The sequence below is a fragment of the Salvia hispanica genome, chromosome 1 (genome assembly GCF_023119035.1).
Source record: "Salvia hispanica cultivar TCC Black 2014 chromosome 1, UniMelb_Shisp_WGS_1.0, whole genome shotgun sequence".
In the NCBI taxonomy this organism is placed as follows: domain Eukaryota; kingdom Viridiplantae; phylum Streptophyta; class Magnoliopsida; order Lamiales; family Lamiaceae; genus Salvia; species Salvia hispanica.
The window spans coordinates 19,667,411-19,728,358 of record NC_062965.1 but is presented as its reverse complement, the minus strand read 5'-3'; the positions used below and the strand labels follow the sequence as shown (position 1 = coordinate 19,728,358).

The following is a 60,948-nucleotide window of genomic DNA, read 5'->3' as shown; positions in this document are numbered from 1 at the left end:
ATGTATAAAAAACCATAGAACAAATTAATGTTATACATTATGCACACTAAAATGCATATAACTAAACAAATAATGTAAAAAAATTAATTTATAATGCACGATTTTACCACCGGATTTTTACCGAAGAACTAACGTTGAAAGATGAAAGAGAAAAAAAAAATCTGGGAGAAGAAGAAAAAAACCGATGCAATATTTGGTGAGGAGAAAATTATGGACTTTCCATAACCACCAATATTGTCATTCCCTTAAAAGCCATTTTCCATATTTTTAATTAATAAAAAATGTATAATCAGGCCTTAATTTCGGCCATTAAATGTTAAGAATGAATGGTTGAGATTAAAAAGGAAAAAACATATAAAATAGGAAAAGCATATGAATACACCTCTCTCTCTCTATATATATATATATAGGGGAGTGCTCAAATCCATAACCCAATTTATGTCAAATATCCATGTTGATCTCATCCCTTTATTTTATCAATCTAACGGCCAAGAAACATACTTCTTTTATTAATAATATTATTATTTTAATTCAGAAAAGGGTAGATTTGGTATGAGAAATTTAGTTAGTTTTCTTCCATAATTTACGTTATTTTTGTTTCCTATATTCAAGGCTACCATGATTTGATTTCCTTAATTAATTATCTTAATCTAAACCACATCTTTCTACAATAATATTGTTATTGCATTTATAATTGAAAGCATAGAAAATTTTATTTTTTGAGATATACTACTTACTTTTTTTAATTTGGCAATCCAAACATCAAAGCTGTAACGACTTATATTATTGATAATGTAGGTTTACATTATTTTAGATAACACACTGTAATACATGATGAATACGTTATAATGTAACTTAATCTGATAAATAATGTAACATCTTCCACAAATAATGTCAACACAGAAAATAATATATACATTACATTTGCAATACTAAACAAAGTACAAAATCATGCTACACTGTTCATGTTCTTCTAAAATAGAGTACATCATCCCTATTTCGACGACCTCCGTCCCCTACATCCTCTACATCCATCTCCTCAAAGTAATCATCAAACTCATCATCATAATCTACTCTTGTCCTCGTCGACCCTGTTCAAAAGTTAGACTATTATCGCATACTGAACAATGTACGTCATATATGTGTTAAAATAAAGACATGCTGAAAATGAATAATGTATCTGCACACCAACATGAAGACTTATGTCGTTTACATTATTGTCGTAGAGAGCATACGTTACTACATAATGAATATGTTTTAATGTATCAAACTGGGGTAAATAATGTAAATTATAGACTAAATAATGTACACAACAATTCAAATAATGTAGTACAAACATGACGACTAATGTATGCTGAATAAGCAATAATGTATACAACAATCTTGAATAATGTAACGACAACTACTAATAAACAGCTACAAATAATGAAGATCAATAATGTACATATCCCTGCATAGTAATGAAATACGAACAAGAGAAATGAAGTATGTTTACCGGCAACAAACGTATCATTACCATAAAAATTGATTCTTTTAACGAAAATTCTAGGAATCGTCATGTTAATGTAAACATTAAATTGGAAAATTCTAATCGGATATTTGAGTAACTAATGTATATCGGAGATGATTGAGAGAATTCCATATCTAAATTACCTTAACTGATCGAAAATGGAGCCTTCAACTGAAAGTTTCTAGACTATGACACTCGGCGTAGTTTTGAACAAATTCACGTTTACGCCACAATTCTGGTCGCCGACTGTTGATATAAGCTTCGTTTGAGGTCTCCGTCTTCAGTGGGTAAGGAATCGCCACAAACTAGGATTGAATATTGAGAGCAAAAGTGAGAAACTAGGTTTTCGTCGATTTGGGGTAAATGGGAGAGAGAAATCGAGAGAGACAACGCATATTTCGCTCCTTACGTTTTAAAACTGAATTCTGAATAAGATGTACCAATTATACCCCCATAATGTAACCATTACTCCTAAATAATGTAGCTCGGGGTATGATATATACTTTACATCTAATCCGTCCATCAAGTTAATCCTAAGGCTGGAAATACATTTGAACTTAACACTAAAGGGTCACTTTGACCCTAATGCTCCCCTATATATATATATATAGGGGAGTGATTAATTGCTAACTCATCATTTAATTGCTAACTACAACTAATTTAAGGCCATAGGATTTTAGAAAACGTGTGGTCTACAATTTGCCACGTGTAATTTTCGTTTTTATTAATAAAATAAAAAAAGATTAAAAAAAAACGCCAAATTAGGGTTTTAGATGAAAATGTCAATATAGTGTTTCGAAAATATCAACACAATGCTTTGAGAATGTCAACACGATGCTTTAAGAATGTTAACCCATTGCTTATATTGACATTCTACATGCATTATATTGACATATTTTATATAGTATGTTGACATTTCTGCTTTACTTAAAAAATTAAAAAATTTTCGAATTTTTTTTCAAATTTTGACGTCGGAACATATGCATATATGATATCGTTGGAATCCTTATAAAATTACCTTTAATTTGATATATGTTATATGAATTTAAAGTTTTGGGATTTCTTTTAAAAGTTAGTTATAACTAAACATGTAGTTAATTGACATTAATACCCCTATTGATATTTTATGGAATTAATCATATGACTTTATTGACGTTTTTTGTTGATCGTATTGATATTTCTTGGTTGATGATCTAGGCCCTTAATTTGAATATCTAATGGTTATTATTTAGTTGTAGTTAACAATTAGGTATTGAGTTAGCAATATAACACTCATATATATATATATATATATATATATATATATAATGGATTTCATTTCTATAGCTTTAGTGTTGCTAATTAATTCATATACTATCGAAAACAAAATTGTGATATACACTTCATTTGTTCTAAGAAATTAAATAGAAATTCTTTTATTTTTTGGTCCGTTACCTAAAAGTAGAAACTTTTCATTTTAGAAAATGGAACCCACAATTCAATTACACTATCCAATACTTTTTCGCATCATTTTTCTTAGTTTACCAATTTTTGCATTAAAACCCATGCAGTTTTCAAACTTCCTATTTTTAGGAAACGGATGAAGTATTTTAAAATTGTACGAGTTTTAATGCGTAATTGGTAAAATATGTGAGAACTTAGGTAAAAGTAATATTAATGGATACTGGAACCCTCATTATTAATAGTGATATTTTTTCATAAATCCATAGTACCTATTTTTAAGTTACGGACAAAAATGGCAAAATTAGAACGAGCGAGAGTGGAAAAAATAAGTTTATCATGTCATTACTCTCTTAAAAATGCATTTTGTACATTTTAGGTCACCGAATTAGAAAAATATTATTACATGTCTCTAGCCACAAAATACGTCCTTAATACGAGAGAAATTAAAAATAAATTGATAGAAATCTATGAGATTCTATCCTAAGACCAAATATAATAATAGGAGGAGAGGCCAATAAGATTTATACAATGGTATTAATTTTCTGAATTCAACGATATTAGATAATTGTTCTTACTCATTTTTGTTTTACATGCAATTATTCTTAGATAGATTATAAAGATAGTATCTACTAGAGAGTGGTAATAATTAGTGACACAATACAAGATTAATTCATTTTATTTGAGAGTGAATATACAAAAAATGAATAGTGAAGCGGGGTAAAATAACGGCTTTTTGGGGTGAAAAAAAGATATTCCATATTAAGAAGGTGCAGAATGTAAAATATTTTGAAAGTTAGTTATAGCCAAATTTGAAGGATTCTGTTACGAGATTTCAGAGTGAGCTGAGCTTTAGAGAATTCAATTTATTGTTAATTTCTGTTTTTTCATGACGATTTAATAATATACTGTCATTAAGTACTGTGGTCTTTCTCATTTTTTTATTAATATTCAAACAAAAATAATCCGACCATCGAATTGTCATGCAAATAAATGTTATTTGATTCCTGTTTTGGAATTCGTTCATTTTAAATTAATTAGTAGTAGTACTATTTGTTTTTGCAAATGATTAAATTAAATTAATTAACATAAAAAAGCAAATTATTTTATAAGAAAGTGTTCATAATTAGACAAGCAAAACAAGATTAATTCAGTTTTTCACATATTACCAATTTTAAAGATATTTATTAGAAGAGAGTGCTCATAATTAGAGACACAAAACAATTTTAATCATTTTTTTTGGTTCAAATTTAAAACACAAAATATGATTACTCAATTATTTTTTTTAGCGGGGGAATTTAACGGCTTTTTGGTGGGAAAAGAAATTTCAGATTATGCAAACCGCTGCCAAATCTCCGCATTCCTCTCTCGCTAACACTCCCTCTCTTGATTAATCCCTTTCCCGCATGAGTATCATAGCAGACAAGAAGTAGGAAGGAGGCGGATTCTCTTTCCATTTCTTTACTCAAGGGGAAAATCTCGGGAATTCGTGAAAACCTCTGATTCCAGGTGCATTTCTGCGTTTTTAGATTTTAATCTACCCTATTTCCGTGGATAAAATGTGATTCTCATCCTTGGGCTAAATGCATTGCGATTTATATTGATTTATTGAAGCAACTGATATTTGTTTAGAGTTTAGATCGAGTTTTCTTTTGGATTGTGATGGTTTTGGGTGGAAATTCAATTGGATCGTGTTTTTCTTGGTGAGTTTTTGCATTTTGTGCGTTTGGTTGTGGGGTTAGGAAGATAATGCACTGCTGATTTTTTTTTGTATCATGATTGATCTTCCTGTTTCTTATTCTGTTTTTTTTAGGATTGTGATTTTTTGGAGAGGAAACTTTATTAGATTATGTTACTTTTCTTGGATGGACTACATATTGGTGATTTCCTGTATTGTATGATGTGATTATGGGATTGGGGATAGACGTGGCCACGGTTCGTAAAACTGCCGGTTCCGGTTCATGACATGCTTGAACTGTAACCGGCCCGGCTATGACGGTTCCGGTTCCGGTTTAATCGGCGGTCACGGCGGTTCCGGTTCCGGTTAATAACCGTCGGTTTTTCGCCGGTTCCCGATTTGTTTTTGTTTTTGTTTTTTTTTTTTTTAAATCTTATAGTTATTACTTCTAAATTCTATAGTACAATCCAAAGAGAAATTGATAACGATAAAGAATTGCAATTTTATTGATTTAAAACTTTGAATGTAAATTTCTACAATACAATTACAAGTTACAACTTACAAGTTACAAAATACAACAATACAAGTATACAACTATACACTTAAATTTAAAATATAGATACAAAATTACAATTTACAAAAAATATATTAAAAGTAAAGTTGAAACAATTAGAAAAAAAAAAGAAAAAAAAGGAAAAGGACTTGAGCTCAATTTAAATTTAAATTTTGAAATTCAAATTTTGAAAACGGTCGGAACCGCCGGTTTTTGGTCAGAAACCGGCGGTTTTCTGACGGAACCGCCGGTTCGTGTCAGAAAACCGGCGGTTTCTGACCGAAAACCGGCGGTTTCCGACACCTTTTCAAGCCTACGCTGCAACCCTACCCCCGAACCATCGGAAACCGGCGGTTTTGTGTCAGAAACCGCCGGTTTTCCGACACGAACCGCCGGTTTTTGACCGAAAACCGGCGGTTAACCGTCCTTTTCCGACCCTACCCCTACAACCCTACGAACCTACCGGCGATGACCATTTATTTTCGGTTAACCGGCTAACCGGCGGTTAACCGCCGGTTACGGTTTCGAATTTTGTTGAACCGTAACCGAATCGTATGTCGAACCGTAACCGGATTTCGAACCGGAACCGTCGGCCGGTTCCGAACCGCCGGTTCAAAACCGGTGGTTAACCGGTGGGCCGGTTTGGTTTGGCCATGTTTAATTGGGGATAGTGCATTACTTAATTAACTGTGATTGTGGGGTTAGGGATTAGGGAGAGCAGTTCATTACTTAATCAGCTGGAGTAGCTGAAATTTTCTATGTAACTATTGATATAACTAGTTCTTGGAATTTATATTGTTTAATTGAAGCAACAGATTCTTGTTTAGAGTTTAGATCGAGTTTTCTTTTGGATTATGATGGTTTTGGGTGGAAAATCAATTAGATCAAGTTTTTCTTGGTGATTTTTTGCATTCTGTGCGTTTGGTTGTAGGAATAGGAGGATAATGCACTGCTGATTTTTTTTTGTATCATGATTGATCTTCCTGTTTCTTATTCTGTTTTTTTTAGGGATTGTGATTTTTTTGGGGAGGAAACTTTATTAGATTATGTTACTTTTCTTGGATGGACTACATATTGGTGATTTCCTGTATTTTATGATGTGATTGTTGGATTGGGGATAGTGCATTACTTAATTAACTGTGATTGTGGGGTTAGGGATTAGGGAGAGCAGTTCATTACTTAATCAGCTGGAGTAGCTGAAATTTTTCTGTGTAACTATGGATATAACTGGTTCTTGTTCTGTTTATTTTTTGGATTGTGATGGATTTTGGAGGAAGCTCGATTATATTATGTTTTTTCGTTGGATGGATTGTAGAATGCTTACTTTCTGCATTGTGACTTGGTTGTGAATGTAGAAATACTTAATGAGCTGGAGTTGCTGTTTTTTTTTTTGTATAGCTTCTGACTTGTCTTTTCGGATTGTCAACATTCAGTGCAAAATATGAGTTTTAAAGTGCTTAGCAGTTCCAAGCCGTCAGAGAGTCAAATTGAACTCGGGAAACATCTGTATGGAAATTTTTCCATGGCAATCTTAAAAGGTAAAGATGAAGCTCAGAGCCAACTGCAGTCGGGTTCAATAAGTTTGGGTGAAGATGGTCCATTCGGATTATTCATAGGAATATACGATGGTCAATTCGGTTTGGATGCATCTGTTTTTGCACGAGAAAAGCTTTTTGGAATTCTTCAAGGTAAGTTTTCAACACTGCTTTTACTTGGATTGCTGATTGCTAAGTGTATTTGTTATACAGGGCATATTACTTCTGGTGGAATGTCAGACGCTGCTCTTCGCAATCGATATTGGACTTGGAAAACCAATATTTAGGATTGGTAAGGAAAAGTTTACCAAATATGCTATTACCTGGAACCTGCTGTGTAGTTTGTGTCGTCTGTGAAGGATGGATCTACATCTGTAATATTGGCGATTCTAGGGCAGTTATGGGGACTCTTGATAAGCCTAAAAACCAGGTCCAAGCAGTCTTTAAGCAAATGGCTATGCCCAAAAAGGGTATTCAACCCTTCACTCTCACCGTAAATCATAGCAACGAGGAGTTAAGTGGGATAAATGACTTTCAGACTCAGCACATAGAACACCCCGTTACAAGATGTCATTTTTTCCATGTAAAAGACTACATCAGGGTAAGAACTGATACTTTGCATTTGAATTCCTCGATTAGCTGCTCATATAATGTTTTATTGCAGACTTCGAGAATTTTAGGATGCGCCTTCTTGAAATCCCAGGACTTCAATAAACGCTCAGGCTTGTCAGAAAATTTTAGGTTGCGTGAAGACATGAACTTCCCCGTTTTTTCGCTTGATCCATGGATTCATTCACAGAAATTAAAACCAGAAAATAAATTTATAATATTTGCTACTCATGGATTGTGGGACAATACCGATGAGAAAAAGGCAGTGGAAATCGTCAATAGCTCGCCACAGCATGTAAGATTCCTATGGCCCTATTCCTATTCTCATGCTTGGAGGATTATGTTCACTGACAATTATCTTTTTGTTTCCTGCAGGGCATAGCTAGGTTATTGATAAACCATGCCTTGAAGAAGAAGGCGCCATTAGCTAATAGAAACCTACAAAATCAAGAAGCTGCATCAAGTAGATCGATTCAGGAAGAAATCAGTGTCTTTGTCCTTTTTCTGGATCATCAAAAACTTACGAGTAACAAAAGCTCCTCAGAATGTCCGAGTATTGACATAAGAACATATGGAGCTAGCAGCATCCAGCCCAGTCCTGATGAAGCAAGTAGCAGCGGCACAAAAGAAGCTAACGACACCAAAGAAGCCAGCGACACCGAAGGAGCTAGCAGCAGCCTCTGGAAACAAATAGGATCATCATTCATGAAGTTTACTTAGCTGTGGATCCCTTAAAACAAAACAAATTGTTCTTGAGATTAGTTGTGGAAGCGCTATACAAACATTTATTTTGGTCCATGTTTTGATTGGTACGATAAAAAAATCCTTGGTTGTTGAACTGAAGCACATTAGATTTGAATGAATAAAAAGGTTCCTCATATGACTGATTGTTATTAGAGTATATGAATAACTGGAGGAAAGGATTCGCCTTTTGTTGTTAATTTAATATTGATAGATCATAATTTAACCAGCAACTTTTAACTGTTTTACTTAGTAATTGACATCATTTATTTTTATAAGATTAGAATTCATATTCCATTAGCTTTTTCGGTCTAACTTTTACCATATTTCTTAAAAGGCATGTCAAGTCAACCGGTACTAGGGAATACATAAAAACATAGATAGAGAGGAAAACGGCTGATCAAAAAGTAGCTTAACTCCTTCACTGCAAGTTTGCAACAGCCTATACAGCTTGTACAACAAACGAAAAGAATAAAACGCATCAAGAGAAGCAAGCAATCTTTTGACATATGACAATAAATTTATTTCAGTCACAACAAAAACATAGTACCACAGTAAACAAAGACAAAGGTAGATACCTAAACTTGGAACCTTGCCTAAACTCAAGAACACCACCAAATCAATTTTGCAATACACCAAAATCAACTCGATTTAAAGACTTATCAGCATCAACAACACCCCTAAGTGGAAACCAAGTTTGATCAGTTTCAAACAACTCAAAGATAAAGTAACACAAGTTCAAACCAAATCAGACATTAGAAATACTTCATTTCTCAATCAGCTTGTGAATTGTCTTCATGTCAACTGCTTCATTTATCGTCCCTTTCTCGACGTGATCCCACCACTTGAACAAGAAGTTATCGACCACTAGCCTGAACCACGGTGACAGCTTCAATCCCCCCTCTCCGGCATCTGCTTTCCGTAGAAGCTCCTTCAGCTCTTCCCGGTTCACATATTTCACATCCTGAACTTCGTCTGGATTTGGATGCACGCTCACATCCCGGACAATGAAAAGGAGATAATCCACTGCAAATATCAAGAAACGTCACCCTGTACTCAAAACATACTCATGTAACAAGTGATTGACGCATATAAAGCAAGCTAGTTACATTCATGCTCTCCCCATTTTCCATCGGATGGGGCTTTGTACAGCATACGCCCCAAAGGAACGAACTGGTCGACTGGGACATCTTCAGCAGGGATGCCAAGTTCATCCAATAGCTTCCTTTGAGCAGCATTCCTCACACCTTGAATTCAAGATTGGGTCAGAAAGAGGTGTTCGGGTTCAGATAAGAGGTGCTTGTAATTGAATTATGAGCATAATTAAATACCAAGAGCATTTTCTTCGATAAGCTCAGAATCCCGGTATAGTGGATGACTGCAGCAGGTGTTTGTCCACACCAACGGAAAAGTAACCTTAGTTGTAGATCGTTGCTGCACAAGATAAAAGCAGACAAAATGTGTAATAGTATAACTATGAGAATTAAGAAATAACCGAAGTTTGAGGACTAATCATATCATAAGCAAGAACAAGCATAGGAAACATTAGAAGAACTTTTAATTAGTGCTAGAAGGTAGCAGCCTCATCGAGAGGTTATATGGGTACCGGAGAGTAACTGTGCAGCATGTGTGGGTTAGAGCACAACAACGAAGAGCTTTCAGGCAATGGGTGGCAATGGATAAATCCTTATCTTTTATCTCCAAGCAATAACACAGCAGCATATGCTTGGAGATACGGGCAAAGTTGTATAAGAGTGGGTAGTAACGGCAACAAAGGTGAGGGCATAAAACAACTATGGTGAGCAAAAGCCTCCAGCCTATAGCTTGTGTATATGCTACATACACTTTCGAGATATTGAAAAGGGAGGAAGTCCTATATTTCAGAATCATCAAACACCCTCTTCAACATTTTGTGTATCTATATATAGTATATACACAAAGAGCTGAAAGTAAGGTTTCCTATTTATATACACCTCAACATTTTGTACATTTATCAGCCAATCTTCCATGCATATTCAACATCACGGATCGACATGGCATGAATGTATATGCGGTGAGTGCACAAATCAAAATCTAGGTAGATATACCTGAAGCAATAGCTCGTATTTTGAGTTAAACAAGAAGACACTGAAAGCTCTGTGCAACAAATTTAGAGCCTCAATTTTTTCCATCAGATGACCTTGCATATTAGAGAGATATCCGGGTCAGTAATAACAGAGCACCAGAAATATTTCCACAAACACAAAAGTAGCATTAGGAATCGGGGGACCCAAAAGTCAAATTGTTAACGATCAAGCAGGAAACGGCGAAACTACTTAAAGCTTCCCATCTGTTGGTATACAACTTGAGCTAAATTTAACACCTTGAGCTCTACCAAAGAAAATATAATAAACCAAAACACCCATACCTCATGCCATCAGTGGATCTAATATTTCTCGATATCAAAAGCGTTAAATCAGCAACACTAACGGAGGCACAACACTCTACGAGTCAACCGTGCTAAATATCCCACTGAATTGCTATGATCGAAAAACTGAAGTTGAGGATTAAGAAACTACGACTCACAATTGTACTTGGATTCATGGCCAACCACGTGATCATTCTCATCAACCAATATGCATCTACAGAGACAATAAATAACCAAAACCAATCAGGAAAAACCCCTACTAGCAGCACACCCCTGATTGTAAAAGAGAGATCTTTTTTCACTCAGGCAGAGAAATATTCATTTGATGAGTACAAACGAAATTAAACATGAACCGGCCATCATTTTTCATGAAGAAAGTGAAATATTAAAGGCAAATCATTTCAGTGAAAAAAAGAAGAAAAGGACAAATTAAAATCAAAAGAAAAAAAGACAAAAAAAAAAGAAGAGGAAATTGACATGATCAAGCTCATTCCACCATCAATTCGACATCAATAATAGTTTCAAATCAGAAACTCAGCTAAACCCAGATAATCAAAAAGTTCAAAAATCCACATCAATAACCCCAAGATCCAATAATGTATGCAACCAAAAATCAAAATCAAAAGATAGGGCACAAACTCGTCTTCAAACATGAGGCGCCTCTGCACGGCGTCCATGGCGGCGACGTCACCCATAGTTGAGGTAGCGGAGGCGGTGAAACGTAGGCGGAAAGGGGTGGGTTTGGGATGGGAGAGAGGCCTACAGGAAGTGGGTTTAAAAAGGAGAGATTTGAGTGGAGAAATCGATGAAGTTGAAGAAGAAGCAGCTGCAGCTGTGGAAGCAGCCACCAATTTTTGAATCGGGATGGTCAAGGCCGACATTTTACTTTTTAATGGAAATAATATGGCATTTTTTGTTAATGGGCTTTCTTTTTAGGTAGAAAAAAAAGGGATTAATTTTGCATTTAGCAAAGAGCAGATTACAGTTGCGGCGTCAGCGGCGGTGGAGTTCGACTGCTCAAATGTTTTATGGGAATCTCCGCCAGCATAAATCTATTCTATTTTTATTATTTTATTATTTCATTTCAGACTAAATGAGACTGGAATTTCAATTGTTTTTCAAAATAAATTATTTTATATATCAAATTTCGAATATTATAAATTTAACTCAACCTTAATTGATTACCTAAATTGAGTCGTTGTATAAAACTTAAATAGTTTAGTTTATCTCTTTTGTATTAAAAAAAATATCTTGTACTGAATATTTTGTCTTATAATTAGATTGGTAGTGTAATTAGAGAACATAACTATGTAACTAGTACTATATCATAGAGTGGTCAATTACATTTATTTAACTAATTTAATTTTTATACCAATGATTCATTTAGCATTACAATGGTTGAATAAATTTTGGGATAAATTTAATATAGACTTTTAGTTTATTTTGGATCTATACTTTTAAAAATTGAAATAAAAATCACCGCTTTGCAACTTTTCTCGATTGTCCTCAAGTCAAAACTGAAATTAGTGTGACAAAATCAAATACACGACAATAAACAAAATTACATTATTTTTTTGATAAAAAAACAAAGTTAAAGTTTAAAGCTTGTAATTTTAGGATTGATCAAAAGTTAACTAAATAGTCCTGTATGATTTAATTAGTAATTATTGCTTATATATTGTTAGGTTAGAGTATCCACAATGGGGTGTTGTATGTCCGTGCCAACGGTACGACACCCCGCTGTCCGCCGCTGTAAGCCGTCCGTCCGTGTCAGCGGCAGGACGGTGCTCTTAAATAAGAGCACGTTCATGCCGCTGAGCATAATTAGAAATTAATTAAAAAAAAAATTAAATAAAAAAATATTTTTCGTTTGTAGGATTTTAATTATGTATTTTTTATTTTCTAGGATTTTAATTATGTATTTTTATTTTTTAAAATTTTAATTATGTAATTTTTATTTTTTTGGATTTAATTATGTAATTTTTATATTTTAATGCATTTTTATATTGTAGAAATATTTTTAGTAATTAAAGTATTTAAATTGAATAATAGAATGACGAGACCCTTGAGCTTGTCCTTGCGGAAGAGCATGTATGTGGGTGTTGTGCAATTGCCTAAGGACAAAGAGTAAAAGTGGGTCTGGGCCCACACCCGTGCTCTTATTTAAGAGCACGGATGGGGATGCTCTTAAAACCATTAAATTGCGCAATACGAGGGTGTATCGTGCGTGTGTGGATTGACCAAGCGGTAGAAAAGTTAATTTACGATGCTAAAAGTCTTAGATTCAAATCCTCTATAATGCGGATTTTAAATTTAAATATATTTATCATAAAAAACGAGGGCGTGCGTATTGTTTAGTTAATACTACTAGTAGTATTCATCTTATGTCCTTAATTTTCCCAACCTTTCATTTTTAGTTGCTATATATATTCCACATTTTGTCACACAGACGAAAAAGATAGGTAAACTATGTGATCTATTGGATGGGAGTGGGATAGATGACTAATCATAACAAGAAAACGAGACTACTAATTTTCATTTCATACACCAAACATAAAAATATAATCACAAGATACAGGTGTTGCAGAATAACAGGGAAAGCATTAATTAGTGCACTAAACATTTATGATTATTTAATATTTATATCCCACTGAATGAGTATTCCTTTGTAAGTAGGTTTACTTTTTGGACAAATCTTCAATTTTCATGTCCAAATAGTATATGAATTTCATATCAAAAAGTATTTATCTGAGTAAATTGTACATGGATAATATGGCTAAATTATTTACTACTACTAGCGTGGAAACATGATCTACAATGTGAACAGTGAACATGTTTATTTTAATGAACTTAATGGGAAGTCCATAATTGACTTTAAGGCTTTGAAAATGAGAGAAATCTGAAATGGAGACATTAATTGGTTACAAGAATAAAGTCTATTCAAAGATGGCTGGCTGCAAATATAGACAAATAAATTTATAAATAAATCTCAAAATTCAATGAATGGACAACACAGTTGAATCTTATGAATGTGAAGTAAAGATTTTATATGTACTGTCATTAATAAAATGATATTTACTAAGTTTGAAAATATAGCTTGATATGTGTAAGAATCAAACTTGTATATTAATTAATCAAAATTCTCTTTAATTAATCAATATTTATATCCAATCATACCCTACATATATGTCTCATTATAAATTTGTAGTATTAGTTAACAAGCAATTTGATAAGGTATAAATTGGCAACTTAACAAGATGGAATGTGTACATTTCTTGTGTTCTATTTGCTGATAGACACTATTTCCATGAACCTTAAACCAACAGAAGACGTCCACGTGGAAATGAAGGATAAGTGGATAACCTAGAAATATAGTTGGATAAAGTGGTATTTAAAAAAGTTTTAGAATTTGATATTTGGAAATATCAAAATATGTGATATGGGCTTCATATATCATTATGCCCAATAATGTGAACTCTTTAACGAATGAGGGCCCATATTGCAGTATTTTGATAGTAGTATATTACTACATCTAACTTGTGGATATTGGTGGATCAGAGTCTATACTACTATGTTTTTTTTTTTTAATATTACTCCATTTAGCAAAATAATAATAAAAAAAAAATGTATTTTGCTTCCCTTTTACGTACACATTTTAATAAATCTCAAAATAAGACTATTTTGATAGTGGGCCGAGAAACATTTTATTTAAAGTAAAACAAATAATCAAATTAAATATGGCCCATTTATTATACACATCTTCGAAAAGCCCAATTAAAGCTGACCCACTCAATAAATGAAAAAACTTTAAAAAAGAAAATAAATACTGTAAATAATTTCCTCTCTCGCTCCGGCCACCCCTGCCGCCGTGGACTTGTGCTCGCCGCCGCCCTCTTCTGTGCGTCAGCTCAACAAATTTTGGAGGTCTCTCCCTATACATTTACATCTCCCTCTCCAATCGTTCACTTCCAATTTTCAGGTTGCAATGTTGATTGGCTCAATTCGTAACTTTAAACCTAGAAATTATTCGACCTCACTCTCTCCTCTCCAGTCTCTAAGCTCTCATAAGCCTATAACCAATCCACTTTACAATTTTCTACCCCAATCAAACAATCCAAACAATGTTGTTGCCCTCGTTTGCTCTTCCCTCAAGGAAAACGATCAAGCCTCACTGGATCATCTTAAAGAGCAAGGTTTGTTTAGCCGTTTCACCAGCCTTGAGCTGTCAAGAGTATTGCTGAGATGCCAGTCCGATTCATCAGCATCCCTCGGTTTCTTCAATTGGGTGAGAAATCGTTTGCATCTCCTACCGAATGCGCATACTTACTGTATTATGATCCACATTTTGGTTTGGTCTAAGAATTTTAAGAAAGCTATGAAAATCATGTCAGAATTGGTGCAGTTGAATGCAAATGTAAGTGATTGTGAGAGGTCCAATGTGTTTGATAGCTTGCTTTCGAGTGCTAACGACTGTAATTGGGATCCCGTTGTGTTTGATATGCTCATCAAGGCTTACCTCAGATACAACATGGTCACAGATGCTTTTCATGCTTTTAAGAAAATGGTGAAGCGCGGCTTTGTTCCGAGCATTGTTGCTACGAATTGTCTTTTGAATGGGTTGTCAAAGATGGACTGTTTGGGGAAATGTTGGGAAGTTCACCGAGAGATGTTGAGAATCCAGATACGTCCTAATGCATGCACAGTTAACATATTTGCCCACATCTTGTGCAATGAGGGTCATATGGATAAGGTGAATGAATTCTTGGAGAGGATGGAGGAAGAGGGATTTGACCTAGATATAGTAACATATAACATACTAGTTGATGGGTATTGCAAGAATAGGAGGTTGAAGGATGCTATTTATTTGTATAATATCATGTGTACAAGAGGCATGGTTCCTGATTTGATCACGTATACGACTTTGATTAATGGTCTATGTAAGGGCGGTAGTGTGAGAGAGGCTCATCGGTTTTTCAGTCTGATGGTTCAGAGAGGGTTGAGGCCTGATGCTGTTACATATAATACTCTAATATATGGGTACTGCAAAGAGGGGATGATGCAAGATGTGAGAGCGATGTTGTTTGACATGATTCGAAACAAAGTTAGCCCTGATGACTTCACTTGCTGGTTGCTCATAAAAGGTTATCAAAATCTGGATAGGATGATATCTGCAGTGAATCTAGTGGTTGAGCTTGTGCGTTATGGCATCATGGTCTCACCAGATATTTATTGTTATTTGATGCTTGCTTTATGTAATGACGATAGACCATTTGCAGCAAAGTCTCTGTTGGACCAGATGTCTCAAAATGGTTATGTGCCGAATGCAGAAGTATACAATGAGTTAATTTGCTCTCTTTCTAGAGGAAAATTTGTCGAGGAAGCACTGGAGTTGAAAAATGAGATGGTGTCAAAAGGTTTGAAGCCTAAAATGAGTGCATATGGAGCTATTATTGGAGGTATGTGTGAATTAAGAAGAAGCATGGAGGCTCTCTTGTTGATGCAGGAAATGATTGAATCTGGCTTGCCTCTGGATATCCAAATTTGCAGATCTTTGGTGTATGGGTTGTGCAAAGAGAAAAATATTTTTGAAGTTGAATCACTATTGGGTTTCTATGCCAAGGAGTTTCAAATCTTTGATGCAGAGTGTTATAATGCAATAGTTAGGGTACTCTCTGAGGCAGGTGACCCCTCCGAGTTAATCAAATTGCAAGATAGGATGGCTAAACTAGGGTATGCACCAAATAGCTTAACATGCAAGTATGTAATTGATGGCATGTGGAAAGCAATGAAAGCATAGAGGCGTGAGCTACTGGCGAAATGATGTTGCATCTCTTCTTGAACCTCTATTTCCATCCCCGAATTCACCCTCAAATTCCTTCACCTCTAAGAATCACATGTAAGTTGATATTTTGTAGTCAGTAGTATGTGGAATGCAAGATAAATTTGCATTTGCATAGAATTATAATCTTTCTACTTGATCTTTGTGCTATTATTACCTTATTCATATGTGCCTTAGACAGAATATCATTGAAGATAGGATCATATTGGTATAAGACAGCGACATGATGAAACCAATAGACAAGCATGATAGAAGTATTGCTGGTATTATTTAGCTTTAGCTTTTATGATTATAATCTCACCAACTTGAAATTATTCATTTATTTTTACCTTTGTATTCGGGTAGTTGACTAGAGTGGTTAAAGGACATTTTCATTGGTTGAAATGACATAACAACCTTTACGAAGTTAAATGAGAATGATGTAGTTTGTACTTGGGTAGGAAGTCTGTCACTCTTGCTTGGTAGCGAAAACAATACCCAAACTAAAGAATCTTGTGCAACTGAAGACGAACCCCCAATCACAAACTACAGAAGCTTGCTGTCTATACTGTGTAGTGATGTGCCAAGGGAACATAATCCAGTTTTCGCATAACTTGAAAGTTAATACTGAGTTTTAGCTTCTTGGGCTAGTTACTTCTGATCGTGACACGTTGCATGTCCTCTTCAGTGGTACTTTGTTCAATCTAGGTCACCACTTGACAATCCTGTTGGAGCACTGTTTCTGCCTACCATTCTTTGATCTAATTCTCTCAAATTCTTTCTTAATTGACATGGCTGATAAATATTCTTAAAGAAGCAATGGAAGGCGTGGAAGTTCAATTGATGAATGATGTAGAAATAAAGGCATAAAATAAAGGCATAAAATAAAGGCATAAAGGTTGATTACTGTGTTGAATACGTTGAATTTCATTCATCTTTGCTAGAAAACATGCGTTTTCAATTATTTTTTGGCTTTGTCATCTTCTCTATTGAATTAGACAAATTAGACCAAAATCATTACTGCAAGAGATTGTATCGAGAGATCCCACATGCTTACACAAACCACTGTAACCACAAATAAGCCTTAGAGATACATGAGCAAGCAATTAATGGACCGTAATATAACTTTTAATTTTATACATCCAGATTCAGGTGCTGCTTCCATCTATTACTTACATAATAAATTTTCTTCATTTGGTTTCAAGCAAGCTCCTAATGGTTGGGTTTTCCGCATTGTTGGCCATGGCAAGCTGAAGGGGGGTCGAAGAAAATGAAGGGAGATTGGTCGTATCTGGATTGGTAAGATTGTTCCAGCCCTTTGAGAGAATCGAGCTTGCACAACCATCCAAACCTATGTGAGTCACATGCTTCACATCTGTTGGTAATCCAATTTCCATTCCCATTTCTGTGTCTTCCAACTCATCTTTGTAAACTGCACAGATATTAGAGGTTGTTAATAGGGGATTAAAGACAGACATGTACGCATCAATGTATCCAGAAAACAAACATACATATAGAGAACAATGAAAACTTAAGCGATGCATAGCAATTCAGTTGTGTTAATATGCATCAGTGGTGTTTTTTTAATTGATGTTTTTCTTGAAATTATTGGGCTGATCACTTACCAAATGACTGAGAAAAGTTCTTGAAATTCTTGAACAGCTTCTGGAATCTTGGAATCGCCAATAGGCTTGGAGGGCTCTTCAAATTTTCACCAGATAAGCTTTCTTCATCTTCCTCGTATTGCTCCTCATCTTCGTCCTTTTCTCCTTCATGGTCAAAACAAGAGGTAAGCACTCGAGAAAGGTAAACATATACAGTATAGGAAGATGGTGGATTGAATGTCGGTCTGTGAAAGGGAGTCTCACTTGTGGGAGTTGAACCTGTGTCTATCTTTGATCTCTTAGCTTGCTGCAGCCCTACCGCAATGCTTGATTCAGAGATGCATCCTGCAGCGAAAGGAAGTAGCACAAATCTTTCCATTCTATCCCTCATGTTTTGTTCACACACACTTGCACAAAGAGTGGGTGAGAGAGAGATATAATTGACAAATTTATGAATTGGTTTGGGTGAATGGGGTTGTTATAATATAAGCCACGTACTTGCTGTTTTTTAACGTTAAGGATTAGAATACCTATAGTTTGTATAGTGAATGTCCACTTATTTGATGAGAGAGGGAGGAATGGAGATCTAACGTTAAAGGTTTTGTTAAATAACATTCTATCTACGGTCTATTCTTGAATTGGAGGTGTATCTTTGTTACATGAAATCTCTCTCTCTCTCTCTCTGTATGTGTGTGTGTTAGTTGTTGATGGTGGGACTTGCTGCTCTTTCACTGGCCTCTCTTGGAGGAGAAGCCTTTCACAATCTTGTACATGGTCGCTTCCATTTAGGTTGTTTTCATCTCTCTCTCCTTCTATTTAATTAGTCCTAACAAATACGCTTTCATTACAATCCACCAAACATGAGTACATCGTAAGCAACCTTCACAACTGTACAGATTTCAAGAAACCAAGTACTTTTTTGTTTATTTAATAATCACCGATCGATGAACAATCTTTATTATTTTCTCAAAACCAATAAATAATTATAGGCGTTTGAGTGGTTTGATTTTGGATTCGCCCTTCTTCTTGGGATGTTGGAGGTTACTTCTTTGAATTTGTAAAATCCAACAAGTATTTTTTAAAAATATCAAATTGCTGTAATTCCAGATAATGGAGGGTGCTGATGACAACAATTCTAACCCAAGAAGTTTATGCTCTTTTTACTCAGCAACCTATCACTTGCCGGAATTCGCCCACTTCTAGAGGAGGCTATTGGTCTTGATAAAAACACCCTTGATGCTATTAAGAACTTCATAAGTCAACTACATCTGTAGATTTCACGAAATGTTTGCCGGCTGAATATGTTGTTATTTAGGTATTAAAAGGGGCTGGGGCTGGATCCTGGAAAGAAGTTAAGAAAAAAGTCGATGCGAAACAAAGAAAGCTAAGGAAGGTTAACAACGAAGAGGAATCTGATGCTACACAGAATGAAAGTGATGAGATGAACTATAAAGTGAAAACGAGGAAGGTTAAGAATTCAGAACAGCTAAAAAAACGTAAAATCACTGAAAATGCAGATATTTATGTCTCTCCCAAGTAGAAGCCAAACAAACTTTCAAAAAGTCAAAAAGAAGAGGATAATAATTTAGTTGAGGATGAAAGTTTATCTGAAGATGGTCAATGCCAATCATCTGTTGAAAGATCAGCCCTGGTTAGTTTTTATGCCAACCTTAATTACAGTACCCAATAGGAGTATAATATAAGCATTTTGACAGCAGAGGAAAGAAAAATTAACACTTGTGCATGGGAAGGTAGAGAATCTAAAATCAATAATCAAAGCTTGTGGAATGAGGTTTGTGCATCAGTTAGACCCTCTCTTTTACTCAGTGTGTTTGGAATTTGTTAACATTGTCACATTTTTTGGTCTTAATTGTCAGTATTCTTCCTGTTATTTACAAGAATGCTAAACAAGCGCTCGATGACAAACGAGAAACCATTGTAGTGAAGGAGTTGGAAGGTATTCTCTCAAGCGAAGGGCTATCAAAAAATCCAACCGAAAAGGTAATTGGTGATTTGGTATGGCAGCTATTTAATGCCATGTTATAGTGTCAAATGTGGAGACCAGTATTTTAAAAAGGTTAAGATGCATGTCATGGATTTTTCTAGTCTCTAATCAGAACCTAGTTTGGAAATGTTCAAAATATAATTTCTAGAACTGAGAGCTCTCAACGTGTGGTTTTGTGGCTCTGGATAAACTCATAAACCTCTAGTTCGTGGTAAGAAAGACAAGGTAGGTGGTAAAGATAGTATGAAGAAAGAAATCTATGGTAAAGATCTCAATGATGACAATAAAGGGGAAGAGAAAGAGGTAGACGAAAGTGAAGATCTGATGAAGGTAATATTTATTGATGCATTTAGGTCCCTAATCATTCTCACAGCTACTTGCCTTGATCAATGGAAGGATGGTTGTGGTGTGATGGTGATATAGCATTTTTATCTTGAAAGTGGAAATGTTGGTGACATTGTATCTGGCAGCAGATGGATAAGAATTTGTTCCAGTTTTTTGTGAAAAAGGCGCTACTTTATTTTTGATAAGATCGCAGTTCATATTGAAGATGGTGTTTTTCGGGACTATGTAAAGGGTTAGTTTCATTTCATACTATAATTTTGTTGTCCCATGGCATTTCAAGCTTGACGATATTCATAACTTTTATATGTAAAAAAGCTATAGTACAAAATAAAATGCTAACATTAAAACTAAAAAAGATAAATGCCCTCTAAAAAAATCTAAAGCTACAAGGATATGGAATGTGATTATTTTAATAAATTTAAAATAAATTTGCATTAATGTTGTGTTCGATTTTTAAGATAAAATAATACTAAAATATAATATAGGATTGAGTTAGCTAAGACTAATTATCTCATGATTATAAATCTAGAATTGAATTGTGAGATTGAATTTCATGAACCAAACACACTATAAATTTAATCTCGGATACAATTTTACAGACCGAACACCCCCGAAAGTGTGAAACACTTCAAAAATATTTTTACAAGGGAACAGTGAATAGTGGTTTGGTTGGTGATTTTTTATTCACTCTACCTCTCATTTTCGCTGCTTTATTTTTTTTTCTCTCTTTCTGTGGAGGAGAGAGAGCGCCGTATTGCGCCATTCCTTTTGTTCGCTCAAAATCTCACTGCTACTCTGGCAGCTCGTCATGTCATGTGGATGCGGCTGGTGAATTCCAATGTCGCGACCTTCCGTCACCGCCGCTTCCTCCTCCATGCACCACCAAGGTCTCCGCCATTTCAAAACTCCTTTTCTTTTTTGTTCGATTTTATGTGCGTTGATTGCGTGCGCATTTAGGGAGGATTTCCGTTGCGGTCCTGTCGCTAGTCGTCATTGACTTTGTTATCTTATCGGTTTTTAATTGTAGTAGTGTTTGTTTGATGATCAGCGTGGCGTTGACTGATTATTTTACCAAACTAGCTAGTTTATTTTGAAGGGAGGACTAGGTTCTACTGTATTACATAAGCTTTGTTAACTTTACATATGCTTGTTTCTGCGTAGCTCACCCGATCATTTGTAAAAATTCCTGCCACTGGCTTACTTTTGCTAATCCTTTCAACGTCTCTGTTTTTGTTCCTTGTGGATTAGATTAGTTTAGCTTGGAAATTGTTGATTGCTTGTGCCTACATTTGTCAGCTCTTCATGTAAATGCTCTTATAACATAACCTTCCACTCATGTTAAATACCATTATTCATTGAGGCTTTAAATTTCTCCCAGTCATTTCAGCAATCTGTAACTCATTTTCTAGTTCTAAATCCTCCATCATTAGGTGGAGATTTCACTTATAATCTGCATTATTTGAATATGTAAGAGATTGCATGGAAGCATGGTTTCCAAGTGCATTAGTCGGCTCACAAAGATTGCAATATACTTATATACAACAACTAGAAAAGAGGCCTTGATATTTGTTTTCTGCTTTTCATGCAAATGCTGAGAGTTCCAAATTGTGCACTATAGAATGTCGCCTTTATCTAGAGGAGGGTCATTACATCATATAAAGTAGAAGATGAATTTCTTAGTAATGGTGTCTTTTCTTTTCAGATGTTTTGTGGCCAATAACCATGAGATCAAGGGAACAAATGGAGTCTGGACCTTATCCTGTTCGTGAAGGTGAACTGGATTGTTCATACTACATTAGAACAGGAGTGTGCCGGTTTGGGCCTACATGTCGATTCAACCACCCCCCCAACAGGAAACTGGTATGTGATATGGAAGTTTAACATTTCAAACTTTCAATGGTACAAACTTAATATGAATTTGACTCTTATTTGGCCCGTGTTACTACTTTGACTGGGTTGCATCTTGAATTTTGAAGGTAGTGTGTCCGAGATTGCTTGCTGCGTATATTATTGTAAAAATATGACCGAAACAATCATCTAATTGCATTTGTCACCTGGTTACCCTGAATCCTGAATCCATAAACAACAACTGTACAGTCAGTTTACTATTTAATTTTTATCTTTTCACTTTATTCTGAAATCTATCAATTTAAATTGTAGGCTATTGCAACAGCAATGATGAAAGGTGAATACCCAGAAAGGATAGGACAACCTGAATGTGAGGTATGCGTGCAACTTTATCCTCATTTGTTGAATTGCATTTTCTCACCACTGCAGCACTGCTCAACATATACCCTGTAGGGTGACTCTTTTGATGATTCCATAAAGGTTTATAATGAACTTCTTTTTAAGCATTAAGAGTGTGAATTTATTTGTATTTAGTTTATCGATTTTCCTAGTAGGGGTAACATTTTTATATTTCCTCTGATTTCTTTGTAGTTTGTATAATTGTTGGCTCATATAGGTTTTTGTTTGATATTGTCTAATACTCCCTCCGTCCACGAAAAATAGTCCCATGGGTGGGCGGCACGGGTTTTAGTGAGAAATTGGTAAAGTAAGAGGGAGAGGGAGAAAAAATTGGGTAAAGTAGAAGAGAGAAAGAGAAAAAGTGGGCAAAGGATGATAAAGAAACTTTCCACTTTTAAATGAGACTATTTTTTGTGGACCCAAAATGAAAAGATGAGATTATTTTTCATGGATGGAGGGAGTTTACAATGCTGGCACTACAAGATCTTTGAGATGAATGGTCTTCATAGTTATCTATTATAGTGAGTGAGCCGATACACATTAATGTAGGTGTTAGAAAATTGATGATAAAAGATTCATAGACTGCTTCTACTTAACCAACATCTCACTGGAAGAAGGTTGAGGTTTTTAGTGGATTTTTTTATAATATGAGTCTGTCTGTTGTCACTTTTGACATAAAATTTGTCTGAAGTTCTCTATTTGCTTCTAACTTGCTTCCACTTATATTATCATCTGGGAATTTTTGTCTTCTCTCCAGTATTATTTAAAAACGGGGACATGCAAGTTTGGAGGCACATGCAAATTTCACCATCCTCGAGACAAAGCTGGGATTACCGGACGAGTTGCCTTAAATGTTTTGGGATATCCACTTCGCCCGGTCTGCACCCATAACCCCCTTTCATTGATTTTTCCTTGGCTTAATTTGTTAGTTGGTTTTTAAGTTTGATCAACTAATTGGCATTGCAAATTTGGAGTCCTGCATACTTTTTTCATTGACCTAGTTGCTATAGTTTTGATACATGAAATACTGTTTTTTACTATGACAAAGTGTGGTTATAATTACTGAGTGATGTTCATGGGCGTTAGCTTTCATTATTTTTTTAAAAATGATCTCGATAAAAATCTGGTTGAGAACTTCACAGTCATGAAGAAAAATTAGCTTTACTTTTCTAAATAGATTATAAATATGGTCTAGTTTGAGAGGAAAAAGATGGATGAGTCCAAGGTGTGATGAAGAAAGCACTTTGAATCAAAGTACAATTGCTTTTGTGTTCGAGTTAATGAAAGGGCTGGGGCTAGCTAGGCTTCTGGATGATGTGCACCTTCATAAGAGAAGGACACACACCATTGTTCCATACTGGAGAGTGGTTTTGAGTAAATAGTCTGTGCTCCAGAAATTTGTGTTTTCGTCACCAACTTTGCATAAGTGAAAGTTAATTCTTGAACAAGAGAAATTTTTTATGGGTTTTCAAGCTTTTGTTTTGATTTAGTTTTGCTCATTATACGGTGTACAGAATGAGATAGAATGTGCATATTATATAAGAAATGGACAGTGCAAATTCGGGAGCACTTGTAAATTCCATCATCCCCAGCCATCAAACATGATGGTCTCTTTACGTGGTTCTGCTGTATATCCTGCAATTCATTCTCCTACAACCAATCAGCTGTCATATCCATTGTCAAGAGCTTCTTTTATTGCCAGTCCAAGGTGGCAAAGCCCTTCAAGTTATACACCACTTGTCATGCAACAGGGAGTGGTATCTGTCCCTGGATGGAACATATACAGTGTAATATTTCTTATGAACTTGTATTCTTTATGCTGAATTAATTGTCCACTGTGGCTTTGCTTTGTCTAAGCAAGACAGAATGGAGCATGTTCAGTACCCTAATCACCTTACTTACTACTCCCTCCGTCCCACAAAGATTGTCCCATTTTTCCATTTTGGTCCGTCCCACAAAGTTTGTCCCATTTCACTTTTTACCATTTTGGGTAGTGGACCCCATATTCCACTAACTCATTCCTACTCACATTTTATTATAAAACTAATATATAAAAGTAGGACCCACATTCCACTAACTTTTTCAACTCACTTTCCATTACATTTCTTAAAACTCGTGCCCGGTCAAAGTGGGACAATCTTTGTGGGACGGAGGGAGTACTTAACATAGGAAAACCTAAATCACATTTTAGCCTCATGGTATGAAAAAAGCGCACGTATAAGTTGCTCATTCCCACACCTGTTTCTCACAGAGATAATAAATAGAGAAGTTCCATCAGTTGGATGCAAGATCTGTTGAAGAATTATCTATCTTCACAATAAAATCTGAAATTTTCATGCATGGTTTTCAGGGTCAACCCAGTTCAGCTCTATCTTCTGAAAACCAACCCCCTTCAGCAGTAAACATCCAGAATGATGGAGCGTCACATCAGGGAGACTCTGGAAATATTGCATCTGAGTATGGTTCTGTACCAATGGGATATTATACATTCCAAAAAGATAATGTATTTCCTGAGAGACTAGGTCAGTCGGAATGCCAGTTTTATATGAAGACTGGGGACTGCAAATTTGGTGCAGTTTGTAAGTTTCACCATCCTAAGGAAAGACTGATTCCTGTTCCTGACTGTCACTTGAGTCCAATTGGACTTCCTTTACGCCCGGTAGGTTTTTGCACCAACATTTATACATGGTTTTTTCTAGCACTCTCCTGGGATAATTAAACCAAGAATGGGGTCTCTGCCTTCACTTTCAGTTATTCTATATTCTAGGAATCAGTGTGTCTTTGAAGATTACTGTTGAATTATGCACCAAAGAATGAAAAGGGAATAAAGAGCTAGTTTGTCTTGCCTACATCCACTAGAAAGTGTATGGAAGGGCTAGAAGCGACAATCATTGCTCTCTAATCACCACGATTGCAGTTTTCACAATCTGCTGTTGATTCGAAAAACAGTGATGACTGTAAAAAGTCATTTCATCAGAAACATAAAACTCAGCTGAGTTATTATTTTATATTACTATAAAATCTCCGATCTCCCAGTTGAACCATATTATGCTTCTCCCTCTATTCACTTCAGATCAATTAGTAAATTTTTACGCAAATCTATACCTTTTGTGTTGGTTCTAACTTTTTGAGTATTTGCCCAACTCAGCATTTTACTTTTCACATGTATTTCTTTGTTGTTGGTTGTAGGGGGAGCCTGTATGTGTATTCTACTCACGATATGGTATCTGCAAGTTTGGTCCGAGCTGCAAGTTTGACCACCCCATGAGAGTTTTTGCATACGATACACCTGCATCATCATCAACTGATTCTGCAGCCATTCGCCGTTTTTTGGCCTCTTCACCGGGAACAGTTCCAGCAAATTTCTCCTCAGATGGACTCATGGATGGAAGCTACACAAACAATAGGCGGCTTTCCTTGTCAGAGGCTAGACAAAAACCCTCGGGTGACAATAACGCTGACTCAGAGTGAAAATGTTTCTTCCAAAAGTAATCGAGTTATTGCCTTATATAATCTTGGAAGATAAATAAATAACAGCTTCCTGTAAATTCATTTCCGTGGCTGGAGATGTACAGAATTCAATTCCAAGTCAATCTGCTTTTCTGAAGATGCAGTTCAGTTGACTAGATTCACTTCTTAAACTTGCTGCTATGTAAAAGTCTGCAAATGTTGTCACATTTCTTAAAGGCAGTAGTGGATGATTCCTTTTTTTGACAGCCACATAATTTTCATATGTTTGTATTACTTTGACAGTCTTCTGAGCATTTCTTTTTGCAGCAAGGTTTGCCTCTCTAGGCAATGGTCTTCCCAAAAGCATACAGGGTCATTCCTTGCGCTAATAGCTATTTCTGCTGATTATGGTTGATTTCCTACATGTTTAGAACGGTTGCAATGTCCCCTTCATTTCATGGTCAGTAGTAAAGATTATCATTATTTGTGACATTACTTTGGTCTCGAGGTGTACTCAACTCACCATTAACTATTTTGACACCTGTTTCTACTGATTACTTTTCTGGAACTCATACTACATCCTTCATGTAATGGTCATTAGTGTGGATCATCAAAAACTGAGTATAAGTTTGATATATCTCATTACTAAAACTGCAGTTTTAGTTTTTCTATCAGGAATCTAAAGAGTGCCTCTTCATTGACTGTGCTAGTGATAAAATGATTGGGTATTTAGGATATGTGCTATTAACTGTCAGTTATGCTTTTAGGTTACTGGCTAGTCATTTTCTACGTCAGGCTGTCAAAGACCAGTAGGTTTCTGTTTAACAGTATTGACGCAGGTTATTAAAGTATACTGCATCAATATCTAGACACATCAAACTAAGTAACCTTGTTTGTGTTTTATCTCATTCTCATTTAAGTTTGCTTTCTGGGTCGTATGTTCTATGGCAATGGGAGATGAACTGGAACCTGTGTTTTTAATTCAGCCTACATTGATTCAGGTTGTATGTGATTGAATTCTAATATAATCTGATCAGTCATAAAGATAAAACCATGAAAAAAAGATACTATATCTTGTTTCCCTATAAGGGGCAAGTGCCGAGATAGTTGTTCCATCTAAAAGCAATCCATTGAGAAAGCTATAAAGATCAACGTTTGCTGTGCCAAAACTCAATCAGGTAAATTCTGGTATTTATTTGAATGCTCTATTAATTCTCTTGAATTTTGGTAACTTTTCAACTTCATAACTGTCTCCCTTTGTAGGGGTTGACCTATGCTTGTTAGGATCTGTGGTGAAACAGCCAAGGAAACAGTCGAAAGAAAGGGATGCCTCATTTAATTCTTCTAGAGGAGCAAATAGCAGGTATTCTACAAAACTAAGGCACACATGAGTTTTGCCTCATTTATAGTTTAATCATGACTTGATTATTTCTATTCTTGAAGTACTCTCATAATATGAGTGATAGCAAGTGCCATCTTTGTCGGGGCATTGGCTTTCTTTGGTTGTTCCATTACTCTTTCATTTATGTTTAACGGATTGAAACTACGCAGTTGATTTCATTGTTTAGTAGTATTAGATTTGTGTACAAGTTCGCTTCCTGGCATGATAGGCTCTCTTAAAATAAGGGAGTACTTATAGAACAGAGATTCTGTAGACACAGGGAAGTCTGGAACCAACCAAAAACACTATAAACATTGATGTTTGTATACCTTTAAGTAAAAACAATTTTTAGTGATATTAGTCAGGTATTTTAGCAGAATAGTGCAACCAGGTGAACGAAGTTTTTGTTAGGAAAAGAGTTTTTTTTTTTTTTAATGGCCCGTTGTTTCTGCTGCTTCCAACCTGCATCTGGAAGAGACCACAAACCTGAAATGACTATGGTTGTCCTTTCTTGTGAGTGCAGGTGATGATGATGGTAGAACTGCAAGTGAAATGAAGGGACGGGCATAAACAACACCGACAACAAGCATGTCTGTAGATTGTGAGGTGGAAATTATTCAAGTTTGGTGCAATCAGATGATACACCAGTTTGTTCTCATGGAGCATCGATCATAATCGACAAGGATCTCTAAATCTTTACCTGAATACATATTTTTTCCATTTTTTAGCAAAAATCCTGAATTTTGGCTAGCAGTATAGATGATTAAATTTATGTTGTGAGTAGGAGAAATTGGAGGTCTGGACTCGACCATCCAAACCGCAGAATCAGAAAATTTGCCTCCTATCTATGAGAGTGTGAGAGTATGATAAACAAGATTTTGGGAGTAGATAGTGCAATTTTACCATATTGTAATGCATATACATTTTCACATGTCTCAAATCATCAATGAAAGAAAAAGTAAAGTAGTACTCCTACTAGTATTTATTTCAAAATCATAAGAGTAATATTCTCTGTGAAGAGGTATGTTGGAACTAGTAGGGCCACCAATCACGGCCACCGGGCTTCTTCACCATGATATCATTGTATTCAGGTCTTGAGGTCTGCAATTCCATTTTCCATCACACACAATATATACATGTCAGTAATTGTTCTAGCATTACTTTTTTCCACTATCAATCCTAGGAAAATGATCAATACAAAAAATGATCTCAATACAAAATACAGATTTGGTATCTAATGGTCAATAATCAAATAAAAACACGGAGAGTCATTATAAACAATTATAGGTCATATTATAAACTTTGGGTTTGAGGTCATGCTAAGGTCATTTTATGTCGATCTTTACTTACTATAATGACGTAAAAATAAGATTACGATGACCTAAAAATGACCTCCGTATGCTTGTTTCAGTATTAAGAATTGGTGTTACATAGATCAAAACTCATCAATCCTATTCCTAAACAACAAATCTCTCATTCTAACGATTATAAAAAACAAGAGAAAAGTATTTTACCAGATCTTTGAAAATGATGAAAGCCGTGAGGAAGAAGAGAACGAAGAGGATCTCGAATTCTGCGAACCGGACAAAGTTGAAAACCGAGCTGACACCGCGAGTCAACATCGATGGCGCCGCCGCCGGAGATTCCACCGCTCTTCTCCGCCGCACTCCGTCGAAACCTATCATCCCCGGACCACCCGTTCTCTGTGCCATCTCCTACCAATTGCTGATCTCTCTGCTTAGAAAAGTTGAGGTTTGATGGTAGCTGAGATCGAAAAAACAGTTGGATGGATTTGATAAAAGGAATGAAACTTAGGATGTGGGCCTCAGAGTTGGGCTTCAAATACTATCATTTAGGGCCTTCTTCCATTCCTTTGACGGCCCACTTAATTAATTGATTAGCTTTGTTCCCTAGAAAAGACATTACTCTTGGGTATATACGCCGACCAAGATTTACTAACGCAGCACCAACATGTGACAATTTCCTACCTCATGTCGCTATACTAATACTTCCTTCGTTCCGTGGTAGGTGAGGTGTTTCTTTTCAGAATATGATTTAAAAAAAATTTGTTAAATAAATTAAGTAAATAAAAAATAAAGTAAAAAATGAAAAAAACAAAGAGATAAAGTAAGAGTGAGTAAAGCAAATGAGAAGAATATTAACTTTTACTAAAAAGAGAAATTACTTCATTACTATAAAACGGAGATGATATTACTTAGTAACTAGTACTCCCTTCGTTCCATAATAGTAGATATATTTCTTTTCGGCATGAAAATTAACAAAAATTGTGTAAAGGAAATTGATGATGAGTCACGTGCCGTAAAGAAAAAATAAAATAGAAAAATAAAGAGATATGAAGAGAGAATAAAGTAGGAAGGTCCAAAGCAGGGGAAAAAGAATGAAAAAGCTATAGGTGTGAAATGCCCATTTGCAAAAGTTAACAATTCTTCTTTTTGTTTATTTAATGCAATTAACCCCTTTATTCCATCTCACCTCTATAGGCATTCAAAACCAAAACTACTAGTAGTGGAGTACTAGTATTTATTAGCGAGCAATAGTTAGATATATAGATGCATGTTCATACCTAATCTCTGCCTCTTCCCTCAACAAAAAAGATCTTACTCTCCTCCCTTACTCTAGTTCACCACCACCATCTCCTGGTTCATTTTCCGACCGTTTTACCTCTCCTTTCAATTTTGGAAGAACATCAAAGGTTGAAAGAAATGCGTGCAATAAGTAGTGGGGTTTTCTGGTCTGTGTTGATTCTTTTATTCACCTCTAGTCTCCATCAACAACTTAGATTGTTCATGGTAAGTTTCTATCTCCACCATTTTTTTTCTTCTTTGTATCAGAAGACGGATCCCACAGACATTCTTGTGTAAAACCCCATCTTTGTGGTTTCTTGAATTATCATCTGGGGCACCCCAAAAATGGAGTCTTGATGATAAAAATGGTTTCTTGATCTTACAGGTGTCGGCGGAAGATATGATGCCGCTGGTGGAGCTGGGGAAGGAGGAGGTGATGGTGATGGTGAATGATAGCAGAAGGAAATTGGGGAGCTTTCAGATTTGTTCACTATGCACTTGCTGTGGAGGTGCAAGCAGAAGCTACTGTTTGCCATCTCCATGCTGCTATGCAATCAATTGCAACATTCCAAACAGGCCATTTGGATTCTGTTCTTTCACTCCCAAGACTTGTAATTGCTTTGGATGCCATATCTAATTCTTGATATTGTTTTTTTAGTTGAGTCTTGTTTGGAAGAGGGAGAAAGTCTATATCTGCTCCTTTTTCCTGCTAGTTTATATAGTAAATGTTTATTATTTGTTTGAGGGGCAGCTAGCTATTTCCAGGTAATTGTTTTGCTCTTCCGAGCTCTTTCTAGGAAAAGGTTAGCTAGATTTAGCTGAAGCAGCAAAAGCAGTAGTGCAATATTTTGGTTCTAAGTTCTAAAGAATGATTGTTGATGGGTTGCAAATGCAATTTTTATCTTGTAAAATGAAGATTTAGTGAAGTGATGATTTGCATTATTGCTGTTTGTTGTGTGAGACTCTGGCAGAACATGATGGCGCATGTTGGATTTTGGGAGTGTGTTTCCTGATGAGTGGGATCAAGATTTGAGTCATTCTGGTGTTCATTGCTTTGATTAATTATTAGTTTTGTCAGCCTTTGTTTATTAAACAGTCTGAGGGTGTCATTATGATTGGTGTGGCAATGTAGACTTTTCTTTATAATATGGAGTATTTGTTTTGTATCTCAAGGTTGCTGCTGACACAAGATATGTAGTTGTTGATTGGTTTTGCTCTACTTATGCCATATCATGATTTGGTCGCTTCTCATCTCTTGGTTCTGAAGTCAATGCAATCCACTTATTAAGTTGTGGTAGGATATATACTTATTTACTATAGCCTAATCTATCATTTACTTTGATTGATTGGTTAAATTTTGAACTTGTTTGATCCCCTAATTCTTCAAATACTCAGTCAACGCTTTACCAAATAAGTGCCCTCCTTGAGAATGAATAACAGATCGTCAATGACAACGAGTTGAGGGTCTGATTGTTAAGGTCCTCTTGGGGTCAAAGTTCAAGATTGAATCAAAAAGGTGTTGCTTAGAGTGATGGTTGTAGTTGGGACTTGGGAGAGGAGGTAATTGTAGTGGTCCATTGAGCAGCTGCATTATTGTGGTGTAGCATTACTACAATGGAGATAGGTAGTTATTACAGTAAAAGAGGATAATGCTGGATGATGGTCTGTGCTTTATTTCTTGAATGAGAACTATACTAGTTTAGTAGTAGTAGTAGATGAGATGCAAGTTGAAGAAAGTAGATGGGAGGTTGTTAGCAGTTACTAAAACTATTAAATACTTGGTGGCTGCATGTGCATATATAATACTGGTATGTAAAATATGGTTGAGGGGGACAGTTTAATTTATGATCATTCCATAACAACTGGCCTTTGCTCCATCTTGCAATTCATTAGAATGCATTTCTTGATTTTTCCATTTTCTCCATCTCAGTGTTTATCATCATGTCTATATTTGTTTTGAGTTCTTGGCTTCACTAGAATAAGTGAAGTTGGATCAAAGACTTCATCCAAAACTAAGAACAAAAAGAGAAATACTTGACAGTAAAGCTGTGCTTTTTTCTTATTTATGATAAACTTTAATGGTAACGACCACAACTTATTTTATGGTCAAATATGGAAATCACACAACATTTAATCATTCTATAAAGAGAATGGAACCAAACCAAAACCAGAATCACGGCATCTTACAAAATACAAACAAAAAAAACTTCAACATTGCAGCAGCAATATATTGGGTTATAAGTTGGAATCCAAAGTAGCTGGTGCAGCAGCTGCAGGTTGCCTTGTGACTGCAGCTAAGATATCAGTGTATCCCACCAAACCAACAAGAATGTCATCGTTTTCGATCTCTGTAACCCAGACGTGGGTGGCCCGGTGTGAGAGCATCTGCGCCATGACAGCAGCCAGTGAGCTCGTAGCCTTGCAGGTCAAGGGTGCAGTCCTACCGCGGTACATGCTCCTCCCGATGCTGAGGTTCGGATCAGACGAGGAGTTGCTGAAGAAACCGATGCTTCTGCTGCTGAACTTCCTTCTCAACCTATTGGAATTAGCTGCTGCTCCATTGGTTTCCTCTCCAGCTATTTCATCACTGTGGGTATCAATATCAGGTAGTGATCTTGAATTCATGTGATCTTCGACACCCATCACGAACTGGCCGGCTGATAATTTGGCGAGAGCCCACGCAGCAGACAAGTAGTCACACTTCCAGAGCTTGGCCAGAGAGATCTCACCCAAGATCTTGTGTTGCCCCTCTGGTGTTGGTTCGACAACTGCTGCAGCGCAAGGATCATTGGGGAGCTTCTTGGTGGCATCAATGGCCGGAGAGGACGCCTCAATCCAACAGTAGTTTGGGTTGATGGCTTCGAGAGAAGCAATCGAAGAGAGGGGTAAAGGAGCCAAGGCACCGAGGCAACCAATGAGGAATCGAAGGACATCTTCTCTTGAGAGGCAGCAGAACTTGTCTTGGATGGACGAGGTGGAAGAGGATGAAGGACGGGTAGCTAATGCGTTTGTGCTGCTACTGCCTCCGAACGAGTCTGCATTTTTGAGCCATTTGCCGTTGTAGAGAATGGAAAAGCGCTTGCTCATTCCTCTCCATACTAAGCTCTTAGGCACGAGGAGTCGCCTCGCTCCTTGTTTCATCATCTCAAGAGCATCTATTAATCTTGAACAAGAATCAAGTAGTCAGATTCCAGTTCTTGAACACTGAAAAAATAATGGGAACTTCTAGTTCTTGATGATAGTATGCACAACCAACATAAATTCACAGAGTACCATATATACAGACAGAATGCGCAGTAGTAGTAAATGTAGCTCTCGTACCAAATCCAACACAATCCAGAAAGTTTCCAAAACAAGAATTGCAAGTGAAACTGATTGATTCACGTTTTCAACTACCATTAAATATTGTTTTTATCCAAATCCAATCAACAACAGCATCAACAATACCACTCCCAAATCACATCCAAAATGATTTTCAAATCCATTCCTATGCTTACCTGTGATCCCATCCAAAATGATCTTCAAATCCATTCCTATTTTGAAATAGATAGCAATAGGAAACGATAATGAATGAAGAGAGAGGAGAGAGGAGAGAGGAGAGAGTAGAGAACCTTGTGCCTGGATCAACAACTTTAAGAGCAGAATTAGCAGGAGTGACGATCTCAGAAACAGGGGTGTTGATGGCCTTCTCCTGATCAGCCAAGCAATCATCTCTCGCCAAGAATGCGACGATATCCAATGCGTTGAGAATGCCAATGAATCTCTGCTGCCTGCTCTGCGCGTTCTCAAACGGACTCTTCACCGATCTCTTTCGCCACACCGGAATCCCTCCCTCCGCCGAATCCCCAATCGCCCCTATCGCCGCCCCCACCGTCTCCGTCTCCGAGAACTCCGACAGCTCCGGCTTCCCCACCGTCAGATCGCCCACAACGTGGTACAGAAATACCGACGCCATGCGAGATTACTATAGAAGATGAGAAATGAGAGAGTCAATTTGGAGGCATAGATGATTGAAGAAATTCGGTTGAAAATGGCGCTCATCAAGTAAGTAAATTTACTGTTTTCAGCTTTGTTTTTTCTCCAATCAATGATTTGGGGATTCGCCGACTTCTCCTTCTCTTTCTCTTTGACTCGTCCAGCTCTATTTTTTTTTCTCCTCATCCTTATCATCATCTCTGAATAATTGATTTTAATATTGAATCGAATTGCTACGCGACACAAAAAGACAGCGTGTGACAAGATATTCCAACAATAATTACATGTAACTATGCATTTACCAGAGTCTTCAACAGTTATTTAGAAGTGTCGAGATTACTAGATTAACAAAGTGCAAATACATGAAAAGAAAAAAAAAAAAAAATTACACAGTAATCGAGAATTTGGAGTGCGCTTTATTCATGTGAAAGTGTGATGGAGTATAATTCCCTTTGGCATCCCTTCCCTTTCCTACTCCACTTGCCCAACAACGAATGTCTGTACTACTACTATCTCTCTCTCTCCTCTTCTTTCTCAGGTGAGGTGAGGTGAGGTGAGTAAAACGGCACTCCACTGTTACTGTTTAACTGTTTTCTTCCATGAAACTGACGCCTGCAGATTAGAAATGATTGAGAGAGGCAAAATCAAAGTCCCAATTTGTTTCGTATCTTTCTTGCTACTGATAATACCTTGTGGATTTTGCGCTTCTCTAAACCCTAACATTCTTGGCGTCGACCCACGAGACAAAGCTGCAATCTTGGAGCTCAAATCCCATTTTCACGGCTTCAACGATGGCTTCTCCATCTCCAACCGCTCCGGCAGGCTCACCACGCTCAACCTCTCCTCCCATAATTTGACCGGTGAAATACACCCCTCTCTCTGCAACCTCACTCTTCTTCAAACCCTCATTCTCTCACACAATTCTCTGCGTGGCCCCATTCCCTCCTGCTTCAATCTCTTGACGAACCTCAAGCTTTTGGATCTTAGCTACAATTCTTTCTATGGCTCCGCCCCTCAAGCTGTTGCCACGCTCAACCAGCTGGTGATTCTTGATCTCAGCCACAATGAGTATTCTGGCGAGATTCCTGCGTGGATTGGGAATTTCTCTTCCAAACTCGAGAGACTTAATTTGGGATTTAACAATTTCAGTGGGGAAATGCCTACTACCTTGTATTCTGCAATGTCATTGCTCTATCTGGATTTGTCACACAATAATTTGACCGGAGTTGTGGGTGATTTCCAGCAGGCTTTGGTGCAGCTCAACCTCGCCTCGAATTCGTTTTCGGGCACTCTGCCCTGCTTCTTGCCAGCTGCTAAGTCCCTCTCATTGCTCAACTTAGCAAGAAACTCCATTTTAGGAGGGATCCCAGCTTGCATTTCTACTTGTCGTGAGCTGACACAGCTCAATCTCTCATTCAACCAACTAGAATATGGGATTTCTCCAAGATTGGTTTTTTCTGAGCAGTTAGTTGCTTTGGACTTGAGCTTCAACAAGCTGTCTGGAGATCTTCCATCTACTATTGTGGGGGCGCCTGACAAGTCGAGTCTCTTGCTCTTTGATGTGTCCAATAATCTGTTGACAGGGGAGATTCCATCATCTATCACAGAGCTGAAGAACTTGAAGGCCTTGTTTCTCTCCCATAATCTTCTCAGTGGTGAGATTCCGGAGAGAATTGGGAATTTGACCTACCTCCAAGTGATTGATCTGTCTCACAATGCGTTGTCTGGAAATATTCCTTTGAACATTGTTGGTTGCTTTCAGTTACTGGCACTGAAGCTGAACAACAACAATATCTCTGGTGAGATTCCTCCAGAGCTTGATGCATTGGATAGTTTGAGGATACTGGCACTGAGCAACAACAGAATCTCCGGGGAGATCCCTCTCACCTTGGCAGGGTGCAAGTCATTGGAAGTTGTCGATTTGAGCTCAAACGAGCTTTCTGGCTCTCTGAATGATGCTGTATCCAAATGGTCCAAGCTTAGGTTTTTATCCCTCTCACATAACAAGCTGAATGGATCCCTACCGAGTTGGTTGTTCACATTTGAAGCAATCAAGACGATCAATCTTATGGGCAACAAGTTCTCTGGCTACATACCAGATGGTAGTTTCAACACTAGTTCAAATTTTAATCACAGGGATAATGGTGGATCAGAGTATAGAGATGTTGAAATGCAGGTCTCTGTAGTAATTTCTGCTAGAAATGAAGTGATGTTCGACTACGAGCTAACAAGCAGAAGTGGGATTGACATCTCAGATAATGCACTCAAAGGGGCAATCCCAGCAGGGATGTTTGGATTGCAAGGTTTGCAGTATCTAAACCTGTCACATAACTTCCTCGAGGGTGAAATTCCAGCAGGGATGGGGAAGATGTTTAGTTTGGAGGTGCTAGACTTGTCTCATAACTCCTTTTCAGGGTCAGTTCAAGAAAACATATCTAGTCTTGGAAACTTAATGCTGTTTAATATATCGTATAACTGTCTCTCCGGGATTGTCCCCACGAGACAGGGCTACTGGAGGTTTCCTGGGGCGTTTGCAGGCAACCCAGGCCTCTGTCTCGAGGAATCATCATGCGATGGGAAGAGACGGCCTTCAATGCTACTGAGAGATGGGAGCGAGCAGGGACTGATTTCAGTGAAGATTTTGTGTGTAACTAGTTTTGTTAGTTTCTATGCAGGTGTTATTGGGCTTTGTTGTTATGGTCAAACCAGAAACTACATGTTGCAGACCAAAAACTACTGATTTTTATGGTAGAAAAGATTAAGTAGCACCTTGTGTTTGCTTCCAACATAAATGTCTCACAAGATTTAGTTTCTGTAAATAAAGATTCCTGCTTGTTCTATCTTGACCATTTTCAATTGAGAGTGAATTGGCATAGCACAAAATTCAATCTTCAAAAGCCAGCATAATCCTTGATCCCTATAACCTAAAAGAACATTCTTACATCATCAATTAAGAGTATTAGATTCCTACTTTGAGGCTTAATGCACTCTGCAATCCATATATTCGATGCTATTCTTCTTGGGTTGGTGCTTTCATTTCAAAATCATCTAGGTAAAGTGAGATTCTTTTAGTACCACGTGTTCTCTGCATACAAATAGCATCAAATTTTACTTCCATTTTGAAACATGGGATTGGATACTACACCAAATGGTACCATCACCGTGCAAAGTGAAAGAACAAGCTGGATTAAAAAATAAAATGGAAAACATCATTTGATACCACAGAAATGAAATTATGAAATTCCTTTGAACTCAACTGTAGGGCAAATACATGGAGATGGAAATTTTCAAATAGCCTAGTTAAGAAAACTCTGCCTGTCTGCCACGGATATGGGCCTTGTCATACCTAATACCTAATTGGCCCATCCAAGCTCCCCGATGCGAACTGAAAGTACAATTCACGTATGAGAATCACTATTTAAACCATAAGTATTAGTTTTAGAGCAGCAACTTTCCCACGAGATATAATGTATACATCTACGATTCATGACATTGTGCCAACAGAACCTTTACACACAAATATGAAAGAGTTGGCGTTTACCTGTCGAACAATTGGATTCGTTGAGGAGGAGAATTCATGAGTCATTCCTTGCCAAACAACTGCTCCTTCATACAAAAACAACAGCCTAGATATGGTATTAGTATTAGGACGTGAAGAAGTAGCTGAAATTGTGCAAAAGGCTAGAAAATAACCACTACCTATCAACAGCTCTTTTGATTGTGCTATGTTGATGAGTGACTACCACATAGGACGCAATCTTCCCAGGCTTCCCAAGTGCATCCTTACCTTTCATATGAACCGAGCGAATGAGATCTTCAACAACAGTTGATGCAATAGGATCCAGACCAGCTGTTGGCTCATCATATAGAAGCACCTATTCAAAACACGCATGATGTCAATAGATATAAATACCATACGTAAAAATGATGATATTTTTTACTTGGATAGTGCAAATGGAATTGTACTTCATAATAATACATTGCATATTATGACCTTGAAGCACCAAAAACGTACAAGCCAAAACATATAAAATCTTAACCAGTGTGTAAGAAGAGCACCTGAATTTTCTTTGGTAGAAACAAAAAGGTGAACAAATAATACCTCAGGCTCAATCACATGCTTTGTTGGATCAAAAATGATGGAACGAGCAAGCGCAACTCTCTTTTTCATCCCACCGGACAATTCTGAAGGTAATCGATCTTCAACTCCCTGTACAAAGAATTCTCTTAAACTACCTCCACCTTAAGAAATGAATATGTCAATCGCCTATGTCTATAATGCAAATTACACAGTCTATGTCTAAAATGCAACATTAAACTATCTATAATGCAATCTGTCTATATCTATAATGCAATATGCGGAAATCCATCTTCAGCGTCCACTAATGTATATTGCATTGTATCGTTTACGATTTTGCATGTTACGTGCCACGTGGCAGCACAAGGTTGGAAGTATGTGTCAGAAGGATGCACACTAATGCTCCCCTATATATATGCTTTTCGATAAGCTTAGATAGTAGCTATATGGACATGGTCATTAACCACATACCTTTAGTCCAACAGCAGCTAGAGTCTCAGTGACGAGTTCGGCAATTTTATCCTCTGGCATAGTTGAATTTTCATATCTGTCACAGAAATTCGAGATATAATATGAAACATACCTAAAAAATGCAGTTGTTAACAATGAAGCAAAATCTAATTACAAAGACAAACATCTTACAACAAAAACCCGACATTTTCACGAACAGTGAGAGAATCAAACAGTGCTGCACTCTGAAAAACCTGTTACCATGGGCAACAGATTCAAGAACTGTCTGGAGTCACTGAATAATACAGGAGATGCAAACAATGTTATCTCTCACCAAGCCAATTCTTAGGCCTGAAATTTCCTCATCACTGATCAACCCGTGTCGTCTTCTGCTGCGAATCAATACCTCTCCCTAGTTGTTCATAATTAATGATTGACCACAAGAGGACAGTCAATACCCATCTAAAGTAGATTCTATCAATAATAGTAAAGTTAAAAGTACGGCATTATACCAAAAGAAAGGAATAAACCTGAAGAATTACCTTGTCTGGAGCAAGAAGCCCAGCCATAATCTTCAAGATGGTTGACTTCCCTGTCCCAGATGGGCCAATAATCCCGACAGCCTCTCCATGCCTAATCTACAAAAGAAATTAACTCTGTCAATGTTAAGGTGGTATCCACTGAGAATGAATGAGCTGGTTCTTGTGGCAACACAGACTTATTCACTAAAGTTCATTCATTAACAAAATATAGTTAGTTAGGAAACTATCAAGTAACAACCAATAATGAGTAGCCCAAGATGGATTATCTCATGTGACAACCCATTGATTAAACATTCCCCTGGCCTAAAATTCACCACTTACAAAAATTCCTGCCTCCCTAAAATCATGATGGTAAAATCACTATCTTTTGGTCAGTTGAAATAACAACAAATACATTGGATAATGTATTAACCATTCGACAGAATCAAAGCATAAATAAGAAAATCACCTTAAAGCTCACACCTTTTAGTATGTGCTTTTCCCCAAAGGATTTGTAGACATCTCGGCATTCAATGAGTACATCGGATGCATCCTCATCCTCCTCGTTGATGCTCGAATTATACATCTTGTGAGCACCCTGGAGATAATGAACAGAAATGTATGTTTCCACATGAGTACATGATTACATTCCGAAAAAAAGCACCTAAAAGTTGAAAATTTGTCATCACCTATCACACATCAAAACATTTTAAAAGTTTGTAATTCCAAAATTTACACTGCCTATCTAGAATAGAAGCAACAAACACAAACAAAAATGCGATGAAACAAGGATCTTGAAACGATGGATCATGCTGAAGTTAACTTATAGGTAGCTGAATAGAAGCAGTTACAAAACCAAATGAACCCAATACCATCAAAATATCCACTTCAGATCCCATCAACAGCCATGGATTACTAAGTTCAGCTCATTTATTAAGGAAAAAAAATTAGAAATTGAATTGATGAAAGATAGAGCATACCTTAAAGTTTGCAGGCTGGTGATTTTGAGGCGGAGCGACGCATGCACAAGAAACCATTCGTCGATTTCTTGGAGCATATTCGGCATCAACAGAAGAAGACGACGAAGAAACGGACGAAACCGGCGGAAAACAAGACAATACATTGGAGTGCTGATAAGTTTTGAATGCAGTGAGAGGCCTGTGAGACATGAAAGCCGCCGCCGACATCATCCCAGACTTTCCCCTTTAGAGAGCCCTGAATCTTGATGGTTGTTGACGATGAAGGATTTTGTGAAATGTGAGCAGTTCACATTTATTTACTCCCTATTTATTAATAATAAAAGTTTTAGCAATAAATAAATATACAGATATTAAAGGGGTGGGAAATTGAATAAATGGCATGAGTTGGTATAGAGTCAGAAATTGAGAGGCAGCTCGCGAGCGGCGGAAGCGGAGGCTAATTGTAACATTGAAGACGGCGGCGATGACTCTCGCTCAATTCTCCATGGTTTCTGCTTCTCTTTCCCTTCTTTTTTTTTCCTTTCATTTTTATGTTTCTCATCCGCATATTACTCTTACTTGCTCCTTTCTTTCTTCTCTTTCCGTCAATATCTATTTATTTGGGGGAGGGGGCTACGCTCATCAACATATGTTGAAATTAATTGGAATTTTTTTTACGTTTCAAAACATGAACCTAAACAATCTTTTTTTGGTCGATTATAGTCAACCTACCCTGTTGATAATACTATGATCCTGCAAGCTGCATTAGCAATAGCTGGGGCATAAATTCTATCCTCGTGATTTGGGGCTGCCCGACTCACATTATTCTGTTGATTTTTCTTTAACCTGTTAGACTTTCTTCCTTGCTCTAGCTTTCATTAGGATTGATGAAATGTTCATTCTCTTCAACTGGCTAGTAGTGAGCGAATAAACAATAAATTTTAAAGAGATTGTGCTAGTCGAATTGTTTGGAAATTAATGACAGATTGGTGTGAGTACTTTGTCACTATATACTCAGTGATCGTTTGCACTGCTTTGGATTCACAGAGAACAAAAAAAATTGATCATTTATTATGCACTTCTATTTGTGTGTCAACTGTCAAACTGCCAATACAATACTGCACTGGAAGTGTTAATTTTTGGCTTCATGTGTGTTAGATGTGCATATGAGGTAGCATACTGTGACTTCTATGTTTTGATTCACCTTATAAAGATATCCTTTATTCAACAGAATTAATTTTTATACATGGACTTGATGATTTCTTCAGCTATTTCTCCAATGTTCTTCTCATTTTTGTGCATGTGCACTGAAATTTAATCTCCCTTTGGATTGGTGCTCAAATTTCACTGGTACTGTGCAGGTTGAAGAGTTGGCTTCTCTTGTTAAAGACAATTATCCTTGCAAGCATCTAATTTTGTCAGTGGAAGATCTGTTAGTCAATTATCTTCAGGATGATACAAGGTGATTGTTGTGGGTAGCTACAGATGCTATGATACTATAAAGGCTGTTCTTAGTATTTGTGGCCCAATAGATACTTATAACAATATTCTAGAGTGGAAAAGGATGCATCGATTCTGTGCATTATCCTTTTTAATTGGGCTCTGTCTTTGAATTTTATATTTCCAAGCTTTGTATCCCAACCAAGTATCTCATGATCACAGCATTCTCCACAAGCACTGTAATAATCTCTCAATCACCACTTCAATATTTTCCCCAACAATTATGATAAAATGCTCACAAGTGTATTCAAACTATTTTTTGTTCATGTAGTGCAATTTGGTATTTTACATCACAGACATAATGTTTATTGATTACATTTCCATTACTTAATGTCTGAATGAAATTTTAAGCTCCATTCAGAAAATTAAAGGTGAAGAAAATGTTACATGTGCAGTTTAGATGGAGTGCTCGAGCTGGAACCTATGAATTCATATAACCGCTTGCTTGTACACCGTCTTGCAGAAATATTTGGGTATTTATGTTCATGCAATTTTTACTGACTCATTCACTGCATTTCTTATCTGGACCTTGAGAAAAATGAGTTTTTTGGCTCACTAAATATGACATGTAGCAATCATGTTACCTAGATTTTTTCATCACTCTGTTGGAGAAGGAGAAGACAGGCACTTAGTGTTGGAGAGAAGCCCAGAGACATCAATGTAGGTTAAGTTTATGGCTTCATATTTTAGCATTTAGTTAGATTGATTCTGCTATCAATTTTTCCATTTGGAATTATATGCATTTTAGATTTTCAGAAGGAGGCCCATGTTTGATGAAGAGGAAAATGTTTGGTATCCAAGCCTTATGCTTTTTGTGCTGCAATCCTCATAAGTTATTCAGTTCATATTCAACTGAGGCTAAAATAGATTCTCTTTTGATTTCTTTCTCTGCCCTATTTTGGTAGGATTAAATTATTCAGTTCATATTCAACCACGACTAAAGTTAAGAAACACATTTACCAAGTCCAATTCCTTAAGCCTTCAAAATTATTCTTTTTTGTGACTAATCTCAAGCGGATCAGAAAGTTTTCCGAAAGAGGAACTAATGCGATTAATTACTTTATCAAAGTTTCTGCTCATGGCGGTCCAACAAGTGGTCGCACTTCAGAATATATTACATGCAGTTGTTACATCGTGATTTTTAATGTGGTTGTTATGATATGTTTTAAAAAGCATGTGTAATAGAAATTGTCTTCCCATGTGTTTTAATTTGTAATCTAGAATTTGCGTTACACGTGCTGGTATTATGTAATTTGATGATATGACAATTGCAGTCCAGGCATCCTTGTGAGTGATTTGTTGTTGCAGTATGGTGAGATGCAGACACCAATGTCTTATGATGTATTGAGGCGAAAGGAAGTTTTGCCAGGTAAATTATTACATTATGACACAGAATGTTGACTAATTGCTTCATCGTGTTGCTTCAGTTTCTTGCTATTTCGGGTTTTACTCATTCTACAGAATAACCGTTTTCATAGTATAATCTAAACTCTTGATTAGATTTGAAGTGAAAGGACACAGTCCTGTTGTGCAAGTGACTAAAAAATATATAAATTTATGGTTACATACTTACATTTGAACAAGTACTATCATAATACAATTATTGCTTTATGGTGTTACTTCAGTTTCTTGCTATTTCAAATTTATTTCTCTTGGAAAGCATATCCATAGGCTTTAGAAAAAGAAAAGAAAAAAGTAAAATTCCAGAATGTTATGGCATAAATAAACTCAACTGTGATTTACTAATCCTTATGGTTACGGAGAAGATATAACTTCACTTAATGATTCAGAAGCTGAGTGGTTTTGAAATACATGACTTGCTTTTTCCTGAAAGGATTAAGTAGCATTTCTAAGGTTTTAGGATGAAAATAAAATATTAAGTATTTATGGGGTGGGTGTTTGATAAAGTTAGACTTAATTATCCTTGTCAAATAGGAACACATATAGACTGCATGTAGTGATATGAATAGAAGCAAATTAAGGTTTTCCAAAGAAGATATGTGGAAGGTTGACGTGGAACAGATGAATAGAGTCCACAAAGAAGAAAAATGGCTTCTGTTTGAACTTTGGAAATTTGAAGTTCTGTACTTTGTGTGATTCATGAGCTTCGTTTCAGAAAGTTTGTCTTTCTTCTTCCTCATATTTTATGTGGGTAGTAAACAAATAATTGTACAAGATCGAGATATCACTTGAAGTTGTTAGTTATTTCTTCCAATTGTGATTTTATCACGTTAGCAGTGCATTATCTGGTTTGTTTAAATATGGACATGAATTTGGAATATTTTTCTGGTTTTCCAAGGCCAGAAGGTTGATCCTGTGTGCGGACCTTCTCTGGATGAGAGAGAAACAGCTTATTTTGCTGCAAGACAGAGAATATTTTCAGAAGATGCATGTGATAGTAACCTGATAAAGGAGAGACCAAAAAAAGATCTTGTGGTTGCTCGCCGTATGATAACTCGTGCCCTTGGCCAAGCAGACAAGGGTACAAAGCATGAGCTCACTAAGGAATGTGAAGAACTGGTGGTAGAGGATGTGAAGATCAAGCACACTGATAAGAGCAACATCATGTCTAGCAACAACATAAAAACAAATCCCCTCTCTGGGAAACACCCAAGGGCATGTACGATCTCAAAAATAGACAAATCCGGTGAATTTAAGGTGATGGATGGTTCAAGCAAAGAACCCCAGCAAAAGAACAACTTAAAAGGCGGGGACTCCTTGGAAGAGCTGAAGAGTAACTCACCAGACAACCATTTAAGACAGGAGCATATGGGAGCTGCAAAGAGGTTGTTTGCTAATGCCTTAAGAATGCAACGAAGGGATGTCAATCTGTCAAACAAGGAAACTGGTTGCTGACCTCAGGTAATTCTACAACAAGAAACCGATGTTCTTTAATCATCTTGTGCACATAAGATTGACATATTCTGTTTTGTCGCATATCAGTAGTATGAAGCACTAGAAAATTAGTTGCAGGAAGATTTGACAGGCCATTTGATGGCAAACCGGCTTGAGGGCAGCTTCAAGATCCTTGGTCATGGAAAAAGCAACGCAACCGTCAAAAGAAAACTGGTTGTTTGGTGGTATTGTATCACAGACTACGTTACTGCATGTTTAAGAGTTACTATTTGGGTAGGTTTCTTCTATCTTAACTGATGGAATCAGGCATGGGACTTTGTTGTACAGAATAACATGGAATTGCTCTTAATATTGTTTTTCCTGAATATAGATCGTAGTATCATGATCTTAAATCAAAGGCTCTCGAGTAAATGCTTCTTTTTATCAGGTTACAAATTGAAGTTCCTCAACCAATATTATATCAAGACAAGAAAGAATGAAAAAGCGAGTTCTACTCTGCTTGCAATTTTAAACTTGAAATACAGTACTATCAGATGCAGGACTATTCAGAAACACTCTTTGCCTCATCATCTACTGTAGAGGCCGACTCCATTTTGGCCAAGGCAGCTTTTAACTTATCCCTCACCATTACTCCATTATCTTTCTTCCACTTTCCGCCTTCGCTTGAACCTGCAAACACCACAACATATTATCAGCAAAATAAATCAATCCATATAGTAACTTCCAAGTTCAAATACAGAAAACAGAAGTTCATAAAAATGTATACTATTACATAGTCATCTTTATATCCAAATAAAACTTTATCCACATTTGATGGTAAAATATTGACTCAAAAATACAAAAAAGATGTCCTTTATGGGTATAACATCCCTATTTGTGTACTTAAATCTAGATCTAGAAGTTCCTAACACTATGTTTGGACTTCTAGCATGACACAAGAGTATACTGTTATTCCTTAAAACCTGTTCAAATGAAAGAGCAAAGAAACATATCCACACAAAATACTCGGACAGCTCAGACGTATTAGATGCAATAATCACAAGAATATGATAAGAGCTAGTTATCAAGAATTTACCTTCATAGCTCTTACAGTCTAAGCTTCCATTGGACGGCTCTTGCTGAAGTTAGAAATAATAGAATTAATAAGCATTATCGAATACGTTCAAACAATAGAAGCAATTTTTAGTCAGAAGGATATCATAATTACCAAAATAGACTTAAAAGTTCATGTCATACACATGAAACATTGAATATAACACCTTGATGCTAAGAGGATAGCTTTAACAAGAGATTCTTTATATCAGCTAAGTTAGCACATAAATCATTGTTTTGGCATTAACAGCATATACAGAAAACAAAATAGAAGAAAAGGTCAGTGGCAAATGAAACAAAAATAACTAGCATTATCTCACATTGGTGTAAAGAGAGAACTCTAACCACTATATATAAGTCTAATGGGCCCCTATGGATTTCTATAAAAGGTAGACCTCAGTTCCATATTATAATGTGCACCAATGTTTCTCTTGCTAATATGGAAAACTAGATGTTAAAGAACTAATATTAAGAACTGCACAAATAATAACAAAAGAAATCATGTTTTTCATGAGCCTAGTGCCATCCCATTTACACGCCAAAACTAGTTCCCTGCACCCAAAAAAAGAGAAGTAATAGAAACTTACTGGTTTGCATATTGAGAAAGACGATCGCCCAACTAGGTTTTTTGGAGCTACAGTTGAGCATGAACCGACATCTTGAGTATTATGTGCCTCCACTTTCTGCAGCCATTCATCCTTGAATTACAGTTTTGCCACTCATACGAGAAGAAATGATATGTCAAATTAGAATCACACGTTACCTTCTGATCCAGGAAGGTTACTTTATTGCTAAGACTGGCTGCATTAGATCTATCCTGCACTCTTTGCTTGTGTGACGATTCACGGTGATGTAATGATTTCGTCATAATGCCAGTGCAACTTGTTTGGTTTAGCTCACTTTTGCTGTCATCCAGTGAGCAAGCTCCCCAAGTGTATCTAACATATTTCCTCAACTATGTGAAGACAAAAAAGTCTAAACTTAGTTCAAGAAAAGAATATTAACTTGGAACTTAGCTAAAACACTCGGATCAATAAAAATAACCAACCACATAATTTTTTTTTTGCTTTGAAGTTACATGCAAAAGAACTAGTCAACTTTAACCAATTTTGTTGTTATTAATTTTTAGCAATGTCAATACTCAATAGTGAACTTTCAAATCTTGCAATATAATGTACATCCAGAAAATAAAACTACATTAAACCCAACTCTATTTGCATTTGGCATTTGTAACATGAAAAATGGCATCGCACTAACTCATTCATATTAGTTCATTTCAGTTTCATTTATCCAAATTTAGGGAATGTGCAATCAGTTGCAACAAATAGAACGTTTGCCACTGATATCGTTATTAACTTGGCAATTAACCCTTCATATTCCTAATGCTTTTATAGGAGTTAGAAAGCTCACCTTTTCCCAATGATCTTGGGCTTTTCCGCGATTCCTAATGTTCTTCATTATAGTATCCTCGTAGCGGAGCCGTTGGATTCTGTATTCACACTGTAAATGAGACAGAAAAAGAAAAAAAGAAGAAAGCTATAAGAGGAAAGCAAAAAAATTTAACCTTCAAATTCAAACTCTCAAGTTGTTGAGATTGTAGAACTAAAAAGCCTAAAAAGAAAACAAAAATAGAAGTACTAAAGCAGCAAAAATATAGGGTAAATGTAACATACTTGGACCAAGAAGCAGAAAAAAATACCAAGGCTTATGCAATAAAGGCCACCAAGATCAGCGAGAAAGCTCACTGCAGATTCGGACAAAGAAAGTGTAGTCAAATTATTGATGGAAGAGAGAATTTGTCAAATCGGAGAAGCAATAACCAGAGAATTATCTCTCTCTTTCTTTAAAGATGGTAGCTAGTTACTGCAATCCAATTGCTTTAGTTTAACCCACGCTTATAATCACAGATAGATATTGAAATCTAACACGCTTATACCTTATATCTCAAGAACCATACCTGTACAAGTTAAAAAGTGGAAGCTACAAACACAAAGAAGAACCTAACAGTGCAGGCTCCAATGAAATTAAGTGTAAGACGAGAACATATGATGAAACCACTCACCGGGTCCTAAAATATTTTGATTGTCAACCTCAACAATATACGAAGATAGGAAATTGACAACCAACGTAGTGTTGATGAGTCCATCTCTAGAGTTCTGGAGCGATGCTTGAAGCTGACTTACCTCACTAAAAGACGAACCAGGAAGAAAATCATGAAACAGGGGCTGGATGAGCTTTAAGTCGTGCAAATTGCGGTAAAGTCTAGGAAATAAATTAAATTTGAGAATGTTTGGCACAGCCCCTCTATATGTAACCGGTTTGTCATCAAAGTCGGTGGCGTTCTTCACAATTCCACTGACAAAGCTCAAATGCTTCTTCCTCTCATTTTTCTTTGCAGTGAGGTTAAACTGAAAGCCAACCGCAGTGGCCGGATTGTTGGGAAGATCGACAAAATGCCACGAGATATAGGCGAAGTCCCTGATAGGGCGACAGTTACTGCAGCGAATGGATATGGTAGGGCCTGAGGTGGTGTTGAGACAAGAGTAGTTTGCAAAGGTGGAAAGGCGAAAAGATCTCTGATCAATGAAGAAAGGATTCCCCGTTACAAGAGTGTCCAAACCGCGCAATTGAGCACAGCTCATACTTGAAACAGTAGTAATGTTGACTTCCAAATCGTTCAAAAATGACTCCAACTCAGGCGCATTGGCAGCTCTGACACTATGCACCTCAACACTTCGCTTTGATATCGTTTGATAGAGCAACCTAAAGCCTAAATTCCGTAATTAATTGGGCTATAAATTGATTGTCGAATTCAAGTAAAAAGCAAAAAAAAGAGCAGAACTCACGCTGCAAACAAACCGATGAAGAGAATCCAGCTAGCAATGGAAAAGGAGCCTCCAAGCTCGGTCTTGCGCTTGACGACGGGTTGGTGATCGTGCAGCCAGTGGCGGGTGGCAAAAGCGACGTCGAGGCGGCTTATCCACCAGCGGATCTTGAAGGCGGCGGAGCGGCCGTCGGAGCCGAGGGGGAAAAGGCGGAGGAGGAGGCAGAAGGCGAGCCAACAGAGGAGCATGACGAGCGTGGCTTCGAGAAATACGGCCTGCGATTGCGTGAACTTCTTAATAGAGTCGAAGGAGAATATGGCAGAGGGGAAGGTGAAGGCAGAGCCGTAGCTGACGCCGCTGCTAAGCTGGAGAAACGGTGGCTCCGCGGCGAAGAGTGCGCAGGCGTTGGAGGTGCGATTGAAGAGGTAGCCGGGGATGCAGGAGCAGAGAGTGGAGTTGTACAGCAAGGAATTGGAAGGGCATGCCATTGCATATTCCAGCTACCAACAATTGAATTTGAATGGAGAGCGATTTGGATTCCGTGTGGGGGAAAACGAAGAACAGGTTCGATTCAGCTCTGAGTCTACTCTTTCTTGCTTTTTTTTAACTCTCTTTCCTCTCTTTACCTTTTATTTTTCCAACAGATGGCATGATCACAAAAGAATTCACCGACTGTTGGAATTTATATATCTTCCATCCGAATGCACTAGTTAACTAGTACTCCTACAGTCCAATTAAGCCGATGCATTTCTTAGTCGGCACACAATTGTAGGAATTATTGATTAATGTGTTTAGTTGGAGAGATAAAAGGTATGTGTAAGTATTAAAATAGAGAAAAAGAAAAATGAATATTTAATAAGAGTGAGAAAAGGTGATTATTAATTGAATAGAGAAAGTTTTCAAAAAAAAAATGTATCATCTTAGTTGGGACAAACTAAAAAAGAAAACGTGTCATTTTAAGTGGAATAGAGGGAGTAGTAGTAATCACTTTAGGCTCTTGGTTTAATTTTTTAGTGGATTTTAGAATTTAATTAATTTTTTTGTGTTAGTTAAATTTAATTTTTTATTTTTTCCTAATTTATTTAGTATTAATTCAATGCAATATCAACTCAAGAATAATTGAAAAAATGGAGTTGATATTGCAACTGAATTAATTTAAAAATAAATAGAAGAAAAAAACTTTACTTGAACTCAAAAGAAGTTAACTAAATTCAGAATTCCATCAAATAAAGATCCAACTCGGTTGATATAAAATTTGCTGATGAAATTGATTCCCCAATTTTGCTATTGTCTCGGACGGATAGTTGGATTGTCACAGTGTCAACTGTCAATGCTGCAGAGGCAAACTGATATTTGACAAAGTAACAGATCTGACGATTGGTGAAGAAATCCACCAAGAATCGTGATCTTATGTTTCGAGGTCACCACTGAGCTGAGTATGAAACATAGAAGCATATGTTGGATGATCACAATAAGACTGATATCGATCGAAGCCGAAAAAATGCAATGAAGATACGGATTGGGTGGGGGTGGAGGATTCTCGCACTTGCAGGGGGAAAAAGTCTTCCCCTTGCCTTTTCTCTTTGTTGCTTTAGTCCTCATCAGACGGCTTTGGGTGCTAGGCGAAGACCTAAAGTGAAACATTAAAAAATGGTAAACCGGGACACCTAATATGAGACGGAGGGAGTAGTATTTCTTAACCATTGTGTATAAAATAAGACATGTGTCATTTAATCAGATGCTACTTTGACTTATCAATATTTGCGAGATTTTCGTAACCCAATAAACATGATATTTTGAGTAATAATAATTAAATGGCTAGTGTATGACAACTATGTTATTAGTTACTTACATTGATTCGTATGCATGTGTGTATTATCACCCAAGAGGTGTTTGTGAAATATTATAAATCAAATGGAAACCGTATTACTTGTAATTTTGGATTGAACAGAAAGTCAATAGTATTATTTAATGTAGTGACACAAACAGATTGGGCGCTCTTACTAATTCCAAGAAGAGCTAAGCTATCTCTCAATCTCTACGTGCGTTTTTGTTACAACTGCACGAGGCAGCCAACGGCTAGTTTTGTATCACCCCTCGCACAACATCCCAACGGCTCGTTCCATGCATTTTGAAAGAGTTGTGACCACTCATTGCTGTGGCTCGACGTTGACATCTTCCAACAAACTTCACCTTGGACTTGGTAGCTGGCAGAGCTTTGGTTAACATATCAGCCGCATTGCCCTCAGTTGAAACTTTGAATCTCATCCCTGATAAAAATATCTCCTCGCATCAATGCCCATTCTAAATGGTCTGATGGGCATATTACTTGGTCTGCTGAACATATTCCAAGAAAGAGAAGAGACATTCAGCAATATTATCCAGTCCCGGAGAGCGGAAAGGGAAGCCAAGAGGAAAATAACATATTTCTTGAAAAGTGAAGAGGAGAGGCAGAGAAGGTTGCGTGAAGAAGAGGTGGCTCGGAAGCTTGAATTAAGCTACTTCACTATGCTTTGTGTTGTGTTTGCATCCATTCACTTTGTTGATCGAGTTATTTTCAAAGACTTAAATGCGTGAGTTGAGTGGATAACAGTGAATTTTGTTTTCAGCATTGATATGGTGTGATTTAAGATTTAAGAAAGTGCGAAATAGGCAAAAAGTAAATCAAGTCGAGATTGGAAAAGTCATTTCACTCCGATTACAGACATGAGGAAGTTAAGGTGTGTAAGATGAGAGTGATCTTGTGTTGGTGGTGGTTCGATGCCTGTGAAGAGATACAAGGCCTTAACTTCTTCCACATAGGAGGAACGCTTTGGAGCCTTGAATCCTACAATAACTCTTATTGCGTCTATCTTCTCCCAAATTTTATCCTCACTAATCTCTTCCTGCAACAAAATAAAATCACCCACCTTGCTCACTAATAAATCATGCTAATAATACAAATAAAAGCACGCAATTTGGCACTAACCCCACCACCATTTACTCCATTGCCCTCTTTCAAATTGTCACCATCTATCTTGGGATCAATAACTAGAGAAAACAACAAGTTATATGCTAATACCAATTTATAAGTAAAGCAGTTTGATGAGCATTAACTTTAATTACCATTGACAGCAGGTTTGTTGACGTCATAAATTTCATTCTTCAAAACTAGCCCTTGTACACCTAAAACCTCCATCTCATCTCCATCTTCCTCTTCCTTTCCTTGTTCCTGATTCTCTTTCTCTTCCTCTGCTTCTTCTTCTTGTTCCTGATTCTCTTTCTCTTCCTCTGCTTCCTCTTCTTGTTCCTCATTCTCTTCCTCTGCTTCCTTTTCTTGTTCCTGATGCTCTTCCTCTTCCTCTTCCACTAGAATATTTTTAGTGTCAGTGGAAGAGGAGTTGCTGCTCATCTCTCCCCCCTCTAGTGATTCTGTCACTCTATCATGATTCAGCTCATCGTCCACCAATTCAATTCTCATTTCAATCTGTCTCTTGATGTCCTCACTCATCTTGACCTCCGCAGCTGTTGTTGTTCCTTCACTATCACCATCACCGTCGTCATCGTCATCAACACCAAAATCATAATCAGAAAGAGGAGGAGGAGGAGGAGGAGGAGGAGGCAGCAGCTTGGTCATGAGCTTGTGAGTGCAGGCGTATGAGGCTAAAACGAGGCCGGAAGGCAGCGAGACAGCGAAGCCGAGCGCAGAAACAACGAGTAAGGGCGGAAGTAGCAGCGGAGCAGATGACATGATAACACCGGCCATTACCACCTTCTTCCCTGCATCCATCACCCAACCCCACTCCTTTTGCTTCTCCCATTCATCCTGCTTCTCCATTTTCCAACACCTTCACTTCTCACAACCCTCATCACCCTTTTTTGTGCTTATTAAAGCGGTGACACGCGTTGTCACCACACTTTGCATGCATCGTATTATATCTACACTTGCCAAATCTTATCTGCAACTGCAATGCTCTACTTATATCATTCAATTATATACTCCAAAATCATTTATTTTTACAAGAATCGATTTTATAATCTTTTCTTGACTAATCATTTTTCCTCACCTCAAATTCTTGTCGCATGTGTGGTGCCCTCAGCTCCTTCTGCGATTATTGGAAAAAAGTTTCACATGCCTATTACTAGTCAAAGCCCACACCAGGCTTAGAGACTACTCCATGAATTTATATCTTATTTTTTACACTTATAATTCATATCAATCCATCACCAATTTAATACTAGTTTCTTTTTTTCTTTTTTTCTTTTTTTCATTTGGCCCATGCATAAAATTAGTACTCCATATTTTTCTTTTTTTAAATAGTAACCATTATTTTTCTTCATTATTTCTCTTTTTTTTAGTCTTTTCCTCTTATCTTTTGCATTCAACTAATAACATCTTAATATTTTTTATTTCTCTTACTACTTTAATAATTTTACGGTAAAGTTTACGTTGTCCGTATATGTCGATTTCAATTTAATTACTATAACTTAAATTAAATTCTTACAATTTTTAGATTCACTGTTGTTCCCTCCGTCTATAAAAATTCGTCCCGGTTTGATCGGGCACGAGTTTTAAGAAATGTAATGAAAAGTGAGTTGAAAAAGTTAGTGGATTATGGGTCATACTTTTATATATTAGCTTTATAATAAAATGTGAGTAAGAATGAGTTAGTGCAATATGAAATTCACTATAAAAAATGGTAAAAATGAAATGGGACAAATTTTGGGGAACGAATAAAAATGAAAAATTGGAATAAATTTTCGTGGAGAGAGAGAGAGTATAACTTAAATGGGAAAGCTTTTCAACTCTGTTGATATATATATAATAATAAACCCAATCACAAAAAGTCTATAATTGTGAGATAGTTTACCAACTCAAAATACATAATAAAATGACCAAATAAGTATTAAATTACCATAGTTGAGAACGAGAAAAATATCTGAGGTTTGATTAATTGTGTGGCGTGTCGTTGTTCCCACCGCAAATTAGTCCTCAGCCACATAAACTAATTAATTAAGATTAATTGGTTTGATAGCAGCTTAATACTTTGTCCTGCATTTAGGTGTATTTAATTATATGATAATATACGGCCAACAAGAAAATGGACGGCTATTTGTTAGATATCTAACTTTTTTTCTGTCAACCATTCCCCACCACTCATAGCCGCCCATTGCCATTTTATTCTCCTAAAAAATCATTATGCTACATTATTCGGATATTACTTCACCAGTCACCATCACTACCAATATACATTGCTCACTTTTTAAATAGGAATTACACACATAATATCTTATCATATGTCAACTACGTCATTAAGCAACATTATTATTTACTATGGTTCATAATCAAGTACTAGATTGATAAGATTAATTTGAACCGCTTAAGAGCATTTCTAGAAAATAAAGTGCAGAAAATAGACTCCCGTAATATGTAATTTTGTAGTCTTGTCATTTTATATCTATTTTGTAGAAAATTCCACCTATGGTAAGAAATGAATTTGTCCAAAGACCCTGAATGCGTGACACCTATTTAATACACTACAAGATTTCAAATTTAAGTTGTCCGAAAGGAATCTCTGTGTAAGAAATTCTAAGAGTGCATAAAAGACAACGCACTAAGATAACTTATACTCCATCCGTTTATTTATAGTTGAGTCATTTTTTCATTTTGATAAGTTTCTTTATAGTTGAGCCGTTTTCATATATGGTAACTTTTTTCTCTTTCTTACTTTACTCTTTCTTACTTTATTCTCTCTACTTTATTCACTTTATACTTTATTATCTCTACATTTTCCTCTCTTTTACTATTTTATCTATTTATTTAATACACCCAACATTCATTTCTAAAATTATGTGCCAAAAAGTTCCGCCTCAACTACGAAGAAACGGGGAGAGTACTAAGAGTATTTTGTAATTATTTTTTTCTTTGAATGGCAAAATAGTAGTAGGACGGAGGGGCCAAGGCGAAAATGGTCTTAATCTTACTTTACTACTCCTTAGATTGGAGGTAGGGCCATAATAACCTTAATGAACTAACTATATATACAACACAGCCCCCATTCGAGCAAACCCATCTCTAATTACACCAATATTGTTTATTCAATTGAATTGAGATCACGGAGAAAGCATGACCAAGATATATCCAAACGCCTCCTCCTCCTCCTCCGACGAGGGCAAAATTGATCCGGTGGTGCTGACCGTGTGGAAGAAATCTCTCCTTCTCAACTGCGAGGGTTTCACGGTGTTCGACCCCCACGGCAACCTCGTCTACCGCGTCGACAATTACATGGCCGCCACCAAGGGCCACATCATCCTCATGGACGCTTCCGGCGCCACTCTCCTCACCATCCGCCGCAAGGTAGTATATATATAATTGAAAGTTGAAAACACCTAGCTAGCTAATTAGTACTCATGTACAATGAAATTAAATGTTGATTTGATTTGCAGAGACTGAGCCTAGGAGATACGTGGCTGATCTTCGACGGCGAGACGGTGGAGGATCCGAGGTTCACGGTGAGGAAGAACGTGAGCCTCCTGAATAGCCGGTGCCTGGCTCACGTGTTCCAGAAGAAGAGCGTGCCGCTGTACCAGATCGAGGGCTCGTACTCGCGACGGTGCTGCGCTGTGTATGACGAGAAGCGCCGGCGGGTGGCTGAGATCAGGCCGAAGGAGGCCGCCGTGACGGGGGTAGCTTTTGGCAAGGATGTTTTCCGGATGGAGGTGCAGCCGGGATTCGACACGAAGGTGGCTATGGGGATGGTTATCCTTCTGGATCAGATGTACGCTTCTGGAAGATTCATTTGAGGTTAACATTAATTAATGTAAGCGTAAGGTGACATTTTTTTTGGATCCGATTCCGATTCCGATTCCGATTCCTCTTGTGCTTTGGTTTTTTGGTTTTTGATAAAAGACCAAGCTTGTGTGAGTATTATACTCCTACTTAGTTTGTATGGGTGAATCGGCCAATATATATAATCTTCTTTTCTTTTTCAATTGTATATATACTTATTTAATAAACCTTTTAAGCATCAAATTTATTAGGGGTTCTGCCATTCTCAAGATGCTAAAATTAAAATACGGATATACTCTCCTAGTATAGGCGAGTGATCAAGGTCTTACTAATTTTAAGTGTATAATTAGAGAATAAATCTTTTCTTAGCCACACATCTTATTACTCCAATTTAATCTTAAAGGTTAAACAAATTTTCAGATTTTTGTTAAAAATAATAGCCCAAGGGCATTTTTGAAATTGGTATATCAACATCTCAAACTCAAGCGCCGATTTCTCCCAAATTCAAAGTGCAATTTCTTCCAAAATTCAAGTGTTGATTTCTTCAAATCTTAACCAAATTTGTTCGCAAAAATCAACGTGAATTGTGTTGCGTGATTTCTGAACCAAATTCAACTTCCTGTCCAAATTCGTTCACGTCTGATCGCGACGTCACTTCCCGGTCAAATCGCGACGTTTGGAGTCAGGACTGACGACGAGCATCATCCAACGGCCGAAGCAAAAAGAATAGGATGGCGTACCGGCGGCTGGCTCAAATGGCACAACCAAGCTTCGTCTCTGATTCGCAACGAGGCAGGAGACCAATACTGTGCGCTGCCGCTCACCGACGACGACGAAGGTATCGACTAGGCCTGCGGTGAGGTCGAGAGAGAAATAGTGATAGAGTGAGAGAGAGGGCAGTTGGGGAAAGAGGAGGGAGACGCTCGCACCACCACATGCCGGTGACGGCGATGGTCCTCCGCGACCAGACGAAAGAGAAAAGAGGCGATGCAGCGGTTGTGGTGAAAGAGAGAGATAAAAGTTTGGGCGCATTGTTCAGGGTTTAGGAATATACTTCACTATATGAACAATATATTTCACTAAAATGAAAAAACGATACATTATAAGGCATGCAGAATATACTTCACTATAATCACAATATTATACATCACTATATACACAATATATACTTCATTGAAATGAAAATAGGGTACATTATAAGGCATACAGAATATACTTCACTTTAAGCACAATATACATCACTATATGCTCAATATACTTAACTGAAATGAAAAAATTGTACACTGTAAACTACTCCCTCCGTTCCATAGTAATGGAGGCGTTTATTAGGGGTTCTGCCATTCTCAAGATGCTAAAATTGTACACTGTAAACTGAAATGAAAAAATTGTACACTGAAAAATTGTGTTAGGTGAGTTAAGTAAAGAGAGAATAAAGTGGAAAATAAAAAAGGTAGAGAGATGAAGAGAGAAAAAAGTAAGAGAGAGTAAAGTAGGTCTAGAAAAATGCGTTGACTTTTACTAAAAAGGGAAATGACTCTATTACTATGGAACGTACCAAAATGGTAAAATGACTCTATTACTATGGAACGGAGGGAGTATATTCTTCGTTGAAATATCAAACATCATATTTTTAGTTCACTTCTTACTCATTTTTAGTTCATTGTGTACATGTTTTAGTCCACTAAACGTGAGATTTATTTCATTGTCAGCTTATTTTTAGTTCACTTTTTACTGGTTTTTAGTTCAATACGTACAGGTTATGTACGTGAGTTTTATTTTGTTACAAACTTGTTTTTTTTTTCACTTCTTACATATGTATAGTTCACTGCATACTTGTTTTAGTTCACTACTGTAGTCGTTCACTTCATACCAAAACTTATCAAATTACAATTTTAAGTTGTGAACTATATTTTGTTAAATAATTAACAAGTATTCATATGTGAACTAAATAGATTGAACATAAAGTGAAGTATATTGTGCATATCTTATAGTCTACTGTATTTTCATTTTCAGTGAAGTATAGTGTGCATATAGTGAAGTAAATTGAACATGCCTTATAGTTTACTATTTTTTTCACTACAATGAAGTATATTGTGCATATAGTGAACTATTATATGCTATAGTGAAGTACTATAATAACTTTATAGTGAATTACACTGAAGTAAATATGTTCTATAGTGAAGCAAATATGCTCTACAGTAAAATAAATAGTCTAACATAATATTGAATTTAATTGAAACGGATGAGCTTTATATTGAACTAAATGACACATATTATGAACCATATCAGTTTCATACAAATGGTCATGAACGCTTGAAGTTTACAATCATTTTTCCACATCTATCTTCATGTTGTTGCTACATTCTTGAAGATATTCAATGACTCATAGTGCACTACTTTTTCAACATATTGTCGCCAAGATATTCAATGACTCCATGATGTTGTCACCAAGATATTCAATGACTCATGGTTTGTTTCCGAAGACATTAATGCGCTGCAATTCTTTGCTCTTAGCCTTTGGAGTATTTCCTTGCTGTTTCTTTTAAGCAATACATTTCCAATCTTGTTCCCGCTCACCATAGTATCAATCATCATATACTTTACTCTAAGGTCTATTCACTTCACTGAAATCAGAAAACACAAAACATTATAAGACATACATCGTATACTTCACTCTGAGCATAAACTGAATCACTGCAAAGGTAAATCACTTCACTCTTAACATTTATTAGTTCACTTTAAGCTCTACACACTCTAACCATGGAATACTTCACACTATGCACGTTTTACTTCACTAAAATGAAAAAATAGTGCACTATAAGCAAGGATAACAAACACTTCACTCTAACCATGGAATACTTCACTCTCTGCACGTTTTACTTCACTGAGATGAAAAAACAGATCACTAATAACATGGATCACAAACACTTCACTCTAACAATGAAATATTTCACTTTGAGCACATCTTACTTCACTGAGTTGAAAAAATAGATCACTATAACATGGATCACAAACACCTCACTCTAACTATGAAATACTTCACTTTAAGCACATTTTACTTCACTGAGTTGAAAAAACAGATCACTAATAACATGGATCACAAGCATTTCACTCTAACCATGAAATACTTTACTGTAAGCACATTTTATTTCATTGAGTTGAAAAAACAGATCACTAATAACATGGATCACAAACAACCACTCTAACCATGAAATACTTCACTTTAAACACATTTTACTTCACTGAGTTTAAAAAATAGATCACTAATAACATGCATCACAAACACTTCACTCTTACCATGTAATACTTCACTCTAAGCACGTTTTACTTCACTGGGATGAAAAAACAGTGCACTATAAACATGGATCACAAACACTTCACTTTAACCATGGAATACTTCACTCTAAGCACATTTTACTTCACTGAGATGAAAAAACAGATAACTAATAACATGGATCACAAACATTTCACTCTAACCATGAAATACTTTACTGTAAGCATATTTTATTTCACTGAGTTGAAAAAACAGATCACTAATAACATGGATCACAAACGCCAACCATACGCCACCCTTGCGAACGCATGTCACTCTGCAGGTTAAATCGCGTGTATAAAATATAATTAGACTTTAGTTACTATTCAAATCTTGTTGCCACTACTACAAATTTGAGAAAAGAACTAAAAAGGCAACAAATTTTGGTGTCGGACTTTAATTTGTCACTAAATTGAAATTAAAAAACAACAATAATATATTTAATGATGAAAAATTCTGCCAGTAATTAATAAATTACAAAAAATAAACTAAAATTAAAATATATTTAGTGTCGGACTTATATCCGTCTCTAAATTGAAATTATAAAAATTCAAAATATATTTAATGACAAAAAAGTTTTCAACTATTGATAACGAACAAACCTTGCAACATTTTCAATCGATGAAAATACGTAGAATTCAGTTGTCACCGCTTTAGATGTAAAACGATAGCTATGACATGTTCGTTTCTATTAGATATATTTTGGACTAGTTCATATTAAACATATATGCATTTTTACTGTTGTTGTGATTTATGGTTTTTACATTATAGTATCATACTCCATTTGTCCAAAAAAATAGACTAGTGTTACTATTTTGAGTCGTCCTCCAAAATTAGCGAAGTCTAAATATGAAAAACTTTTAACTAATTACACACCATTAATAATATGAAGCCTTCAATCCACTAACACTACTTTAATTTACTATTTTTTTCATCTCTCTTTCTTTACTTTTTTTTCCATCTTTTTTTTTTATCAACTGCACATTAAAACCCGTGCTATACACAAGTTTGTCTATTTTTAGAGACAGAGAGAGTATAATATATACTCCCTCCTTCCCATTAAATATGAAACATTTTCTTTTCGGCACATAATTTTATACAGCGTTGTTTTGTGAATTAACGAAGAGAGAAGAAAAAGTAAAGAGAGTATTGTTTCCATTTTCAGAAACATTTCATTTTTAATGGGACAAACCAAAAAGGAAAACGTTTCATTTCTAATGAGACAGAGAGAGTAATATATTATTATTTGACTACGAAAATATTTATATATATATATAGTGGAGCCCAGTCCCTACAGTCAATTTTTTCTGCGTCCGCCCCTTACCGTAAGTCATTCCGGCACGCCAGTTGGAAGGCGCAACGTTGTGAGCGCAATGATGGTTTCGTGGGATGTGTAGGAGGTCAATTTGAACGAAAGTGATTGGCCTTCGAGGGTTGCAAAGGCCTGGTACGAGGCGCCCCAGTTGTGGTTCATGATGATCCACCCGGTCTTACTGCCTTTCACCCACATGTTGGCGATGTCCCCACCTCCAACCACATTCATCACATACCCAGCAGCAAGTAGCCATTCCCCTGGAACGCCAACCGTACGCCACCCTTGCGAACGCATGTCACTCTGCAGGTTAAATCGCGTGTATAAAATATCATTAGACTTTAATTATTATTCAAATCTTGTTGTATATATGTAATAATAAGTACTATATTAATTTCTTGTATTTATAATTTATTAGTATTATGTTTATATATAAACTAGTATTTTATTAATTTATTTTACATTATCTTTATAATTTATTTGTATTAATATAAAAATATAATACTCCTCCTGTCCCACAATAATATGCATTTTTGGATGGACACGATTTTTAATGGGCAATTGGTTAAATAAGATAGAAGTAGAAAGAATAAGTAATTAAACTATTGTTAGTGGAAAATAGATCACACCTTATTAGAGATAAAAGAATTTCCAAATTGAAAAATACATATTCTTATACGACGGACTAAAAAGAAAAAAGTGCATATTCTTGTAGGACAGATGAAGTAATATTTATTTCGAACATATAAATTGATAATTTTCGATATGTTTGGATAAAGGTTGGCCTCTTCCGCGAGATATTATGTTCACTTTGTTTTCCCTTCATTCTATGTTTTTAGCTTATTCAATCCTGTGTAACTAAACTCATAGGATTCTAGGAATATGTTAGTAACGACTTTGGTAATACAATTCTTTTTTTCTATTTAATATCCGTTTTGTTTTTACTTTGTTTCTTCCCTAAGTTGTTCCGTAATACTTCATGCTTGAGTGACACATTCGATGAAGATTTGTAACTTGTTACATAATCGTGAGAGGAGGTCGTCGAGTTAGATCCACGTAATAGACACTACAATTAGCTTCCTTTAAAACGACAATGTTAATTGAGAGTGAGAACTTTTCAAGGGTCTTAGGAGCTTTTAGGAGTTACGAATCTAGGATTGACAACCCTAGTGGTAGTAATCTACGCTTGTACCGCATGGGCATAACTTGTAGTTGGAACTTGTATAACCATAACTGTGAACGCACATTCTTGGAATTCTCTTATCTCTCATATTTTTTCCTCTTTAATTTGTTGCACTTAGTTGTTTAATGCTTTCAATGTTCTTGTTTCCAAAACTTTTTCCGAAATCTTTGTTTTTCCAAATAGTGAAAGAAGTTTAGTAGAAGGTAG

General features: G+C 36.5%; 14 protein-coding genes across 26 annotated transcripts; 7 read left to right on the top strand and 7 right to left on the bottom strand.

Moving 5' to 3' along the window:
- The first annotated feature begins 7,029 nt into the window (after positions 1-7,029).
- On the top strand, positions 7,030-8,163 carry LOC125214531 (probable protein phosphatase 2C 79). The gene is made up of 3 exons (XM_048115598.1): positions 7,030-7,317; positions 7,381-7,620; positions 7,701-8,163. Exons 1-3 carry the CDS (start codon positions 7,030-7,032, stop codon positions 8,043-8,045), a joined length of 873 nt encoding a protein of 290 aa, XP_047971555.1. The 3' UTR covers positions 8,046-8,163.
- Positions 8,164-8,552: 389 nt separating this feature from the next.
- LOC125201044 (isopentenyl-diphosphate Delta-isomerase I-like) lies at positions 8,553-11,477 on the bottom strand. The gene is made up of 6 exons (XM_048098922.1): positions 11,113-11,477; positions 10,632-10,687; positions 10,154-10,245; positions 9,398-9,500; positions 9,176-9,313; positions 8,553-9,092 (listed from the first exon to the last, which is right to left on the bottom strand). Exons 1-6 carry the CDS (start codon positions 11,352-11,354, stop codon positions 8,833-8,835), a joined length of 891 nt encoding a protein of 296 aa, XP_047954879.1. The 5' UTR covers positions 11,355-11,477; the 3' UTR covers positions 8,553-8,832.
- A 2,834-nt stretch (positions 11,478-14,311) lies between these two features.
- LOC125200906 (pentatricopeptide repeat-containing protein At5g40400) lies at positions 14,312-18,555 on the top strand. Of its 3 annotated transcripts, XM_048098726.1 has the most exons (4): positions 14,312-16,369; positions 16,490-16,575; positions 17,497-17,646; positions 17,954-18,555. In XM_048098726.1, the coding sequence occupies exon 1, from the start codon at positions 14,459-14,461 to the stop codon at positions 16,268-16,270; it is 1,812 nt and encodes a 603-aa protein (XP_047954683.1). In that variant the 5' UTR covers positions 14,312-14,458; the 3' UTR covers positions 16,271-16,369; positions 16,490-16,575; positions 17,497-17,646; positions 17,954-18,555. The 3 variants fall into 3 exon arrangements, with proteins under 3 accessions (XP_047954683.1, XP_047954682.1, XP_047954684.1); XM_048098725.1 differs by lacking the exon at positions 16,490-16,575; XM_048098727.1 differs by lacking the exons at positions 16,490-16,575; positions 17,497-17,646; positions 17,954-18,555 and having other exon boundaries at positions 14,312-15,929; positions 16,021-16,158.
- LOC125200907 (CRIB domain-containing protein RIC4) lies at positions 17,295-18,295 on the bottom strand. 3 transcript variants are annotated; one of them, XM_048098730.1, is made up of 3 exons: positions 18,160-18,295; positions 17,917-18,060; positions 17,295-17,723 (listed from the first exon to the last, which is right to left on the bottom strand). In XM_048098730.1, exons 1-3 carry the CDS (start codon positions 18,284-18,286, stop codon positions 17,482-17,484), a joined length of 513 nt encoding a protein of 170 aa, XP_047954687.1. In that variant the 5' UTR covers positions 18,287-18,295; the 3' UTR covers positions 17,295-17,481. The 3 variants fall into 3 exon arrangements, with proteins under 3 accessions (XP_047954687.1, XP_047954686.1, XP_047954688.1); XM_048098729.1 differs by having other exon boundaries at positions 17,917-18,286; XM_048098731.1 differs by having other exon boundaries at positions 17,295-17,646; positions 17,954-18,286.
- A 2,404-nt stretch (positions 18,556-20,959) lies between the features above and the next one.
- Positions 20,960-26,212, top strand: LOC125210961 (zinc finger CCCH domain-containing protein ZFN-like). Its single transcript, XM_048110615.1, has 7 exons — positions 20,960-21,132; positions 21,948-22,105; positions 22,406-22,468; positions 23,250-23,369; positions 24,007-24,279; positions 24,843-25,151; positions 25,682-26,212. Exons 1-7 carry the CDS (start codon positions 21,084-21,086, stop codon positions 25,961-25,963), a joined length of 1,254 nt encoding a protein of 417 aa, XP_047966572.1. The 5' UTR covers positions 20,960-21,083; the 3' UTR covers positions 25,964-26,212.
- A 1,973-nt stretch (positions 26,213-28,185) lies between these two features.
- On the bottom strand, positions 28,186-29,111 carry LOC125210975. Its single transcript, XM_048110641.1, has 2 exons — positions 28,838-29,111; positions 28,186-28,424 (listed from the first exon to the last, which is right to left on the bottom strand). The coding sequence occupies exons 1-2, from the start codon at positions 29,033-29,035 to the stop codon at positions 28,356-28,358; spliced, it is 267 nt and encodes an 88-aa protein (XP_047966598.1). The 5' UTR covers positions 29,036-29,111; the 3' UTR covers positions 28,186-28,355.
- Positions 29,112-29,842: 731 nt separating this feature from the next.
- LOC125210967 lies at positions 29,843-30,850 on the top strand. The gene is made up of 2 exons (XM_048110629.1): positions 29,843-30,133; positions 30,294-30,850. Exons 1-2 carry the CDS (start codon positions 30,047-30,049, stop codon positions 30,543-30,545), a joined length of 339 nt encoding a protein of 112 aa, XP_047966586.1. The 5' UTR covers positions 29,843-30,046; the 3' UTR covers positions 30,546-30,850.
- A 1,177-nt stretch (positions 30,851-32,027) lies between these two features.
- LOC125210945 (CBS domain-containing protein CBSX6) lies at positions 32,028-34,073 on the bottom strand. 2 transcript variants are annotated; one of them, XM_048110598.1, is made up of 3 exons: positions 33,967-34,073; positions 33,520-33,872; positions 32,028-33,071 (listed from the first exon to the last, which is right to left on the bottom strand). In XM_048110598.1, exons 2-3 carry the CDS (start codon positions 33,861-33,863, stop codon positions 32,144-32,146), a joined length of 1,272 nt encoding a protein of 423 aa, XP_047966555.1. In that variant the 5' UTR covers positions 33,864-33,872; positions 33,967-34,073; the 3' UTR covers positions 32,028-32,143. The 2 variants fall into 2 exon arrangements, with proteins under 2 accessions (XP_047966555.1, XP_047966561.1); XM_048110604.1 differs by having other exon boundaries at positions 33,520-34,044.
- Positions 34,074-34,157: 84 nt separating this feature from the next.
- Positions 34,158-36,723, top strand: LOC125210936 (receptor-like protein CLAVATA2). Its single transcript, XM_048110586.1, has 2 exons — positions 34,158-36,298; positions 36,390-36,723. Exons 1-2 carry the CDS (start codon positions 34,509-34,511, stop codon positions 36,484-36,486), a joined length of 1,887 nt encoding a protein of 628 aa, XP_047966543.1. The 5' UTR covers positions 34,158-34,508; the 3' UTR covers positions 36,487-36,723.
- Positions 36,724-37,070: 347 nt separating this feature from the next.
- On the bottom strand, positions 37,071-40,122 carry LOC125223690 (protein TRIGALACTOSYLDIACYLGLYCEROL 3, chloroplastic-like). 2 transcript variants are annotated; one of them, XM_048126948.1, is made up of 10 exons: positions 39,913-40,122; positions 39,402-39,530; positions 38,954-39,049; positions 38,746-38,823; positions 38,604-38,665; positions 38,433-38,508; positions 37,986-38,093; positions 37,583-37,758; positions 37,425-37,509; positions 37,071-37,268 (listed from the first exon to the last, which is right to left on the bottom strand). In XM_048126948.1, exons 1-10 carry the CDS (start codon positions 40,120-40,122, stop codon positions 37,230-37,232), a joined length of 1,059 nt encoding a protein of 352 aa, XP_047982905.1. In that variant the 3' UTR covers positions 37,071-37,229. The 2 variants fall into 2 exon arrangements, with proteins under 2 accessions (XP_047982905.1, XP_047982913.1); XM_048126956.1 differs by having other exon boundaries at positions 38,954-39,044; positions 39,416-39,530; positions 39,913-40,049.
- Positions 40,123-40,272: 150 nt separating this feature from the next.
- LOC125223718 lies at positions 40,273-44,612 on the top strand. 6 transcript variants are annotated; one of them, XM_048127014.1, is made up of 7 exons: positions 40,273-40,399; positions 41,253-41,353; positions 41,787-41,864; positions 41,980-42,051; positions 42,666-42,760; positions 43,691-44,253; positions 44,365-44,612. In XM_048127014.1, exons 1-6 carry the CDS (start codon positions 40,376-40,378, stop codon positions 44,245-44,247), a joined length of 927 nt encoding a protein of 308 aa, XP_047982971.1. In that variant the 5' UTR covers positions 40,273-40,375; the 3' UTR covers positions 44,248-44,253; positions 44,365-44,612. The 6 variants fall into 6 exon arrangements, with proteins under 6 accessions (XP_047982971.1, XP_047982963.1, XP_047982954.1 ...); XM_048127006.1 differs by having other exon boundaries at positions 44,359-44,612; XM_048126997.1 differs by having other exon boundaries at positions 44,338-44,612.
- A 35-nt stretch (positions 44,613-44,647) lies between these two features.
- Positions 44,648-48,812, bottom strand: LOC125223680. Its single transcript, XM_048126937.1, has 8 exons — positions 48,186-48,812; positions 47,402-48,102; positions 47,013-47,083; positions 46,750-46,839; positions 46,103-46,294; positions 45,927-46,022; positions 45,323-45,365; positions 44,648-44,916 (listed from the first exon to the last, which is right to left on the bottom strand). The coding sequence occupies exons 1-8, from the start codon at positions 48,650-48,652 to the stop codon at positions 44,789-44,791; spliced, it is 1,788 nt and encodes a 595-aa protein (XP_047982894.1). The 5' UTR covers positions 48,653-48,812; the 3' UTR covers positions 44,648-44,788.
- A 2,001-nt stretch (positions 48,813-50,813) lies between these two features.
- On the bottom strand, positions 50,814-52,010 carry LOC125223703 (cilia- and flagella-associated protein 251-like). 2 transcript variants are annotated; one of them, XM_048126969.1, is made up of 3 exons: positions 51,270-52,010; positions 51,133-51,194; positions 50,814-51,073 (listed from the first exon to the last, which is right to left on the bottom strand). In XM_048126969.1, the coding sequence occupies exons 1-3, from the start codon at positions 51,979-51,981 to the stop codon at positions 50,849-50,851; spliced, it is 999 nt and encodes a 332-aa protein (XP_047982926.1). In that variant the 5' UTR covers positions 51,982-52,010; the 3' UTR covers positions 50,814-50,848. The 2 variants fall into 2 exon arrangements, with proteins under 2 accessions (XP_047982926.1, XP_047982934.1); XM_048126977.1 differs by having other exon boundaries at positions 50,814-51,049.
- A 2,193-nt stretch (positions 52,011-54,203) lies between these two features.
- On the top strand, positions 54,204-55,136 carry LOC125211148 (protein LURP-one-related 8). Its single transcript, XM_048110856.1, has 2 exons — positions 54,204-54,501; positions 54,591-55,136. Exons 1-2 carry the CDS (start codon positions 54,271-54,273, stop codon positions 54,945-54,947), a joined length of 588 nt encoding a protein of 195 aa, XP_047966813.1. The 5' UTR covers positions 54,204-54,270; the 3' UTR covers positions 54,948-55,136.
- Positions 55,137-60,948: the final 5,812 nt, after the last annotated feature.

What these genes read in the sequence shown, in the direction of transcription:
- LOC125214531 (XM_048115598.1), top strand. Translation starts at nt 7,030, where the DNA reads ATGCTATTACCTGGAACCTGCTGTGTAGTTTGTGTCGTCTGTGAAGGA. An exon ending in ATGTAAAAGACTACATCAGG is followed by an intron (nt 7,318 to 7,380) that starts GTAAGAACTGAT and finishes GTTTTATTGCAG; the next exon opens with ACTTCGAGAATTTTAGGATG. An exon ending in TCAATAGCTCGCCACAGCAT is followed by an intron (nt 7,621 to 7,700) that starts GTAAGATTCCTA and finishes TGTTTCCTGCAG; the next exon opens with GGCATAGCTAGGTTATTGAT.
- LOC125201044 (XM_048098922.1), bottom strand. Translation starts at nt 11,354, where the DNA reads ATGTCGGCCTTGACCATCCCGATTCAAAAATTGGTGGCTGCTTCCACA. An exon ending in AATACGAGCTATTGCTTCAG is followed by an intron (nt 9,501 to 10,153) that starts GTATATCTACCT and finishes TATCTTGTGCAG; the next exon opens with CAACGATCTACAACTAAGGT. An exon ending in TATCGAAGAAAATGCTCTTG is followed by an intron (nt 9,314 to 9,397) that starts GTATTTAATTAT and finishes CTTGAATTCAAG; the next exon opens with GTGTGAGGAATGCTGCTCAA.
- LOC125200906 (XM_048098725.1), top strand. Translation starts at nt 14,459, where the DNA reads ATGTTGATTGGCTCAATTCGTAACTTTAAACCTAGAAATTATTCGACC.
- LOC125200907 (XM_048098729.1), bottom strand. Translation starts at nt 18,286, where the DNA reads ATGAGGGATAGAATGGAAAGATTTGTGCTACTTCCTTTCGCTGCAGGA. An exon ending in GAACTTTTCTCAGTCATTTG is followed by an intron (nt 17,724 to 17,916) that starts GTAAGTGATCAG and finishes ATATCTGTGCAG; the next exon opens with TTTACAAAGATGAGTTGGAA.
- LOC125210961 (XM_048110615.1), top strand. Translation starts at nt 21,084, where the DNA reads ATGTCGCGACCTTCCGTCACCGCCGCTTCCTCCTCCATGCACCACCAA. An exon ending in CTCCTCCATGCACCACCAAG is followed by an intron (nt 21,133 to 21,947) that starts GTCTCCGCCATT and finishes TTTTCTTTTCAG; the next exon opens with ATGTTTTGTGGCCAATAACC. An exon ending in CTGGATGGAACATATACAGT is followed by an intron (nt 24,280 to 24,842) that starts GTAATATTTCTT and finishes CATGGTTTTCAG; the next exon opens with GGTCAACCCAGTTCAGCTCT.
- LOC125210975 (XM_048110641.1), bottom strand. Translation starts at nt 29,035, where the DNA reads ATGGCACAGAGAACGGGTGGTCCGGGGATGATAGGTTTCGACGGAGTG. An exon ending in TCATCATTTTCAAAGATCTG is followed by an intron (nt 28,425 to 28,837) that starts GTAAAATACTTT and finishes ATGGAATTGCAG; the next exon opens with ACCTCAAGACCTGAATACAA.
- LOC125210967 (XM_048110629.1), top strand. Translation starts at nt 30,047, where the DNA reads ATGCGTGCAATAAGTAGTGGGGTTTTCTGGTCTGTGTTGATTCTTTTA. An exon ending in AACAACTTAGATTGTTCATG is followed by an intron (nt 30,134 to 30,293) that starts GTAAGTTTCTAT and finishes TTGATCTTACAG; the next exon opens with GTGTCGGCGGAAGATATGAT.
- LOC125210945 (XM_048110598.1), bottom strand. Translation starts at nt 33,863, where the DNA reads ATGGCGTCGGTATTTCTGTACCACGTTGTGGGCGATCTGACGGTGGGG. An exon ending in GTTGTTGATCCAGGCACAAG is followed by an intron (nt 33,072 to 33,519) that starts GTTCTCTACTCT and finishes TTCTTGTTCAAG; the next exon opens with ATTAATAGATGCTCTTGAGA.
- LOC125210936 (XM_048110586.1), top strand. Translation starts at nt 34,509, where the DNA reads ATGATTGAGAGAGGCAAAATCAAAGTCCCAATTTGTTTCGTATCTTTC. An exon ending in TCTCATAACTCCTTTTCAGG is followed by an intron (nt 36,299 to 36,389) that starts GTCAGTTCAAGA and finishes CCCACGAGACAG; the next exon opens with GGCTACTGGAGGTTTCCTGG.
- LOC125223690 (XM_048126948.1), bottom strand. Translation starts at nt 40,122, where the DNA reads ATGATGTCGGCGGCGGCTTTCATGTCTCACAGGCCTCTCACTGCATTC. An exon ending in CAGGCCTAAGAATTGGCTTG is followed by an intron (nt 38,666 to 38,745) that starts GTGAGAGATAAC and finishes CCATGGTAACAG; the next exon opens with GTTTTTCAGAGTGCAGCACT. An exon ending in ATCAAAAGAGCTGTTGATAG is followed by an intron (nt 37,510 to 37,582) that starts GTAGTGGTTATT and finishes TACCATATCTAG; the next exon opens with GCTGTTGTTTTTGTATGAAG.
- LOC125223718 (XM_048127014.1), top strand. Translation starts at nt 40,376, where the DNA reads ATGACTCTCGCTCAATTCTCCATG. An exon ending in AGAAGCCCAGAGACATCAAT is followed by an intron (nt 42,052 to 42,665) that starts GTAGGTTAAGTT and finishes TGACAATTGCAG; the next exon opens with TCCAGGCATCCTTGTGAGTG. An exon ending in GCGAAAGGAAGTTTTGCCAG is followed by an intron (nt 42,761 to 43,690) that starts GTAAATTATTAC and finishes TGGTTTTCCAAG; the next exon opens with GCCAGAAGGTTGATCCTGTG.
- LOC125223680 (XM_048126937.1), bottom strand. Translation starts at nt 48,652, where the DNA reads ATGGCATGCCCTTCCAATTCCTTGCTGTACAACTCCACTCTCTGCTCC. An exon ending in TCAAAATATTTTAGGACCCG is followed by an intron (nt 47,084 to 47,401) that starts GTGAGTGGTTTC and finishes CCGAATCTGCAG; the next exon opens with TGAGCTTTCTCGCTGATCTT. An exon ending in CTTTCTCAATATGCAAACCA is followed by an intron (nt 45,366 to 45,926) that starts GTAAGTTTCTAT and finishes TTCTAACTTCAG; the next exon opens with CAAGAGCCGTCCAATGGAAG.
- LOC125223703 (XM_048126969.1), bottom strand. Translation starts at nt 51,981, where the DNA reads ATGGAGAAGCAGGATGAATGGGAGAAGCAAAAGGAGTGGGGTTGGGTG. An exon ending in CAACAAACCTGCTGTCAATG is followed by an intron (nt 51,195 to 51,269) that starts GTAATTAAAGTT and finishes TGTTTTCTCTAG; the next exon opens with TTATTGATCCCAAGATAGAT. An exon ending in ATGGAGTAAATGGTGGTGGG is followed by an intron (nt 51,074 to 51,132) that starts GTTAGTGCCAAA and finishes TTAGTGAGCAAG; the next exon opens with GTGGGTGATTTTATTTTGTT.
- LOC125211148 (XM_048110856.1), top strand. Translation starts at nt 54,271, where the DNA reads ATGACCAAGATATATCCAAACGCCTCCTCCTCCTCCTCCGACGAGGGC. An exon ending in TCCTCACCATCCGCCGCAAG is followed by an intron (nt 54,502 to 54,590) that starts GTAGTATATATA and finishes TTTGATTTGCAG; the next exon opens with AGACTGAGCCTAGGAGATAC.